Source organism: Pagrus major, chromosome 8, assembly GCF_040436345.1.
Source record: "Pagrus major chromosome 8, Pma_NU_1.0".
NCBI classification, from domain to species: domain Eukaryota; kingdom Metazoa; phylum Chordata; class Actinopteri; order Spariformes; family Sparidae; genus Pagrus; species Pagrus major.
The window spans coordinates 14549070-14621158 of record NC_133222.1 but is presented as its reverse complement, the minus strand read 5'-3'; the positions used below and the strand labels follow the sequence as shown (position 1 = coordinate 14621158).

At 41.2% G+C, this 72089-nt stretch overlaps 3 protein-coding genes across 6 annotated transcripts; 2 read left to right on the top strand and 1 right to left on the bottom strand.

Moving 5' to 3' along the window:
• Positions 1–32827: 32827 nt before the first annotated feature.
• On the top strand, positions 32828–40291 carry LOC141001783 (G-protein coupled receptor 22-like). The gene is made up of 3 exons (XM_073472953.1): positions 32828–33195; positions 34329–35504; positions 36392–40291. Exon 3 carries the CDS (start codon positions 36396–36398, stop codon positions 37710–37712), a length of 1317 nt encoding a protein of 438 aa, XP_073329054.1. The 5' UTR covers positions 32828–33195; positions 34329–35504; positions 36392–36395; the 3' UTR covers positions 37713–40291.
• An 8779-nt stretch (positions 40292–49070) lies between these two features.
• Positions 49071–52947, top strand: LOC141001684 (B-cell receptor-associated protein 29-like). Of its 2 annotated transcripts, none has more exons than XM_073472836.1 (8): positions 49071–49261; positions 49646–49752; positions 49971–50071; positions 50173–50320; positions 50506–50641; positions 51496–51592; positions 51737–51837; positions 51966–52947. In XM_073472836.1, exons 2-8 carry the CDS (start codon positions 49661–49663, stop codon positions 51999–52001), a joined length of 711 nt encoding a protein of 236 aa, XP_073328937.1. In that variant the 5' UTR covers positions 49071–49261; positions 49646–49660; the 3' UTR covers positions 52002–52947. The 2 variants fall into 2 exon arrangements, with proteins under 2 accessions (XP_073328937.1, XP_073328938.1); XM_073472837.1 differs by having other exon boundaries at positions 49620–49752.
• An 836-nt stretch (positions 52948–53783) lies between these two features.
• Positions 53784–71803, bottom strand: LOC141001132 (solute carrier organic anion transporter family member 1C1-like). Of its 3 annotated transcripts, none has more exons than XM_073472108.1 (15): positions 71601–71803; positions 66813–66976; positions 61708–61849; positions 61207–61339; positions 60933–61054; positions 60696–60842; positions 59776–59874; positions 59197–59445; positions 57807–57971; positions 56997–57192; positions 56590–56755; positions 56165–56349; positions 55065–55129; positions 54616–54733; positions 53784–54305 (listed from the first exon to the last, which is right to left on the bottom strand). In XM_073472108.1, the coding sequence occupies exons 2-15, from the start codon at positions 66906–66908 to the stop codon at positions 54080–54082; spliced, it is 2109 nt and encodes a 702-aa protein (XP_073328209.1). In that variant the 5' UTR covers positions 66909–66976; positions 71601–71803; the 3' UTR covers positions 53784–54079. The 3 variants fall into 3 exon arrangements, with proteins under 3 accessions (XP_073328209.1, XP_073328210.1, XP_073328211.1); XM_073472109.1 differs by having other exon boundaries at positions 53784–54243; XM_073472110.1 differs by lacking the exons at positions 66813–66976; positions 71601–71803 and having other exon boundaries at positions 60933–61077; positions 61708–61790.
• Positions 71804–72089: the final 286 nt, after the last annotated feature.

Here is a 72089-nt window from a genome sequence, read left to right as displayed (position 1 = left end):
GCAGGCCTGCATAGTGAATGGGATGGATGGGAAGGTGAAATTTGACTAAGTGTCAGGGCCAACATCCTTCCTCCAGGGGGTGTTTAGGAGCGTGTTTCGGGCCGTTTGGAGCGTGCTGGCACCCCTCTGTACGGACACTTTTTCAAATCTTTGGTCAAGGTTGGATGCAGGCCTGCATAGTGAATGGGATGGATGGGAAGGTGAAATTTGACTAAGTGCCAATGTCAACTTGCCAACATCCTTCCTCCAGGGGGTGTTTAGGAGCGTGTTTCGGGCCGTTTGGAGCGTGCTGGCACCCCTCTGTACGGACGCTTTTTCAAATCTTTGGTCAAGGTTGGATGCAGGCCTGCATAGTGAATGGGATGGATGGGAAGGTGAAATTTGACTAAGTGTCAGGGCCAACATCCTTCCTCCAGGGGGTGTTTAGGAGCGTGTTTCGGGCCGTTTGGAGCGTGCTGGCACCCCTCTGTACGGACGCTTTTTCAAATCTTTGGTCAAGGTTGGATGCAGGCCTGCATAGTGAATGGGATGGATGGGAAGGTGAAATTTGACTAAGTGCCAATGTCAACTTGCCAACATCCTTCCTCCAGGGGGTGTTTAGGAGCGTGTTTCGGGCCGTTTGGAGCGTGCTGGCACCCCTCTGTACGGACACTTTTTCAAATCTTTGGTCAAGGTTGGATGCAGGCCTGCATAGTGAATGGGATGGATGGGAAGGTGAAATTTGACTAAGTGTCAGGGCCAACATCCTTCCTCCAGGGGGTGTTTAGGAGCGTGTTTCGGGCCGTTTGGAGCGTGCTGGCACCCCTCTGTACGGACGCTTTTTCAAATCTTTGGTCAAGGTTGGATGCAGGCCTGCATAGTGAATGGGATGGATGGGAAGGTGAAATTTGACTAAGTGTCAGGGCCAACATCCTTCCTCCAGGGGGTGTTTAGGAGCGTGTTTCGGGCCGTTTGGAGCGTGCTGGCACCCCTCTGTAGGGACACTTTTTCAAATCTTTGGTCAAGGTTGGATGCAGGCCTGCATAGTGAATGGGATGGATGGGAAGGTGAAATTTGACTAAGTGTCAGGGCCAACATCCTTCCTCCAGGGGGTGTTTAGGAGCGTGTTTCGGGCCGTTTGGAGCGTGCTGGCACCCCTCTGTACGGACACTTTTTCAAATCTTTGGTCAAGGTTGGATGCAGGCCTGCATAGTGAATGGGATGGATGGGAAGGTGAAATTTGACTAAGTGCCAATGTCAACTTGCCAACATCCTTCCTCCAGGGGGTGTTTAGGAGCGTGTTTCGGGCCGTTTGGAGCGTGCTGGCACCCCTCTGTACGGACGCTTTTTCAAATCTTTGGTCAAGGTTGGATGCAGGCCTGCATAGTGAATGGGATGGATGGGAAGGTGAAATTTGACTAAGTGTCAGGGCCAACATCCTTCCTCCAGGGGGTGTTTAGGAGCGTGTTTCGGGCCGTTTGGAGCGTGCTGGCACCCCTCTGTACGGACGCTTTTTCAAATCTTTGGTCAAGGTTGGATGCAGGCCTGCATAGTGAATGGGATGGATGGGAAGGTGAAATTTGACTAAGTGCCAATGTCAACTTGCCAACATCCTTCCTCCAGGGGGTGTTTAGGAGCGTGTTTCGGGCCGTTTGGAGCGTGCTGGCACCCCTCTGTACGGACACTTTTTCAAATCTTTGGTCAAGGTTGGATGCAGGCCTGCATAGTGAATGGGATGGATGGGAAGGTGAAATTTGACTAAGTGTCAGGGCCAACATCCTTCCTCCAGAGGGTGTTTAGGAGCGTGTTTCGGGCCGTTTGGAGCGTGCTGGCACCCCTCTGTAGGGACACTTTTTCAAATCTTTGGTCAAGGTTGGATGCAGGCCTGCATAGTGAATGGGATGGATGGGAAGGTGAAATTTGACTAAGTGTCAGGGCCAACATCCTTCCTCCAGGGGGTGTTTAGGAGCGTGTTTCGGGCCGTTTGGAGCGTGCTGGCACCCCTCTGTAGGGACACTTTTTCAAATCTTTGGTCAAGGTTGGATGCAGGCCTGCATAGTGAATGGGATGGATGGGAAGGTGAAATTTGACTAAGTGTCAGGGCCAACATCCTTCCTCCAGGGGGTGTTTAGGAGCGTGTTTCGGGCCGTTTGGAGCGTGCTGGCACCCCTCTGTACGGACACTTTTTCAAATCTTTGGTCAAGGTTGGATGCAGGCCTGCATAGTGAATGGGATGGATGGGAAGGTGAAATTTGACTAAGTGCCAATGTCAACTTGCCAACATCCTTCCTCCAGGGGGTGTTTAGGAGCGTGTTTCGGGCCGTTTGGAGCGTGCTGGCACCCCTCTGTACGGACACTTTTTCAAATCTTTGGTCAAGGTTGGATGCAGGCCTGCATAGTGAATGGGATGGATGGGAAGGTGAAATTTGACTAAGTGTCAGGGCCAACATCCTTCCTCCAGAGGGTGTTTAGGAGCGTGTTTCGGGCCGTTTGGAGCGTGCTGGCACCCCTCTGTACGGACACTTTTTCAAATCTTTGGTCAAGGTTGGATGCAGGCCTGCATAGTGAATGGGATGGATGGGAAGGTGAAATTTGACTAAGTGTCAGGGCCAACATCCTTCCTCCAGGGGGTGTTTAGGAGCGTGTTTCGGGCCGTTTGGAGCGTGCTGGCACCCCTCTGTACGGACACTTTTTCAAATCTTTGGTCAAGGTTGGATGCAGGCCTGCATAGTGAATGGGATGGATGGGAAGGTGAAATTTGACTAAGTGCCAATGTCAACTTGCCAACATCCTTCCTCCAGGGGGTGTTTAGGAGCGTGTTTCGGGCCGTTTGGAGCGTGCTGGCACCCCTCTGTACGGACACTTTTTCAAATCTTTGGTCAAGGTTGGATGCAGGCCTGCATAGTGAATGGGATGGATGGGAAGGTGAAATTTGACTAAGTGTCAGGGCCAACATCCTTCCTCCAGGGGGTGTTTAGGAGCGTGTTTCGGGCCGTTTGGAGCGTGCTGGCACCCCTCTGTACGGACGCTTTTTCAAATCTTTGGTCAAGGTTGGATGCAGGCCTGCATAGTGAATGGGATGGATGGGAAGGTGAAATTTGACTAAGTGTCAGGGCCAACATCCTTCCTCCAGGGGGTGTTTAGGAGCGTGTTTCGGGCCGTTTGGAGCGTGCTGGCACCCCTCTGTAGGGACACTTTTTCAAATCTTTGGTCAAGGTTGGATGCAGGCCTGCATAGTGAATGGGATGGATGGGAAGGTGAAATTTGACTAAGTGTCAGGGCCAACATCCTTCCTCCAGGGGGTGTTTAGGAGCGTGTTTCGGGCCGTTTGGAGCGTGCTGGCACCCCTCTGTACGGACACTTTTTCAAATCTTTGGTCAAGGTTGGATGCAGGCCTGCATAGTGAATGGGATGGATGGGAAGGTGAAATTTGACTAAGTGCCAATGTCAACTTGCCAACATCCTTCCTCCAGGGGGTGTTTAGGAGCGTGTTTCGGGCCGTTTGGAGCGTCCTGGCACCCCTCTGTACGGACGCTTTTTCAAATCTTTGGTCAAGGTTGGATGCAGGCCTGCATAGTGAATGGGATGGATGGGAAGGTGAAATTTGACTAAGTGTCAGGGCCAACATCCTTCCTCCAGGGGGTGTTTAGGAGCGTGTTTCGGGCCGTTTGGAGCGTGCTGGCACCCCTCTGTACGGACGCTTTTTCAAATCTTTGGTCAAGGTTGGATGCAGGCCTGCATAGTGAATGGGATGGATGGGAAGGTGAAATTTGACTAAGTGCCAATGTCAACTTGCCAACATCCTTCCTCCAGGGGGTGTTTAGGAGCGTGTTTCGGGCCGTTTGGAGCGTGCTGGCACCCCTCTGTACGGACACTTTTTCAAATCTTTGGTCAAGGTTGGATGCAGGCCTGCATAGTGAATGGGATGGATGGGAAGGTGAAATTTGACTAAGTGTCAGGGCCAACATCCTTCCTCCAGGGGGTGTTTAGGAGCGTGTTTCGGGCCGTTTCGAGTGTGCTGGCACCCCTCTGTACGGACACTTTTTCAACGTGTCAATGTCAACTTTCCAACATCGTCCCTCCACAATGAATTAGTCAAGGCTAGTTGTAATTAATGATAGAAACTGATCAAATGTGTTTCTTAACTAATTAATTTGAGTTATATAATAAGTATACATAAAACAACTATTCATTGATATAATATCATTCATTATCATTTACGAATAATAGCTATTGTAAAAGGGTCAAAAACACCCTGTAGCAGAAAAAGTAAGCCAGAGACAATCAGCACCACCTGTCTGAGACACAGTAGAAAAAGTTATTACTGCTAGGTTCCGCTCGATATGTGACCTGAGGCAGGAGCAGAAATAACTAAGGTACCGAAACAAGCTGTGTGTGCAAACATTTCCTTAGCCCAGTGGAGGAGGAACAGGAGGAGGATGCCAAGCGCAGGAGGACAAACACAGGAATCGATTTGTACAATGGCAGCTGTGATTATCTCAGCTCTATGGATCAAAAAGGCACTTTTAAACAGCTCTGCCACTACGAGAACACAAAAAAATCGTTTCCATTGACAGAAACATTTGGGAGATGGTCACACTGTGAGCTAGCACTGAGGCACTGAAGTGTCTATTTAATAAGTTTGATTCATTTAGAGGTACGTACTGATTTAACACAGTTTGATTTTCCATTCCAATTTGATGCAAGGATCTGTCAAATAATTTTTTACATAATGTCCATATGTGCTTGTTGTGTGTCTTGATGGGTTTGATTCTCCAACAACAATGCTCTGAGTGAAATGCTGATCAGAAGCCCACTCTCATATCTGGGATCTGAGATGCTGCCTCTCAGCAGCAGATGTACAGTAGGTTGTGAGGTAATATTGCAAAACTAAATCAAGATTCACTTTGATACCTCGCTTGGTAATTTTCATGACAACTTGTTATGACTGGAAGGTAGTAAAAACACATTAAAAGTACAACAGACACTAGAAAATGTTAAGTGGTCCCATTGAGAAAATGCAGTTTAGAAACCCTAGTATAACAGTTTTTAACCCCCATATACAAACAATAAACACACATGTTTATTATAGGTGTTTAAATTGAGGCATGATGAACCATTGTTATGAATGTCTAGATTTAAATAGTTCAAGTAGATTAACTTCCTCTGTATTTTAGGTTATGACAGAATCTGTCCTGATTTATACTGAAAGAAATGCTGCTCTCAGGTTTTTGCTGCACACATTTAGATCTGTGTCACATGTGAGGGCAAAATAACGTAAATTAGGGCACATTTGCGCAGAACAAAAGTTAAGTTTGGAATGGAGTTTGCTGTTCGGGAAGCTGTGCTCATATTTTTAAATTATAATGCAGTACAGTACCAGAAATGTCAAAAGTTGCACCGTCAGGCTTGTAGCTCCTTTTATGTGCTCGAGCACCAGTAACCCTGCTGTCACTGCTCCACATAACACCCTAAAGGTTTTGGCAGCAGAGCATTGCATAAAGGATTTAAATACATGATGAGTTTTGAAGTTGGCTCAAAATCAGGCCCTTGTACAACCGTGCCACAAGGGATAGTTAAGATTTTTAATGGGGTTGTACTTATCCATAGCCGATGTGTTACATGCAGCAGATGGTGGTCAGCTTACCCCCAGTTTGGAGATGCAGACAGGAGTACTGGTGTAGGATATCTTTGGCTGTAGCCACTAGCTGCCATTGGCAAGTAGCTCAGTTAGCCGTGGAGCTAAGTGGCCTATTAGCTAACCTAACGCGCTGCTTTTACATCTCCCAGCTGAAACTATGTGAGCTACTGGACTATTGTCTCTTGAGGTACAAACTGATATTACCAGACAGGATGGGTTGGGGCTAACTGGTTAGCATGCTAACTTCAGTAGACATCTCTGCAACATAGTTTATAGACGTTGTTGAGATCAAGTCAACGCTTTTCATTTTTTCACAATATTTTTTGAATGTTTTAAACTAAAATTCTGGGCATATCTTACGAAATGCTCCGTTAGGTGTACACTATATTTGAACACTATATACTCTTGGTACTCAGGTATCCTCTTGTTTTCCACAGTGAACAGCATTTCTTTGTTGCCGTCATAATCATTTTTATTTACATGTATTTGTTGTCTCTTCCATAAAGTGTTGAAACTCTCGGTTGACAGTTCTGAAGTCAAGTTCTACGGCTGACAAAAATATTAGTGCTGAAGGAAAGGTCTGTCTGACAGCAAGGTACAGCCGTCATACTATGGATAAGTATCTCATACGTGTCATGGTTTAAGTTTGTGGTTCTGTTATTTCCTGTTCAATTTTGAAGTTAAATCCTCACGTGTCATGTTTCACTTTCTACTTCCACCCTTTGTCCGATTTCCCGCCCTTTTTGCTCCTCACCTGTCTTCTATCAGTTAATCACCCCCAGTGTATATTAGTCCTTGTCTTCCCGTCTCTTTGTCAGCTCTTCTGTTCAGTTTCCCTGAGTCTCCTGTTGTGTTTTGCCCTCATGTACCTGTGTCTCCCTTTCCCATCTTCTGTTTCCGATTTGTTTTTTTCTTTTTGGTTGTACTTTGTTTAGCTTTTGTGTTTGGTGTTTGCATTTTGTATTTCATTGATTTTGCATTTCAGCTTTCTTTATTAAAGCTCACTTTTTGTTTCGTTACCTGCCTGCTTGTGTGTCTAGCGTTTGGATCCTCTCTTTGTTAAACCTTGACAACACAATCCGACTTAAAAAAATCCTAAAATATCCTTTGAAAGGCAAAAGTGTTTTGCTTCCCCTGTAATATTATAAAATAAAATACTCGGAATTAGGGATGTGGAAGAAAAATGAGGCAGCAGAAAACAAAATTGTCCTTTTATTCAGTGACAGCTTTAGAATGAGTTATGAAGCGAGAACACACCCGAGACCAGACGAACAGACACACCGTAAACAAACTATATTAACTCATAAAGTAAATTCAGAGAAGTACACAGTGGACCTAAAGCAGTTTTGGAAAACAGCTGGTTGTTGTGCATCCAAACCGAAGTGTCTGTGAAGTGTCTATTCAGTAATCTGAGAGGCAGTGGAGCATCTGTACAGGGGCATAGCAGACTCCTCCAGGAGCACATGCAGAATGCTAATGCTGTTAGGCTCACCTCCGTCCTCTCTCCTCTCCGAAACATACAAGGGCAATGCTGCATTAATCATGGATTCACATCCCTCCTCCTTCACTCTCACCTCCCTCCAAACACACACAGTCAGCCACCTCTCTGCCTTCCTGTTTCCCTCTCTCACAATCATACACACACACATCCGTCATGTTCGACATCAGAGACCTGTGAAACACAGTCTGTAAAATTTAAATGACACTTTCAAATTAGTGTAATTAGATTGTCCACTACTAATAAATAAACTCGATGTCCCAGAACCACAACAGAAAGTGCTGCATAATTCACATGCGCATTATCTCACTTATCTCTTTAACAACACCCACACCAAACACGCACAAGTACGTACGCCCACACACACACACACACACACACACACACACACACACACACACACACAATACAATGTACTTCCATTTTGCTCCACCGCTCAGAGCAAAATGAGTGGGAAAGAGATACAGAATCAGGCCGTTCTGTGTTTGAATTTCATTTCAAAAACCACTTCAAGAGAAACAAAATTATCAAACGCGCATAATGGCCAAAGACCTGTGCAGAAAATGCTCCGTGTTGCAGATATTCAAAGCATTTTCTTTGTCAAAGCGTCCAGGTTCTGCATATTAGTTTCACACAATGTAACAAGCAGCCCAAAGGATAGACTTTTGTGAATAGAAGGTGAAAAATGACCAACGACACTATGAGATCTCATTTTAGTCATAATTAATAGATGTTACAAAGGGAGACAAATAGCCCTGCGCCAGACAAGAGAGTGGGCAATTAGCTGTATTAACCCTGATGTAAAATGACAGCATGAGGACATTGTGTGCAACACTGAAGAAAAAACTCACGACAGGAATGTTATTGAACCTGAATAACACTTGGCCATGTCCCCAGAAATTTGTACAGAATAATTTCTAATAATAGGCTATTAGCGGAGGGTGCTATATCAACTATACTCGATGTATTGCTGCTTGTCCGATGTAGGATGCAGTAAATTACTATATTGTGAACATCATGTAGAAATTATCACATCATTTTTAAGATGCTGGCATGAGACTCACTTTGGTGTTTCACTTCTCGCTCTCCCCTATGACTCACAGATGTGTTATCATGGATCCCCCTCTGATTGGCTAACCCCGATATTCTTACCCTAACCAATCTCACTTCTCATGCCTAAACCTAACCAACCCAACCAACGAAGGCATCCAATCACAGGCAGAGTAGTGCCGGTGTTGACAACAAAAAGCAGTGGATCTATCAAGACGCCCCACAAACACTTATTCTTCTTTTGCTCTTGGCATTGTGTATTATGTATTTATCAAAAATATATTAAAGCATATATATATATATATATATACATATAGTATGTTGCAATCTTATTCATAGATCATAACGGGCTACCCTACAGGCTATGATGAGCGATGTGTGGCATAAATTATGAGAGGATCCTAAGGATCAGTCTCAGGGTCGATTTGGTGTATATTAATGGATCAGAAACTGCCAAACTCGTGAATTGTTTTTGAAACTGTCCTCACCTCAGAAGAGTCAGATGGCTCTGGTGGACCACCACGGGACCTTATTTGAGAGAAAATATTACACATATGATGTTTTTCAATTTAAAAGATTAATTTTCAACTCGAGAAAGGTAAAAGTTTCTCTTAAAATGTATCAAGAACAAGACTATGAAAAGATGTACCTGGAGAGACTACACACCTAACAGTTGCGTAAGTGATGTCGTCTCATTTGACGCTCACCAAAACCAATAACTGAAACCTTGTACTGTAGATTCGGTCCCGTAAATCAGCTAGCTCACAAAACTGACTAACTATCTGCAGCTGTCAGTATGGCCAGACTTGTTGTGTTTTCACCTTTTTAAATACCTTTTTGGTGCCGAGGTGATGTTTGGTGTCATGTTGGTGTTGGTGACGTATAGTGACTGATATGATGTAGTTCACAGAGTGGTTTTACAAAAAACAAAATGGTATTTTACTATTTTACTTACTATCTTTATAACAAACTGTCTTTCTTGACCTGCAATATTATCTTTTAAATTTACAAACATCATTTGTGTAATTCGTTGCACAACTCAAATAGGCTCAAAAATGTAATTGTCTCTTGCTGTTGACTACTGTACACATTTCCTCCTCAGTAAGGTCTCATGGGGTACACCAGAAGGGACGGGACTTTGCATCTCTATGCTCTTCATTTGTAGATAAAACATTAATTCATAACACTATAACAACATTTTAGAAGAGTAAGCAAATTAGTGAACCGGGGAGCCGTTAAAGATATTATTGAGGCGACACGTCACCTCATACAAAATAGGCAGCTGTCAGATGAGCAGCGAGATCAATAGTCCTTTATTGCTTTACCAGCCTGAGAGTGGGCCTCCATGTTTAGGAACTAATGCACTCCCCACTCTGATCAATACAGAGAGCTGCTGACTTGAATAAAGGGAGAGACAAGAAGAGATACAATATTTTATTTTGGGTCTTTTGCAGCAGTGTGACCTCGTGAACACAGTCAGGACATTAGTATTACCACACAAATGATTTGGCTAAAAATAATTAGACAACAAAAATATAAGAATCAGTGGGAAAATATAGTTGGTGATATATAAAGTGATGTTACTGGTGTCCTTCAGTCTGGTCAGAAAAAGAAAAGCTTTTAAAAAGGAGCCTATAGATGGGCTTGGAGATGACAAGTGGGGCCCAAAAAGAGAGCCGTGTGAGGGAATGATAATGGAAAGTGGAAAATGGACCTCAGGAGAGGGATATTGGAAAGAAGATTGAAGTTGGTAAGAGGCTAGGTAAAAAGCAGGGTGTAGAGAAATATATTGTGGAGGAACGAGAGGCTTTAAGAGAAATGAAAGAAGAATATGGTGGTGCAAAAGCAAAGGGAGTTTTAATGCAATGATGTAGTTGTGCAACATAAAAATGTATCCATATATCCAGAAATTCCAACTTGATACTTTGAATTAAAGTTTGTGTCGTTCGTTTAGAAAAGTCACATGTAAGTGAGTTTTGAATTGCAGGATGTCATGCATGATGTATAGATGTGCTTTACAAACCTATGAATTGTGAGTGAAAAGGGCGTAGCAGAAAACATTGTAGAAACTTAGGTGTCTATTTGTTGTGATGATGAATTTTTTTACGGTTTTTGTGGACAAGTGAATTCAAATTGATGTCAGAGCCAAACAGCGTGACACAACAGCATGCTGGACGTGAAGCAGTGGGGTGAAAACCTGATAGACAGAGAGCATGACACTTATGGACTGAGGACAATGCTCCCTGCTGCTCACTTTGAGATGAGAAAAAGAATAAAAACAACAGCATGGTGGAGATTGGTGTCCTGCCCACATCACTCCGGTCTAACCTCCGCAAACAGGTACACTACCTGTGGAGACTCAATTAGAAAGCCATTAGCCACTGACAGACTGAGGGCTAATTGCTGCCCCAGGGGAAGATGGAAATGGGAGGATTCAGTGTACAAGGACAAGAACGCACCATGAAATCCATCAACCTGCAACATACTTTACAAGGACAGGAAGCTGTCTTATATTTCACTGAGCAGACTGCCATTACTGTAATTGACGTGTTGGATTTCTTTTTCGAACACTGAGTGGCATGAAGGCTACCAAGCAGATCAGACCTCTATAATCTGTATGTGATGTACTCAGTCATTAATTAGTGACAGAAAAATCACCCAAATCACAGCCGAGAGCCTTTAGTTTAACATAACAGCAATGTGTGACGATCACACAGAAACGGGGCTATCTGTGAAATCATGGATTCTATCCTCAAGAGGCTTTCCCTTTCTGATTTGCTTTGCTGAACATTGACTCAGAGTGATTTTGTCTCATGGACCAGCTCCGCCACCGATTCTAAGTGTTCAGTGGACTGAAAAGCCACCAAAAAGGGCTGTCTACTACCAACGGTGCGGGACACACCGCAAAATCTAGTACGCCTAATAATCTTTTGTTAAAATTATTGACCCGCAATGGTTGAATTTGCGTTGCCTTAGAAGTACGCTGGTGAAGATTCTCTGTCAACCAGGTCATGGTATATCTAAGTACTACACTGAGACATCTGGACTCACTTGAGTTTCTTGAAGACTACACTAGATAAGACCCGAAGAAGCCTTTTTGATGAGAGATGAAACGTCTTTAAGAAACTCAAGCAAGTCCAGCTGCCTCTGTATAGCACATAGTTTCCTTAGAGGCGTAGTTCTTGGGAAAGTGACAAGAAGGATGTTGAAAAAGCCAATTTTCAGAAAAAACAAAGTTTCAGCAGAGAGGCACATGCCTTTACAGTATCATCAGTGCAGATATTGACCTTATGAGGCAGATCGGGTATTGGCCATGACCAGAGCTCAAAGGCTCACATTCATGTATTTGGGATGAACAGAGATCTTCCCCAGGATTCTCACAGATGCTTGACCGTTGGCCTGGTGTGTCAGGGCCTGGAGGCCCTTCTTCTTGTCAGTGCAGTTAGGAGGACATTCGTTCCCAAGAGCTTTGCTTCTAAAGCAACGTTTGCCCCAGGGCTATCAATCATACCAACAAGCTCCGTAGCTTGTTTTCGAAAGCCAGCTGTGGGTTCAGACATTGTGGGCCACAATAATTACAACAATAGGTTATTAAACTCAGTGTGCAAACAAAAGAAATCATCACAATGTAATAAAATAAAACAGCCCGGTTAATGACTTGTGAGAATTAATTAGAAAACTAGGTCCATTACAGTTTGTTACGCTGCTGTGGAAACAGTTGTTGGTAGATGAGTTGATATTTCAATTACCTATTTAGAATATTTATTGGCTGATCATGATGAGTGTCTGCCTGACTGCTGTATTGTTTCACACTGTATAAAACTGCAGGTGCATGTAAGCAGTAAAGGACACTGTAACCATCTTGACAGAGCTTTCTGTGAAAGGATGCGTAATCAGATTACACATGATGTAGCATCCCAGCTATTCTCAATCACTGATCCTTTAACATGGTCTGTTCAAGATATTTTGACCAAAGGATTCTGAAGTCCATTGAAATCAGTTACATTCAATTTATTATGCTGTTGAGGTCAAGGAGGATTTAGACTTCAAACAGATTCTTTACACGACTCTGCAGTCTGCATAGGGATCCTAAAATTTTAACAGGCATCTTCTCTTCATGCTGAAGTTGTCAGGCCTCCAGCGTTTTAGAGAGTGACGTCAGTAAAACGCAAGTAATCTCCTAAACTGGGTCATATTCAAATCTTTCTCCTCAATTGGTAACAATTGCTGGCTTGAAAGTAATTATTGTCTGCGCCTTTTCATGTAGTGGTCAATCTCTTTCAGCTAAATACAAGATTCACACTGTATGTATTTAGGCACTGTAAAGGATTTCTGTATTTAGGCTCTTTAAAGGATTTCTCTTTATGCTGGTAGTGTTTGTTAGCACCAGAACATACCCAATGAAACTAAGACTCTTCCTCAAAGCTTACTGTCAAGATAAACTCTTTAAGAACAAATGCAAATAAGCTCAATTCAAACAAGTTTCACAATTTATCTGAAAAGCAGCAGCTCCCACTTGCCCACAAAATGGAATTAAAAATGCCTTCACACTCAACTTTGTTAACCGTTATTACCCTTGCTTGTACGTGCATTATTGAAATTGGATGTGTTAATTTGAAAAATACACTTTTTAAATTCAATTTCAAATTCAACATATGAATCAACTTACAATTAGAAACTCTGAGGAGCTGATTGCAAATACAACAAAACATGGCAGAGAAAATGAAAAAGTATCAGCAGATGTGCACCGGTCATATCTGTCATGTGGTTTTCAACGTTCATCTGTCTCCTGCAGATGCCTGAGAAATGTAGCACTGGGTCCGTGGTCCTTTTAATACAGCCACTTTACATACAGAACAATATCGATCGATACTTTTCTTTGTAAAGCCAACATCTCTTCATTTCCATAAATATACATCTTTCATGTGCATCCAGAGAAAAGACACAGATGCGGTCAAAATTATAGTGATTAATAATCATTCCTCTCTACTCCTACTATCTAGAGCCTGTGTAACTGTGTAAAGTTATAAAAACACAATGCAAATGGTGATGGCAAAGGGCTGAACATGCTTTTAATGTTATCTCCTGCTTCTCCGTCTCTCCCAAAACTAAATTGTTCATTTCTTATGCATTAAGCCTCTGCTAAAATCCCCTCCCTTCTTTTCTCCTCTTAAAGAGGAATATACAGTATATGAGCACTATGTATGAGCAAAGAGAGTGCCTGTTGATACTGACAAGGCTAAAATAATCTGTCGAGCATCCATTAAAATATTTGTGAAGAACCGACATTATAAAAGAATCTGGGTCATCCTATTATTTAAGGCACCGAATTTTCAGGACTCATTTAACATTTAGTTTCATTTTTATGGTTAAAAATGGAAATGTGTTAAATTTCCCTATCGTTAATTACCAGTCAGTTTGTGCATGTGCATACCTATTCCACTGACATTCAATTTATTGAGATTACTAGTCATGCATCTTAATTAGTCTTAATTAATAAGAACCCTCACACAAGACAGATCACAAGATTAAATGTCAGCCCTTCTTATTATTCTTTCGATTTCCCTTTAATCCACTTCACATGAAACCACCTTCACATTTAACATCAGAGAGAAAAATAATGGTCAAAAATAACAGCATTGCCTAATGGGGTGTAACAGAAGGAAGCAGGCTGAGATGTTATTGTGTTTCTGGTCTGTATGAGGGTTTTGCTGCAGAGTGATTAAGCACTTTCCAAAAAAAGAGCAAGTGAGCCACTGATACAAATTCAATATGTTGGCCTTCGACCCTTAGCCATGCGTGGCTCGTTGCCAGGTTAATGAATAAGATATTTTTCTGCAGTATCTATGAAACCCTTTTTAGAGTATAACTCACTCCAAGGCAATAGAGAGTTCTCTTCCAAGAATTAATACTTCATTACAGTAAGTGTTGAGTGATTCTGTTTCCTTTCCGGAAGAGCGAACTGCACGTAATGGCTTTGGCCTACAGTTTGTGAATTCTGACAGCAATAGGAAGACCTTCAAAGAATAACGGAGACCTTTAATCTGATTAGTTAGCGCGGGGTCTTCACCCTGGGAAAGCTTTTTTTAATTTCAACGTCTCATGGTGATTTTTAAAAAAGAGCAGCCATCTCATATTATTGCAGCTAACTTAATGAATGTGATTGAAAACTGTAATTTTGTTGTGTTGGACACTTTATGTGAGATTGTGTCATCATAACTTCTAATTTCAGGTACAGTGCCCATCTTGATCAACTCTGGAATATCTCTCTCACTTTCCCTGTCCGTCTGTCCCTCTCTCTACCTCTCCATCTCTCTTTCTCCCAGCATTGTGCTTGCAAGATGGACTGATAGAGACATGCATTATTCATCTGTGTGTCCTTTCTGTCATTGCAGGGCTGAGCTCTGAGCAGAGGGGCGCAAAGCAGAACTACAATCAATCAACCGGGGTCTGACACTCACCACAATGGGATATGTTGATTGGATGTCACAGGATATCCATGCAAATAGAGAAGTGTTGTGGGCCATTCTGTACACACTCAGATTGTGTGGACCCTTTTCACACCAGTGCCAGCTGAAGTTCATTGGTATTCCACTCCTTGGTTAAAGAAATACCCAAACCACCTGTTTCAGAGAAGACCTGACTGCTCTCAAAAACAATGGCATGGGTTTGGTTAAAATATGTGAGACCCTCAAAGCGTCTGTCTCTAAACTGTGCAATTGTTTTGAATTAAACAGTGACTGACAGTATTAATCATGTTGATATGAATGCAGATCAATAACAGTCACAGAGAAAATGTTCCTCTCGTCAAACATCATCAACGTTGGCCAAGTTTCGCAAAACAAATTGAGCAGTGTCAGTAGTTGTATTAGCGGTACTAAAACAAATAGAAGATATTAATACAGTTGCCAACAACATGTCCTTGCAGCGGTGCTGTACTGTAACAGAATGAAAAAGGAAACGATTTGATGTGCTGTTAGATGCTAAAGAACATTGAGCAATGTGATCCATAACCTAGAATGGAGGTGGTCAAGGGCAGGTGACAGTCACAGAGATGGGAGGAAAAATAGTGTTCACTATGGTGGGCCGAAGCGCACCCGACCAGACTCTAAGCGGGCTGATGATGCCTTGTGACTGTGTCCAACTTGTGACAACCCCCATTCTCCCTTGAGTATATGTTGCGAGACTAATGTCTGTGCAGGACAAGACGTTTTCTGTGTGTTCAGCTCTAAGTGTTTTTGTAGCTTCTACAAAAGTTTCTCTCCAGCGTGCCTGTGTGTACTTCAGATATCTATTTTAATGTTTCATCAGGTTCATTTCAGCTGTGTCAGAAGTTGTGTACTGCTGCTGAAAACCCAAGATTTTCTGATTTTTGCTGCTTCAATAAAGACTTTTAAATAACCAAATAACAGGGGACTTTTAGTGTGAAGAATTTATGAGAAATGAAACATGTTTATCAGAGTTTTGTTAGCGGTTATTCTTCAATAATACTACAGGGAGGAAGACTATTAACAGCCACTCCCTTGACCACTAGTCAAGACCAGCGCATCATCAGTTAAAGACACACCTTCAAGCAGGTAGCCATATTGTAATGGTGATGCAAATCCCTGCTGATCTGGGCTGATGGACTGAATCAGCAGGTGAGGTCACACTGCTAGCTGTAACGGAGGATGTCCCCCTAAGCAGACCTAGTAAACTGTTAATTGGCAAGCCAGGGTAATGGTATTACAGTGAGGAGAACATTAATTTAGCATTTTAGTTTATTTTAGGCATTTATTTGTTTGTTTTTTTGTTTATAATTCATTCTAACTGAGTCTTATATGATTTACTATCCGTACGTGACTAGTCTACAAGCCTGGACCACACCTTGGAGAAAAGTACAAGTACAAGAAAATTCAAGACTATCACAAGATCTCTCAATTGATTTGTAAACGCTACTTTAGATCGTATCTTTTCTTACAAGTGGTACCATTGTCGCCTCTTGTCAGCCTTTAAAGTATACTCCTGTGTTGTAACCCCTACAGACAGCACAATGCTTGTAAGGTTACAACACATGACTACCTGAATCTGCAGGAAGATACAAACACATTTATCTTTGAGGTTAAGAAAGGCAGAAAGAAGAGATTTGCACCGTGCGGTTCTCAAGTTTGAGTGAATCACAGCAGTTGATTAAAATGCTATTTCAGGAAGTTTGCATTTGCTGATTGAATCATTTATTGATGCACTGCTTCGAACTAAGTATTCCATTTTTTACACAGTTTGGACACTTTCTAAACACTGGCTATGGTGTGGGGTTGATTCTATACCCAGAAAATTGGCCCAATTATTATTCTGCAGAATATTTAAAAGAAGCAGCTAAGTAGAAAACTTGATGACGTAAGACTTTTGTGCACATGTGCAAATCCAGTCGTCACAAAAAAGCACTAATGCTCAAATGTAATTATGAATTTCAAACAAAAGGGCTGAAATGCGGAATTGGTCCTCTAAACTCTCATCTGCTCCTTATTTATCAGAAAAGTCAATTTCATGGCTAATAGGTTCATTACTGTGGTCATGCTTGAAGGGCCTTCTCTGATAAAACTCACTCAGGAGTTGAGAGCTAAGCCGCTGGAGCACAGGTCTTAATAAGGTTCTCTCTCCGTCTCCCTGCTTCTCTTTCTCAGGGCAATATTACAGTGAAGTTAAACTTCGACCCTTTTATTCATACACCTCCTGTATTTAAGGCTGTTGTGACTGCTGTATGTGGAGCAAATCCAACGACACAAGAGAAATCTCCTTGTGTAGAAAAGGGCACAGATTTGCCTCAGCTGCTCTATTCACTACAGACAATTCATCTGCTGTTCTAGGGGAGAGACTCTCTGCAAAGGTCCAGCTAGACAAGACGGGTCTGTGCTGCATACTAATGACAGCCGCCTGTTTCTACCACACACCCTTGTCATCCTGCATTCCAGCCATGTTCTTATGCTGTCACGCTGCAGTGGCGACGGAGCGCTTTATCAGGTGTTGCCTTAATGCAGCACGTGCAGCGCTCCGACTTGTGTTTGAAATTGAATTCTTTATTGTCATGCGGGTAGGCTCGGGCTTTAACAGCGTCATGCCGTCTTTTTTTTGTCTTTTCAGCAAGTTTAACATACCACACCCCAATATGCTGATTCAGCAGATACAGTGACCTGACGGAGGCAGATGATTTTCAAAGTCCACCGGCTCTGCCAGCACTTCCACCTGCTTAATCCCACGTGCATGTGCGAGGTGCATTAATGGCAGCTGCTTTTCTCATTTCACCTTCCGCTCCCCCCCCCAACTGGATATCCCAATCTAAGCTGTGTCTCCTAAACAAAGTGCAATTAAATCTACAGTGTGTTTATGTGCAATTTAGCTGGGCTAGTATACTCCCTTTCATCTGTCCTAATCTAACATTCTCATGTAATATTCACCAGAGGGCTGTGGGCTTATCCTGATTAACCATGAGGGCTAAATAATCCACTCTTTTGTTCCCAATCTGATTATTTCCTCCTTTTTTTCCCTCACTGCTTTGATTTCCTGCTCTCTCTTTTCGTCATCCGCGCTTTCAAGCTTCAAGGGCACTGTTAAAGATTTAACAGGGCATGAGAAGCACTACAGGTACCTTCAGACACACACACACACACACACACACACACACACACACACACACTCACATATATAACTAATGGAGCTTGTAATGTTGTGGCCAGCATGAACAAATGAACAGTGGTTCATGTGTTTGCAAGCTATTTGTAGGAGCAGGATCAGTGCTCCTGTCTAATCCAGTATAACTGACCGGCTTCACTGGTCCATATTGATTTTCAACTTAAGTGGAAGATAGATCCACAGAAGAGAGATGGAGTTAATATCTCTGGTCACCAGTGATAGAATTAGATATATTTAAACACTGGCTCTACACTCTTGGAGAGACTTCAACTGGAAGAGGTGAGACGACAGAGCTTGAATCAATATCTTACACATCTATCTCCATTTACCACACAAGCAAACTGTAGCATCAGACCAGAGTCCGGGGGCAAACAAAATCAACCACAGGTCAAGTACTTTATAAGAAGCTTCTCAGAAACTAAACCTTATGTTAGGTTTTTCAGTTGGGTAAACACAAAAGGGGAAGAAATAAAGCGCTAAGACTTTGTACTCCTTGGCAAAACAGCAATCAGCTCCATAAATAGCTCCCACAGTCGGTCCTGGCCAATTATTTATGAATAATAATGGAATGACTTGCATGGAGACATGTCACAGTTCAAAACAGCACCATCCATCTCCCTTTCCTTCTCAGCTCTCACTGCCCAGGGGGAGGTGGTGGGAGTGGGGGTGAAAAGAAAGGGGGTGGGGGTGTGAGAGGTAAAAAAAAAAAAAAAAAAAAAGAGAGAGAGCGATGCAAAACAGAGAAATATGTCATTTTGAGCAATGTGTGAGGCAAATACCTGCCTGGGTAAACCTCACTGACGCTTAGTGCGTCAACATCAATAGGAAGGAGAGGCTCCAGAAATAGCAAGAAATCAAATGTCTTCATCAAACAGTTTTCAGGGTCAAAAGAAATTCTGAGGTGAAATTATTTCTGGATCAAAGATGTGGCGCTGTCTCACACTGCAAAACACAGAGAACTGCTGCTGTCTTCATCCCTAAACAACTGTCACGCTACAACACCGACAGGGCCACACATTCAAATGCAGATGTATTTAAATTATGTCCTAAATCAGCGAAGCTATTCAGCAGTGACACTAACAACTAAATAATATTTTCAGTAAGAAAACAACCGGTGGCAACAACTCCGTGTGATGATAATGCAACGTCTGGCTGAAGCAGTTTATTACAGAACTCCTATCATTAAAAGTGCTTTCTAAAGCATGCTGGCTCTGAGTATAATGACCTGAGCCACTGGAGCGTATCACATTTTGGGAATTGGACAAGCTTGGCCCATCATCAAACATTACTCAGCATCAGTGTTCAGTTTAGTGTAAATATCAACCGCGGGGGCACACAGAAGAGCCTGTGCCATCCTTCTAGTGCTGCCTCATTTGCATTTATACAATTTATCACCGAGATATTGTTGTGACGGTCGTGATGATGGTGAAGTTGGTCGCAGATGGAGTTAAGGAAGCTTCTCGGCAAGTACGCAACCTAAAAAAGAAAAAAACATAAGAAATCTAATTCTAACCTGAAGCTAAGTCACAAACTTACAGCACTGTACAGTCCTTACTTGAGCACATTGTTCTCTGGGTGGTACAAACTTTGTATTCAGTATTCAGAAAGCATGCAGCTCATGTGATAGAACGTATTGCCTACCTCTGGCAGATGAGGTGTATTTTAGTATTTGAGTTGCCTCGCAATTGGCACCTATAGGCATAATCCCGTACGACACAGACAACATGCCTACTTTGCATTGCAAGGCTCGCTGGGGTTTGTCACATACAGTATGGCTCAGAACACTGATAATACCACTGAATAATGTGCAACATGCAAAATCAACCAAGGTTTTAACTTTGAATTATTTCTGTCAACTGTTCAGCCAATCGGGGACTCGTAGAAGCAGAGCTCAGAAACTATGAATCCCTAGAAGTCCCACCTTAATCCTAATTGCAGAAACCAATGGTTGGCTGAATAATCTCAGTAATTTACATAATATCTCCAGTTCTGCAGTTGATGGATGAATGCAGGGATCATCTCCATGCATTTCTTCCTTCCTCATTTTTACCCGCCCTTTCATCCTTCCATCGGCCCTGCATGCAGAATATGACTAAATCAGGGCAATACCCCCCTGAGTTCTCCTTGACTTTTCTAGGTTGTGATGATAAGAGCCAACACTGAGCCTATGTTTCTTATCGACGCTTAAAAACGTCTTGCATGACATTTTGGCTTCCATTGACTGTCACTTGTAAAAAAGAGTAAAAAAGTGCACATGCCACATGTATAAAAGGTCTCGGTCTGTTCTCGATCAAAAGAAATTCTAAAGGAAAAAGAACGTCATTTTACATCGACCCCAAACATTCACATATCACAATGATCCACGTGGCTCGAATGGGAATACATCTCTATAGACAGACACTATTCAGCAGAGATAACACTACCTTTTGTAATGATTTCAAAGAACTGGGTCTGTTTGCTCCTCAGCCAAGTTTATCATCCCATGACAACTTCTCTTAGAAAAAAGGAATTCTTTCAACAACAAGATAAAGGGGTAGTTGGAGTAAGTGGATGAGCACAACCTCAGACAATCAATACTGCGTCTCGACAGTGGACACATACATATTTTTAAGGGTGGGAATCTGGCAATCTCACTGTTTGATTGGTGTCACAACTCAATTGGCAATCGGGCTGGTCCGATAAACAATGCCATCGTCCATCTCTAATGGCTGACAGTCATTGACTACTGAGCCCCGTAACATTCATCGTAACATCGTGATTAAAAGGCGCCCCGGCAGAGAGCCCAAAATAGAAGTTTGCTCAACGAGAGTTGCTGTAAGGCAAGATTTGTTGGTGTTTATGACATGTTGGAAGAAGTCCTTGTTGCTGATCAGTGCACTAATGTTACATCTCAATGCCTCGTTATTTATTTTCTTATTAGACCAGGTCAGTTATGTGAACCCAAGACGATCCGTTATATTGGTGGCAGCTGTGTTTCTTCTCTGTGAGTCACTGTTAGTGTGTTTCTCTCAAGTGTGCCATCGTTAATTTATGCACTTTCTTACCTAAGCTTCCTCAGTTTAGCTAGCTGGCTAACATTGTTTCAAGCTTCTGAGGCAGCAGCTGGGTTACGGACATGTGGCGCAGAAACAAAGAGGGTTTTAAAACAGGCATGGGGATGTTTGTCGCTCAGCTCTAATTGGCAATTAATTCCCAATTTTTCATTCAATAAACAGATAAAAAGGACACAGGGACATTTGTGCAAAACCATTCACTTTGGCAGTGCTCCGCTGGGCTGTTACCAACGTTGTGTCTCCAGCAATGCAGAACAAAATGACACAGATTGTTTCCAATAATTTTCTTCGCCTCATCAGACTTGACTGAAGGTCTGTAAAGTGTTGCAGTGTGTGCTGCCAGTGCTGGAGTTCACTGCCCCACTTCACTTAGTTAGTTCAGGATGCCTACTTAACCTTTGTCTTGAGAACAAGATAAACTACTAGCATGTACACACTTGACACAGTCCACGTGTCGCACTGTGCTCTCATAGTTTTTTCCAGTCAACGTAACTTTAAACGTTTTTTTTTTTCTAATTTGTGAATCAATTAAGAATATTACAAGATACCAATCATGGTTTTAATGTGAATTAAAATGTTCTCCCTCCCTCACTTTACTGTGTAATTTTGGAAACATTACCAGTGCAGAAACTGAGCCAGTTTCAAGTGCATCAATACAACGTGACCGTCCACGCTGCCACAAAGTGGTTCAGATCTGCTGTGTTCGATGCAGGAATAGATGACAGCACCTCCTCTTTGCTGCCTACACTTAGTGTTTTCTTGTAAATGGAAAATGTGCACCACCTGCTACAGTACAGCAAGCCAGCAGCCTCGAAGCCAGGCCCAGACACACATCTCCTGGTCTTCTGAGCGTGTAGGCGGACACACTCCTTTCCACTTGGTAACAGCCGGAATGTCTCCCTACATGTGTGTGAACTTCAGCGCCTCTTCTCCAGGCAGCTTCGTTCTTATGTGCGTCTCAATCGTCTTCGACAGAGAGGGGAATTTAACAGCATCAGCTCTGGCCTACCCCCACGAAACACAATGCAACATGATGCAGAGGAAGATAACGCATGGAGGGAGGCAGACAGAGTGGGGGATGAAAGGAAAACGGAGACCCAAAGGGAGGGCAGACTAAAGGTACAATAAGGAGATTGTGAGAGAAAATCAGTGTCACTACACAGTATCCTGAAGCAAATTGATACATTTAAAGACACTCATCATTATGCAACTGCCACGGTGGGACTTGCCTGCATAACATTTCGAAGACAGAGGGGGCAAAAGCACAGTTGTTATGTTCTATCTGCTGTAAAGACCAGATCTGAAGAGTAAGTGAGCGCGAGTTTTCCACCCTCTTAAAAGTGACACCTTGTTGTAAGGCAGACAGATGGCCTGATATCATCCATCCTGACTGTTTTTTTTTTCCCCTGTTTTTTCTTCCAAACCCACAACCCTACACTGGACTGACAGGGCCCTGTTGCTTGCCATCTGCTTGCCATGTTTGGCACCAGAGCATGTATTTCCTGTTTGAAATCTCTCCTGTTGGGGACACCATTGATTACTCACTCAGACACTCCTGTCACACAGACAGCTTATCAGTCCATCGCCCTAATCAGTTCAAAATCTTATTCACATCTCTTTCAGTCTTATATTCTTTCCTACAAAGTAAATCAGTCTTGATATTTCAAAATGCAAAGGAAAAACAACTTTGTTGCCAGATATTGTCATTTGGGATTTCCCCCAAAATTGTTTCATTTCATGCAGCGTTCGAAGTCTCTGGGTAATGCAAAAAGAGCATCTAAGCAGTTGTTAGATGTTTGTTTTGCTAATGCCTTCCTGTGAATTTCTTACAGAGCCCAACAGAAATCCAATCTTTACCGATCATCCAGCCAGCAAAAGAAATTACAGTCAATTTGTCGAGTGGAACCAAAATCTAATCTGTTTGTTTAATGATACGAGGCTCCTTTCTGCAGGCCCCACTAAACAGCCTGTTTAGAAGTCAATGTGCTTTTCATAGCTTATCGCAACCAACATTTTAATACCCTCAAGAACATATCTATCAGTTTCAGGGCCGTCATTAAAATAGACTTAGTTTATCATATTTTAGCTTCAGGGAATATTAATCATATATTACAACCAGTGAAGATGCAGTTATTTTTATTAAAGGTGTCCCTTATGATATCACTGTAGAAGAGGGTGATATGATGGTACGCAATGTGAAACAATATACATGTATACCATTTCTATACTGTGCTAACTATTCCTATAGTATTTTTGTTCATATTTGGCTACTGAGGACAAATCACTGAACTCTTGAACTCTTACATATTCATTCTTCCCACGGGCAGTTCAAACCCTGAACGTCTCACATGTTACATGACTGTGGTGATTATTAAAAGCAGCAATGTGAAGTGCCACTATGACACGAAGCAGTCAAATAAGGTCACGTTAAATAAATGCATGCAACTACCATGCTACCTCAATATACTGTATATGGCACTGAATCATAATGTGAGTTAGACATTATGATCTGGACCTTTGTTGAGAAAATTTCTCTAAGTGGCCTTCTTTGAATTTTAATTGTATGCCCCGGGATTAGAGTAAAATGCGTTTTAAGAAGACGTGTTGTGATTATACACGATATACATTTTAAAATCAAATGCATAGAATCTAAAGTTTGAACTGTGGTTTTGATTTTGAATAAAAAGAGACAGCCCTTTCAGCCACTGCTATCTCACATTGTCCCCCTCTCAATTCAATTTCCAAGTCGCCCTGCCTGGATTTCTGCCTGGATAAAGTACGATCAATTCATATTCTGCTGAGATGAGTAAGCGCCTGAGAGCAGCAGCATCCTCCATGCTGATAGAGAGACTAATTCACAGTGGAGGCAAACATTTCTTAATGGAAAATGATCACTAAATAACTCAACGACACAGAGAGATCTGAATAACATTATTGGTTCTTCCTACTTTCCAGTGAACTAGTGCTTGATTTCTTATGACACACCCGGATGGAATTAAGCACAAACGGCAGGACGTACATGTCACAGTGTGGTATGAGTCAGCCACTATGTCATCGGCAAGGACGCATTGATTATATAGAAAGAGTTTGGCAGTCCACTTAAACATGACTCATAGCATGCGCACTCATAAATGGCATCGACATTCCAACAGCATCTTCCGTCGGACGTGCGCAAATACACACTTTCGGTCGCGCAGATCCCGGTGGTCTTAGAGTGTGTGCCTTGACAATGAGAAGTGCTGACGGTGGTGACCAGCCTTGTGTTACCTTGACCCTGTGCCAGACAATCAAGGGCAACAGCCTGGTACACCCATAGGCAGGGCCAGCACCCTACTGCTGCCACCCACACAGTATGTCACACTCCTGAGCAACAGTCATCCCACTGACGCATAGGAGACTGGACTAAACTGCACCTGGTGTCTGTGATGCTCTAACAGGCTAAATAATCTGCAGTGATTTGGGGCCATTAGTCTAATTCTGAAAATGGCAAGATAAATTATCTTTCATTCCACACCTGTCAAAGGTTGAGCAATGAACGCTGAGGTGTAATAAAGAGCTCCATTTACAGCTACACATCCTCATTGCAGTATACAGAACAAGAATGAGCAGCTTAGCGCTGCGTTTAACTCTTAATTACATGTAATTGGCATCTATTTCCTTCCATTGAAACAGTGGAGAAGGAACAGGAAAAGAGACTGGTTTCACATTTTGTAGCATGCATCCAGATTCCTGACATCTTGCTGTGCAGTTTAGAAGTTGGACTGTTATCAAGGTTTCGCTTTTGCATGACTGAGAACAATCAGCATCAGACACTTTGAACAGGAGAGGCAACGTGCATCCAGGCACCCACCACCATCCTGCCAGGTGTTGTCTGGATCGGGACATAGATATTGACATGTGTGGTAGGAGGAGCTGCGGTGCTGTGAAGATCCTCAGCTGGTGTGACAGACACATAGACAAAGGTGCTGATCTTTGTGCCAATGTAGCTGGAGGCAGGCCTTAATGAAGAGGTAGCAGCTGAGGAAGGAAGGGTCATCCCGACTGTCAGAGCCAAGGCAGTGGCCCATTAGTGGTGGATCGCCGACAAGAGAGGCCTCGCTGACAAGGTGCGACTGGGGACAGGCAGAAGAAGACAGCTAGCACGGGCTAATTATTGTAAGGTGCTAGAAAGGAAAACAAGAGGGAAGGGAACCAGGAGAAGGCAGAAGACAAAAAATTGGCAATTTGAGGGAGGAAACAACAGCAAAAGACCGTCTATGTCAACAAGGTGTAATACTGGAACAAGACACAAGCTGTATGTAATATCTGCCTCACAACAATAACTAATCACATTAGCTGTTTTCACCTGAGGCTAACATCTGTAAACATAAGACAGCCAAGCTAATCAGCCAAGAACTGAGGAGCCGCAGTCAACACTGCTGTCAAAACCCTGAGAGAGGTGTGTGCAGCAGAGACAGGTTTTAAATGTCTTAGAGCTGCTTTATTTCTGGAGATTACAGCACACATGCAATCATGGACTGCAGAAGGATTTATGTTTTGTTTTTGTAATGTTTAGGTAGGTCACTCAGATACTGGTATTATAATTAAAATCCAGTGAAGATTCAAACCTCCAATTAACGCAAATTAACAATGTATAATAGGACTGCAGGCACAAAAATGGGGGGGAAAAAATAGATTTAGATTATCCAGGACATTTTTTGCAGCGCTACAGTACTTCAGCGTAATGATGTTTTGTCACACTTCTAGCAATTTGGTTATTGCACTTGGTCATATTGGGATTTCTCTAATATTTTGATTAATTGCGCATCCCTAATGCAAACTCCTTTGTTTATTTGTGTGTGGCTATGTGTGTGAATACATGCGTACGTGTATGAGGAAGAGTAACTCTGCTTATTAGTGGGCCTCCTGTTGGTGTTCACAGGCCCATCTATTTGAGGTTAATCCCTCCATCCCCCCAAAGACTACAACTCAAAGGAGCTCCAGAGGAGAAAAACAAGCATTGGTTGGCGCCAGCAACTGTAAGGCCAAAATGTTCCAACCACAAAGGCTCCTTTACATTAATGTGCGCACTCATCAGCACATACGCTGCGGTACATAATGTACATGCTGTTAGCGTCTTCCTCCTCCACTTCAAACTAAACAAATGCGTTATGTCACCATCAATGAAGCATCATACCCAATACTTATGTAAGAGACTCAGTGTGTTCCTTAATTATATAGAGCTGAGCTAACATCAAACTAGCTCTATGGTAGAGTAACTCAGCATGGACAAATTACTTGAAGGAAATGCCAACTCCAGCTCCATTATTGCACACTACTTTGTGACAATAGCATAAAATGGCAGTAAATGTCATTGTGCTCCATTAAGAAGTCCTTTGTCTGTGTTGCCGTGGCCTTCAGAGTTTAATGGTTTTTCTACTCTTAAGCAAGTCACTTCTTTCAACAGGGGAATTCCCTCTCTATTGGGAGCCCGTGGCTACTAAACACAGAAATAAGGCATTATATTACAGACAGTCAGAAAAAAGCCAATGGGGCCAACAGGATTAGACCACAGACAGCATGGCAGTCTCAACTCTTAACACAAAGTCACCAAGACAGACACAAACACATGTGCACAAACACACACAAATACACAGCCTCAGGGGTGGAAATGTCCTTTGCACAAAGCATGCATGGAAAATAATCAATTTCTCCTGATATGTTTTCAAAATTACCTAGACTTGTTACCGAAGTCCTTAAACTAGTTGTTGAAGGAGAAATTAAAAGAAGTAATTTTTCCAGGAACTCCCAGGGGTAGCAGCGTGACCAGACGAAATATGATGACAAACACTAAGCACTCTGATGGCTGGGTGCCTATAGGGAGGAGCATGAATGTGTGCATCTGTGTTTCCGCAGAGTGTGTGTGGTTGTCCTCTACGTGCTTCCCCCCAAGACTCAGCCCTCTGCTGGATCGCACCTCCCCATGGGTGAGTGTGGGGTCCCCCATGCTCTCCCTTGCGTTCCCACGCCTTGGCCGCCGCTCTTTGACATGGCTTACGTAAAGAGATGTTGCGCCGTGACAGGAAGTGGCCAAACTTCTGAGGGGCTGATGGAAAAGAAGCTGTTCGTCTCCGTGACAAAGAACAGTGAGGAGGTCACTGTACGGCAGGAAACAGCAAAGAATCTGTGTGTGTGTGTAAGGGATGTTCGGGATTGAAGAGTCTGCATGGACAATCTCTGATCCCACTGTCAGGGTTAAACAGCTGCCTTCGCCTAGTTCGGCTTTATGGCTCTAACCTTACTGACCCACAATACCACCAGGACTGTAAATCAATGGCAGAAGAGAGGGAAGGATGAATGAACGAGTAAGAGAGAGAGGGAGACACTGCTAGAGAGAGAGAGAGAAAGATTACACAACTGTGGCACCTGTTATAATTAACATTTGAGTTATAGTTGTAGGACAGTGACAATAAAAAAAAAACCTTAAATGATAGGAATTAAGAATATTGAACCAAACAGCATAGTATATATAAAGTGTACTTAAGGGACGGGCTGAACCATTAATCAAAATATTATCAAAATCTCAATATGGCCAAGTTACATGCCATAAAATAAAGCAGTATGGTGCTACACAGATGCTCCAAGCTACAAATCATACTCTCCGGACATAAGGGAACATGCTCATTTGGTAGACCCCATCAAAAATCACATACTGTAATTATCATTTTATATTTTCTTTCAGTGAAAACAAATTCCCACTAAAATAGTGCCTCATATCACAATCCTAATATCCTGTCAAAATGATCACAATACGATATGTTTTTGTGTATCGCTCGGTCCTACTTTATGGGAGCTTTCTGTTCGGCAACACCAAAAAATTGCAATTCAATAGCAGTATTATTTGCTAGGTTTGGTGACAAGGATAAACATAGCTGCACCGGCCTCTATGGTTTAAAGTAGGTCTCAATTCAGCCACTAGAAAACAAACTGTTAAAAAAACAGAGGCACAAAAATCAGTCCCTACAAGAATACTATAGTAATATTTAGCCAGTATCACACTACATATTATTTTTGTCCAGCAATCATAGTTTGCCATCTTTCATCTTTCTTGCATCATGTACATAAGTGATTGGAAAGGAGACGCCACCAACACCGACATTATTCCTCCTCTCAGTCACAGCACTCCACGGCCTGTCAGGGTCAATGCCACAACAATCACAGATGTCAAATTATACAGGTAGTTTTTGTCGGATGTCACCAGGAATCCCAGGTGTTGTTTTGTTTTCTGCCAATATTACACACAGGAATAAAACAAGCCCATTGCACATATTTGTTCCCAATATCCAACATCTGGTCGGTCGGGCCATTATCGAGCTGATATAATGTGGTGTAATACCTGCATTAGACAGAGTTTGACAGGTTGCAGCTGCATTAGGCAATAATAACATGCTGATGTCAAATGTGAGCAGCGACATTAAGAGAATAAATTATGATTGCTAATAATAGATGATTACCATGTCAGACTTTAGTGCGTGTTATCTGTTGCTCACAAGCAGACAATTTTGGATTACAATTGGATTGTCGAGAGGGCGGAAATAATTATTTCATGATCAGGCAAAAACAAATGACCGTCGAACAGATAACTGTCTTGTGATCAGTGGAAAACTAATTTCATGAAAGAGTCTGCACAACATCAGAGGAAAACAAAATGCAAAAAGAACTGCACCTACGGACCTCTCTGCTCTCTAATAAGTTTCACATGTTTCACGATGCAATATTTAGTCTTCATTAATCATTGCATGTTTATTATTCTCGTATAGTTTTTTGTGTTGTTCCTCTTTGTAATTACATTGTCCCACATAATCATTTTTTAAGTGCAACATAATTAAAAAATAATTACACAATAATTTGAGGGCTGTAATCTATTGTGTACCCAAATTAGTCGTATTTTACCAAGGGTTCCAAAAACCCTTACACACTATACTGTGCTAAATGTCACATACAAATGAAGCCACTTCAGCACTAATGAACCTGTACGAGGATGGAAGAGGATACATTAACATTTCCTCTAGGACTGAGGTTGCATTTTATCAGCAGCTGCTGCTCATCAATCTCGAGTTTTTAACATAGGAGGAAGTGGGGATGGCCTTCATTTCAACTCCTCTTCTTTTTGCTTGATCCAGGGACTTTCATCTCTTACCAACTGAGCATGGAGGAACCCTAGGACTGACGCCAAAGCAGACTGCCCTGTGGTCAAACCGCCGGCAAGAAAACAGAAGACCTTGGAATGTTTCTTTTTCTCTTCATCTTCTACTCGTCTTCTTTCTTGGCCAACATCCTTTAAGCCGCAAAATTCACTGTGGTGCTCTATGGATAGTTTAGGAAGTGGGTGAAATTGCTGAATATTGGAGGAAGAAAAACACATTTCTACAAAATAACAAGGGAACAAAAACAGGAGCAGCTGAAGAGACAATATTTGTCTTTCTCCGCCTCTGTGTGACCACCCAGGTCCATGTGAGGGTCGGACCAGGAGCTCCTCAGGGTTTAGCAAAAGGGCAATTTAAGTTGATCAGACGACAGCAGCCTGCTACAATATTTGAAACCTGCCACCCCATTTGCACTGAGCTAACTCTGTTCTGAAGCAATCTGGAGCAAATCACAGTGGCACCAAATGGAAGTGCAGGATGCCTGCTGCAGGGAGGAGATAAAAGTCTGTATGCTGGGTCCTCTGGGCCTGCCAGCTTCCATCCCACTATTGCTCGATTGCCTGCGGATGTTTGGCATGCAAAGCACAGACTTGAAATAAGACGGCCAACGACGGCGGATCTGCATCTTCTTTATCTGATGATCCAGGCCAGAGAGGGTCCTCTTCACAGACACAACACACACACTGTACCATGGAGGGTGAGAACACACAACAAGTGTGGTATAAGCAAAGCAATGCACACACTGGAGTATCAACAGGCACATGTGAACAGCATATCCATGGCTGTCTACAGAAACCCAGAGTGAAGGCGAAGAAAAACTGTAGTGAATATCAGACAGTGGAGTCTGGGGACAGAGAGAAAAAGCTGGATGAAATATTAATGGGAATGAAATATTAACATCATTCTTCTATTGAACTCTGAAGTTTTGAGAATGCAGGGTTTTTGCAGTAGCATGTTTACCACTCTTTAAACTAGAAGGATTCCCAAAGGACCTTGAGAAGGCTGTGTTAGGTCCAGCATTTTCATATAAGCGTCCACTTTTCACACTTCAGGATGCTTTTTATGAAAAGTACAGTGCCTTGAGTTGCAGGGACTGACAGAGAAGCCGCTTTGCACTGCTGTGTAATTATAGTCCGACAGCCAGAGGCGTGCAGATGGATCCCGTGGAGGAAGCAGGTACTTGACTTTGGGTACATACATTGAGGTACACAAACATGCAATCTTGAGGACACACATGCACACAAACCTACTGATATGTACAATAGAGCTGTACACACTACCCTTACCAGTACACACCACAGATAAAAGCTCTTTCTGTCCCCCCATCTGTCAAACGTTCTAATCTTTCCCCCCTCCACTCACATCATCACACACACAAGTCCTCTCGACACACATGCCAAGCCCCATATCATTCAATGTGAAGATCAAGTGAGAATTGGAGTTAATGACAGGCTCAGAAACGTGTAAGTATTTGCTCATCTTAATCCTCCAATGTGTGGTGGTCTTCATGTGTCAAATGGAAGAGAAACATGTACCGTGTCTCTGTATGATCAGGGGGTATCCGCTGCCCTCAATAATACCAGATTGTAATTGAGGTTTTCCTCTTGACCTTCAATTTGTTCTAGATTACATGGTGGCCATAGGTACAGCATTGAGGAAGACATTCCATTGAGAAACTCAGTAAGCTCATCATGCAAGGTGTACGGCTGCAGTGATTGTTGTCATCATCAGTGAATGCGTTACATTTTTGTTGGATTAATCAGATGAGTGTTAAATTCTCAGGGACCTAAAAAAAATTGTCTAAATTCCTCACAGCCCAAAATGACAAACCTCACAATGATTGTTTCATACCAACTACGGCTGCACGCTATGGAGGAAAAAAATCATGTTATTGTTTTGACAGATATTTCTCTGGATGGATGGATTATCGGCCCGGCCGGTTGTGGTATCTGTTATTGAGCATTTTTCCAATTGCCAACAAAATGAATCAATTTAAAAATGCTGGATTGAAATTATTGATGAATGAATGTCACTTTAATGTTGCAGCTGGTAATGGTAGAGCTCATTTTAACAACTTTAAATACTGCTTGGTAGCTTCATCTATAATAATACATCATAACAACAGTTCTTTTATATTTTATATATGATTCACAACTAGTGCGAATAATCCATTTTCAATTTCCCTGAAAAAACTATTCAAAGTAAAAACTCCCGCACATTGTCCACTTCACTAACAAGCAGGAAAATAAATAAATAACAACATTTCGGCACAAAGACCTTCATCGGGTTATTTCTTTGTGCCAAAACATCTTTATTAAAATCTTTGCCAGCCAACACCTCTGACAACAAAACAATGCAGGTGGAATCAGAATGTACATTGTGTTGTGAAAGAATAATAGATTTTTATTTGGATCAGCATCAAATTGCGTACACACATAGACAGTGTTTAACAGTGTTAAAGAAAGTGAGAAAGGATTCCTGGATCTATCCCTTTATTTGGATCTGCACCAAAAGTTAATGGGGTCTATTCTGGGCCTGGACCCATCCTTCATTCAAGTTTTCTGGAAATCTGTTTCTTGTTTTTTATGTAATCCTGCTGACAAACCAACCAACCCACTGACAAACAGACGCAGGTGAAAACATAACCTTCATGGAGGTAAAACGCAGCAAATCCATATATATGAGAATCTGGAACTTTAATAACTAGATCGATTGTAACAGTCGATCAACTAATCGATTAACTGACAGATTGATTCCTTCCCATCATGGAAATAGTTTATAACCCCTGCCACATCTTTGATCTCTCTTGTGCGTCAAGTCGACTTTGATAACTTTGAAAACTAACTGAAACATCTGCCAGGCAACGCGTTATTATGAAGCTGTCACCATCAGACTAACAACACCTGATGTATTTTCTGTGGGCTTTAATTGATAGTTTATCAGGTGGCCAAGCCATAGCAGCAGATGCCCCCCTCTTCTTCTCCGGAGGTTGTCAGGTACCAGGATGCCCTGTGGCAATAATTGCACCTGACAAATGAGCCTTGACAAAAGAATGGAGGGTGGTCAACCTCTTACTGATCTGACAGAGCAACTTAATTGAAACTATCAATCAGAGCCACCGTCCTCTATCTCTTCTTTTCTGACTTGCATTCTTTCCTGCATAATCCATTTCTCCCACACACAGCTGCAAGAATTTATCTCCTCTCTGTCAGTATTGCTGCCTCTCATGCTCACTTGCACACGCATATTAAGAGCCATGTATGTGCACAAAATCAATACAAGAATATTGCTTCTCTGCTGCCTCTCCATCCTCATCACTCCCCCTACAGTACACAAACACATTACTTGTTCATTACATCGTGACAGAGCTAATTAATACATCATTGCAGAATTTTCTGCTGTTTTTCCTTCAACAGCCTGCCTCGCTGACTCTGCAGCAGGTTGTGTGTTTAGCGCAGTGACATCTTAAAACCCCTGTGCAAAAGCATAGTAGAAGCTTTTTTCCAAATCACTACAGCCCCACACGGGATGTCACAGTCACTGTCAGGGAAGAGAGGATATAGTCAGAACAAAAGGAAATACCTCCCCTCGCTGGGGAGGAAAGGGTTAAGCCTATTACAGAGGACCAATCAGGATTGGGGGAGCACTGCAAACCTCCGCAGTAAGAGAGAGAGAAAGAGAGAGAGGGAACAAGGGAGAGAGAGGAGAGCGGAGCGGCAGATAGAGAGATACCAGGAGTGTGATGGTTTGCACTCCTATCCAGGCAGTTAGGGAGGGAGGGAGTGCAACAGAGAGTTGGTGAGATGATGAGTATTCGGAAACCGGTCCATATGGATGGATAAAAGAAAAAAGGGCGACAAAGGGAGAAAAAGAAAAATCCCATCAACATCCCTGTCAGGAATAATCTCTGTGGACTTGTTTTTCTCTGTCTGGGACTCAGGAGGGAAAGAACATCTGTCAGTTGTGTGACCCTCGTGTGTTCATCAATATTCAATCCCACTTCTTGGATTACTGCTGGAAGGAGCAGAAGATAAACCAGCAGTTTCTATCAGTCGACCTAGATTGTTGCAGAGCGTGGTGTATGGACCAGCTCCGGAGCATCTGTGTTTACCCTGCATGGTGAGCTTTGCCGTGTTTTGATGGGGCACTCTACTTATTGGTTTGATTTACAGCACTCAGCTGAGTACAGCGTATGTGACAGCATATAAAACTAAATGCCGAACATCTCAACAAATGTATCAGATTAGAGACCATCGGCTACATATTTTCTTGAATAACTTCAGTTATGATCTATTCTTGTCAGACTTTCATTTAAAAAAAAAATGGCAATGGTTCAAGTATAACCGTCTCAGTAACTGACTGAAATACATTCTGTCTTGTATTCCAAGTAAGCATCCCACTCTAAAAGGCTTTTGATAATGTGTTCATGCAATCCGATGTGTGTTTATCCCTATACTGTGCATATCTGTTTGTGTCTTACTGCTACACAAACACACACACACACACACACAAACACACACATAATCCAAACTGTCAGGCTCTATGACAGACAGAAACTTGATATGCAACCACGCATCTTTCTAACATGTATGATCCTCTCTCTTGCCTGGTACAGAAGCACGGGACTCATTGCTCATTTCTGCTGACATTGTGGCATAGTAAAGTATGGCATCCCTCACTGAAACAACCTTGAAGAATGACCGACATATTCCTCTGAAGAGATTACATGGATCACGTATAGTGGCACGCGAGGGGGCATCCATTTCTTTATGACAAGTACCCCCAGGAATTACACTGCACTAAAGCTCTAATCTAGTCGGTCCTGTCATGAAAATTGTATGACATTGTCATCACCACTGTGGCTGTACAAGTGACACACAATATATTACACAAAGCATTTTTCCTTTAATAATTTACACTATATACAACAAGAAAAGCAAAATATTACTCCAGTTAATCTTCAGTCTGAAAATGGGAGGCTGAGATGTAATACCAGTTGCTTTCGTGCAAGTCATTTATTAGTGTTACTGTTATGTTAATGCATTAGTAAAGATGTAAAGTGCATCAGGCGATGCACAGGAACACGATAAGACATCAGAGGCTTGTTGCTATGCTAATGAGAGTTTCCTTGTCGCCTCTCTACAGAGGATATGTTTATTATCACTAACGCATCCCCCACACTTCCCTCTCCTACTCCTCCTACTCTCTCTCTCTTTCTATCATCCATTACCCTATCCTTTCTCTCTCTTCAGGTCACTGTGAGAACGATGTCGGACTGAAGGACAGACAGATGATGTTACATGCAGCTCCTGCTTCCTAAAGTCCAGTTCTTGTCTGGGATCTTCTTTTTTTTTTGCAAATCTACATGGCAGGCTCTTTCTGCCTGATGAACTCCCTGCCACTAACTCCTGAGGATGACCTTCCACTGAATCGCTGAATCAACCCCCCCTCCATGCACATATAAATACTAGTGATCACCAATGACACAGTGATCACACATGTCACGGCGATTGGACACACATGCACTGTAATAATCTGCTCTGCTCACGCCATCCCCAGTGATTGAGGGTTCAGCATGTTGAGGGGCAAACTGGAGACCTGTGCTCGATTTACAAGTCAATGGCGGCTGGAGCCAGGCGTACAGAGACTGATGAGAGAGGTGGAGAGTGAAGGCCTGTTCCATTAGTGCTCCCAGGGGAGACATGGGCCTGGACACTGCTCGGACGCACTGACCTCTCCTGGACAGTTTTTGGACATTACTATGGTGTAAACTGGGGAATCTACCTGACAAACTGTGCCTCGTGGAGTACAAGCTAATGGATGTAACTATTTTTTGTATATACAGATCTGACAATACTATTCTCACTGAGGACAAAAAAAGCAAAAAGCAAGGATTTGGATCGTACTATGAGCAGTACATTCCAGTCCTGTTCAGGGGAAAGAGTCTGTGTTTCTTTGTTTTCTTGGTTGGCTGTGTCTCTCCTGCCTGGGAATATCATGAGATTATAAACAGGAGGTGGCTCCGACATCTTATCCCTGTTCCACTCATCCATCAGCGCTCTCACCATCACCAAACAAACGGAGCACAAATCTGAGAAACACTCTGTAGAGGACATTAGGCTATATTCTTTAACATTCACTGGGTGCAGGTGGCTGATTCCTTACTTTTCTTGCCATTGAGGTCAGGGGGGAAAAAAAGCTGGCAGCCCGTAGACAGTCCTTGGCGAGACGGACAGGTGCTTTTCTGGCTGTCAGCCTTTCTGGGAAGGACTAGCAGTGAAAGGAAAGGCCTCGCTGGGGGTCTCTGCTGGAGCGGAAACACTTTTCCAAAGGCTATGTTTGGATGTGATGTTTGTCTCTGTGGATGCAACATGGACTCTATGGCCTGATTACACAGCCCTGGAATTCAGATAGTGCTGGAGGGAAGGGTAAATATTACAAAATACCATTTGTTGTTCTCCATGTCATATAGAAGCCTGTTCAGATTGGGTTTATTTGTCTAGGAGGTTGGCTGATTCTAATATTGCTTGTGCTAATCAGTTATTTTTAATTAACTCTAGTGTTAAAGTATATTAGATTTTGCTCCTCCAAACCAAATGTTAATTAGAGTCCCAAACACCAAATGGTTTTTGGTGCAGTCATTAGTCCATCAATCATTTCAGTCCTGAACAAACATTCTGTATTTGAATGGCATCTCTGAGAGTTGGACACCTGCTGGTGATGAGGTACACATTGGGAGAACATTATGGCAATCATGAATCACCGCCTGTATTTTGACAATGACTAAAATGCTGCCAGAAATGTCAAGTTTAGTGACTAAGGACCATGGCCCAGTATTTTATCACCTACCCCCGCCCTGCAATACTACTACCGTCTACTTTAATGGCGTGTTCAACAGAGGCGAGAGATCTAAGCCACCACCACTCATACCAAGCCATTACAGCTGTGAGGTTATAAGAATTTAATTGGCTTCAAAGTGTTTCTATTATGAGCCTCCTCTGTGGATGCAACTGTCTGATGGAGGATGGCGATAACAAAAGTAGAAGCTGATTGAGGCGAGATGGTTAGTAGTTAGTCATGACTTTCGTGTAGTGGGATATTCTGAAAAAAAATGTCCTCTCTATTAAAGTGTCTGCTCTCAGAACTTCTTGTTTAAAATGAAAAGGCATTCTCATCATTTTAACTGGCAGCATTATGTCTGACTAGATTTCTAAGAATGTGTGTTTATTACCAATTTTGAGAAATGTAAAATTGCGGACCTCTTTTCGTCCTTTTTCTCTTCATAAATTCTCTTCTCTCTTCTTCCCACATGCAGGATAATGCATATCCTTCCCTGCCCTGAACAAGAAGCCACCATGAGCAACGTCACGGTCACCGACAACACTGAACCCATCAGCCGCACCATGAGTCCGGCAACTCCCAGCCCGTATCCCTATCCTGTCAGTTTTCAGGTCTCCCTGACTGGCTTCCTCATGCTGGAAATCCTCCTGGGCCTGAGCTCTAACCTCACTGTCCTTGCCCTCTACTGTATGAAGTCGAACCTCATTAGTTCCGTCAGTAACATTGTCACTATGAACCTCCATGTGTTGGATGTGCTGGTTTGTGTGTGCTGCATCCCCCTCACCATTGTGGTGGTGCTGCTTTCCCTGGAGGGAGACACTGCTCTCGTCTGCTGCTTCCATGAAGCCTGTGTCTCCTTCGCTAGTGTTGCCACTGCTGCTAATGTGCTCGCCATCACCCTTGATCGCTACGACATCTCAGTTAAACCAGCCAACCGGGTGCTGACCATGGGCCGTGCCCTGGCCCTGCTGGCTGCCATTTGGGTGCTATCCTTTATTAGTTTCCTCGTACCCTTTATTGAGGTGGGCTTCTTCGCCCAAGGCCACGCTGACCTGAACCAGACAGCGGTGGAGAATGTCGTCCACACTAATCAGTACTACACAGAACTTGGCCTCTATTACCACTTGCTTGCTCAGATCCCTATTTTCTTCTTTACTGCCGTTGTCATGCTGATCACCTACTCAAAGATCCTGCAGGCACTCAATATTCGCATTGGCACACGTTTCCACGCCTCACAGAAGAAGAAGGCTCGCAGGAAAAAGCGACCATCCATGACGGCCATGACAACGCAGCAAGAGGCCACGGATGGATCCCAAAGCAGTGGCAGCCGCAACCCCACATTGGGTATGCGTACCTCTGTCTCTGTCATCATCGCCCTGCGCAGGGCTGTTAAGCGCCACAGAGAGAGGCGAGAGCGCCAAAAGAGAGTTTTCAGGATGTCCCTCCTGATTGTGTCTACCTTTCTGCTGTGCTGGACGCCCATCACAATACTCAACACAGTCATCCTGAGTGTGGGCCCCAGTGACCTAATGGTCAAGTTGAGACTGGGCTTCCTGGTCATGGCTTATGGGACCACTATCTTTCACCCTCTACTCTATGCCTTCACGAGGCAGAAGTTCCAGAAAGTCTTGAAAAGCAAGATGAAGAAGCGAGTGGTGTCGATCATTGAGGCAGATCCTACTCCTAATAATGCCATTATCCACAACTCCTGGATCGACCCAAAGAGGAACAAAAAGGTGACATTTGAGGACAAAGACGCCCGACAGAAATGCCTGTCATCTGAGGACGTGGAGTAGAGGAACTCATTATCTTTAGGATCAATTAAAGCAGCTAAAACTGACATCAGGTCATGATGAAAAAGGGAAAATGTTAATCCAAAGCAGTAATGTAAATAATATGTGCAATAGAATGTACAAAAACAAGAAGTGGATAATTTATTACTATTTATTGAGAACAAAAGTAGGTTTCATAGACACACCATATACTGTACTGTAGATATTGCATGGCTTTTTGTAACGGTAGCAACATACAGTACTTTGTGTACATACATAATATGTGTACAGCTTAAGGTAAACAAGGTATATTTAGAGAGAGAAAGTAGGAATTGTTATGTATATGTATATTTATAATAAATTTTGTGTTCACTCACATAACGCAGCAAAAGGCGTCCTATTCTCCCCTCCCCCAAGTAAAGTGTTTGTGATTCTGTAACAGCTGTGAGATTACTCCCATTCATCACCATGCCACTTGTTCTGACAACTTACCCTGCAATCCCAAGTGACCACTGACCTTATTGTCTGGGAGCCCTCTGAGGGAAGGCCCTCGCACTGAAATACGACTATAGGTGTGAGGATGCAACAAAGACAGACAGGTCAAACATAGAGAGATGGAAAGGAAGTAGCAAAGTAGTGTATGTTATGTTGCTATAACTAAAAACCTATGGGGGTACTGTTCACGATCACTGCTTCTACGGTTTAAGAACTCTTACATTCCACAGACACAACACGACACCGTGGTTCTCATCGCATCGTTTGACATAAACCAGATGTAATCAAAGCCTTGTCTGTTTCACTTTAACAGTCACGTCTTTGAGCCAAATGGAAAATCTACAGCTGTCTTATTTTGGTATGATGAATTGAGCATGACTTCACGGTGGGACAGGGACTGTGACAAGGACAGCTTCACGTCGAACACAATGAAAATAATAAATATTGTTTTAATTCTCAAAAAGAGCAGAATCCGTAGATGTTACCTTTTTAGAGAGAAGTTATTAAATCAAACTAAAGGGAAATGGTTGTGTTATCAAAGTGTCTGTTTTTAATAACGCTAGTCTAACAACAAGGCTCTACAGTACACGTAAGCAAATCTATAACTGCAATAAAGAACTACTGCACAAAATATTAAAACAATATTAAAGACTAATAAAAAAGTCTGTTTACAATACACAACAACACATAATGAAGTTCTTCTTTGCTGCCTGTGTACGTCTACCAGTAGTGCGTGTTCTCCTTTGTTGACAATGAATAAGAAGATGAAATTGTATTTCCCAGGTGGCTGCTACTGGTAGATTATAATGCAGCCAGCCTTGAATTTTGGCTCAACTTATCTACAAACCAAGTTTGCCCTAAATAAGTTTGAATAATTTATTCACACAGCTGCAGAAGAATTTCAGTAGTGGGAATCTGCAAGGGGAAAAACTGTCAGCTTATTACATTCAGTCCGCACTCTAATACTGAATCTAGATGCAGAGTTACGATATCCATTAGCATATAAAGCCATGCTTAGCTAGCCTGTCGGCTCTCTTCATTACAATCCCAGGGTCAAGGATTACATTCTGTCTAAGATCAGGATAGATACAATGCGTTCACATGCATACATAAAGGCACGCATACACAAATGTATATGCACACTGTACTCCTCGCACACAGTATATCTCAGTGATGAGCTTATTACGCCTTTGCTGTCTCAGGTACAGTAGAAAATTGAAGAGCCCTTTAGATCCTGAGAGCACAGGGCTGTTGGCTACCAGAGCGATTACACAACCTCGATCAGATGCTTCTCTGGCTGCCAGTGTGTGGTTTTGTAGCACAACAGAGAGGGCTGATATGGGAATATTGATGCAGGCGAGGTTCTTTATGACCCTGCTGTAAACAGGCAGCGTGCATGTCACGGTGCCTCGAGGGCATGTCTGTGATTGAGCGTGGAGATAGAGATCACAGCCAGCAACAGATTAGCCGACGGGGGAGGGAAAATGACCTACAAGATGAGAAACTGAGCCACAGGATAAATTTAACAAATATGTATATGAGTCCAACTTTTAGAAGGAAAACTTTAAAGGTTAGGAATCAATATATGAATGTACAGACGTATTTCTGTTACCGCTGTAACAATGATTCACAACTACCGGCTGTGTTCCAGTCCTGGTGACAGATAATTTAGACCTCTGCTCAAATGTCAGGTACTATTCCAAACTTCATCAGTGCTACTAGAAAAAATCATTTGTATTGATTGCCTTCTAAAATTACCTCTCAAAGACCAATACTGTTTACACCCACTACTATTATTTGAGGTCACAATTTGTTTTCCATCCTGAGGTGCAGCCACACTGACTAAGCCTAAAAAGGTCTTTCAAGCACAACAAACATAGACTGTTGTTCTGACTGAATTGCCATTATTCAGTCCAACATTCACTTCTTGTTAGTCATTTTCTGTTTGCTCTCACTAAGCACTGCGACTGATGTATCAGTTCTCTTGATGTCATTCTCAACCGAAGCTGTGCAAGTGCTGAATGGGACCACCTAACTTCAAGTTTATCATGTTGGTTGATGTAAGATGATGTTTTTGTTACATGTTGAGTAAAGTTGTTTTAACTATTTACCATTTCATTGTCACACCAAGCTTCATGGTTGTAAAGCTTCTTTAACTTGCTCCTCATTAAGGCCTTCAAGGGAGAAACAACAATAAATATTGAATCTCTCCTTATTCCTCATCTTATATTTCCTCATGTACCAGAGGGCAAATCTAAAATCTTAATTTTTTAATAATATCTAAAAGTCTCTTCTAGTTTCCTAAAAAAAAAATGCCTTTAACGCATGGTGGTATTCTCAAGTGCTGTTTCTGGTTTGATTTACAGTCTTATTAACTCCACCTTTTTTCTTATCAATGTTTGTTGCTATATTTGTTTGGATTCTGGCTCTGGCACAGTTCGATGACGTTCCTAACATTGGTCCTAGCTATAAAGGCAATGACTGGCTGGCTCAGTCGTATCTCCAACTGGGGGAAAAGTCTTTCATGTGAGCAACAACAGAACTCTCAAACACAAGATTTTAAATGTGGGCCTGGAGCCAAGCCAAAACTAACACAGATTCAAAATCAGAGCGGATTCACTTTTATTTATAAGAGCACGACTCTGTCAAATAGCTGCAAGTTGTGCTCCAGGATACACTTGAAATATTCAGCTTAAATACAAGATCTGTACCACAATATTATCTAGAGCTTTGGGGTATATTGTAAAATTCTGTGGTGAAAATAACGGCAATGATCTGCTACCTCAATTTTGTCTCAATCTATGATTTATATAATATAATTAAAATATAATTTAATTTTAAAGCTGCATTAAGCAGTTTTTGCAAAGGCAAAGAAAAATCAACGGAGCGTTCACATAATCCTGCTTATCTTTTTATAACAGGGACATATTGTTTAAATATTACAAAATAAATAGGCTATCAAAAAATATAGATTATTGAAGCTTAAAAGCAATGTGACATCCACAAACATGCTCTGTTTAGCATGAGACTGATTGACACAAAAGCCGTTGTGAGTCTTCTTTTTCCTTTTTCTTCTGTAAACACAATATTGTGATCAACAGAGTGTCATCTACCCTTATTGTAATGATTGCTACTATATTGGCTTCAAGTAGTTTCATGTCTTTAGTTGATGTACGACCACTTTTATTGATGTGACATTTACAAATGGCAACAAATGTCAAGGTCAGCTATTTAGCATATTGAATAGGTTAGCAGGCCACCGCTATACACCTCTAACCTCAGGTGACCCGAAGAGAAAAAAATAGGTCAATACACTAGCACAGTCAATAGCAGAGGTTAACTGATGCTTCACTGTGAGCCTTATTAGAATCACTTGACCCTGGCGTGTCCTTTCCCTTCGCCCCAATACTCAATATCAAGGCTGCTTCTTGCTGCTGTCCCTACCACATACATTATGTCCTTGCCTCTCTCGCTCAATGGCTGCTTCTCTTAGGCAGCCGTCCCCAATTCAGATGCCATCTCTTCGGGGCCCCTCTCTATCCAGCTGCAGACACAGAATAAAAGCCTGGGAAATCACATTACTCTGTCCGTATGGAGCCTCTATTGGATTAGGTCACCGAACACTCAACTGTAATTCTGCTATCGTAGAGAAGAAGAAACTGAATTGAGCACACCAGTCAGCACAGCTTGACAAATTGCTGGTTGTGGTCATTTTCCAAATGTTACTCTCACTAAGCCACATTTCGAGAGATGGAGGGACACTTTATAGAGTTAGAAGATATATGACTCTGATATACAAGCAATAATCTCTGTACAAGAAAGGCTAAGCCTCCAATAGAAACCAGGAATCGAAGGCAGACGGATACAATGGCGTATGACCTCTACCTGCTGTGACCTTACCGACATCATTGTGTGGTATTGGAAAAAAATAACACACCAGTCTGCCTTTAAATCAATGCTGTGTAGATTATGGTTCTCTGTTGCTATCAGTAGAGTGCAGATGTTTAATGACACATAAAGTGCACTCCTTTATTATCCAAAAGAATTCTGGGGGGTAAACAGGGACAAGCATCTTCAAACGCATGCTTAAGTAGTGAAATAATGTGGTATTATAATGTAATCATGGATTTCATATGAAGACAAATTGGCCATAGCACAAGAACTGCTCAACATATCATGCATGCTTTCAGTAAGAATTTTACATTCGGCAAAATGTGCCATTATTCTGTGAAATCTTAATCATCCTCTTGGAAATGTGGCTCAGACAAAGGGACCGACGAGCATATTCTTATCGCTCTAAACCAAAAATGTGAAGGACAAAAAGAAGTCAGGAGTTTTGTGCCGACATGGCTGCATGCCCAGTCCCTGCACCTGCCAGTCAGTGTGTGTGTTTGTCCTGTATTTGTAGGTGCATACTGCAGCATGTGCAGCTATGCCCCTACAGTATGTGCGTGCAGCCGTGTGTCAGTCGAATTGTTTTATCAGGCAGTGACAGAGTGTCAACCACTGTGTGTGCAAGGGGAGACGGCAGAGAGAAGATTGCTGCCCTCCAGCTCCCCTCACAGTGATGACTACTGTCTGGTGATTATACCACCACTCTTCTCTCCACATGAAAAAGATATGAATGGGGCCATCACAACAGAGCTCACCAACACAGCCTGGCAGCTTGAGTCTGAAACTACATGGTGAGCATTTGTATTCACTAAAGCCAAAATAGACTATTATATTTGAAACTGATTCCATTCTCCTCCAAGTGTCCTCACGTCACAATAGAATTGCAAAATAGCAGAAGTTATTATGAGTTTCCAGAGCTCCTAAAATAAAGCTCCCATTCATTTTCTGCATAGACAATGTCGGATGGACTTGAAACCCATTATGGTTGAATAATCTGCAAAAGATGAGCACTAGCTGACGATTTAACAAGTTACTAGCCTGTGTATAGAAGGAGGGAAGTGTGAGGCTGTTCATGTTTCTTATCAATATGTGTCCTGAGTGATCCAATCACAAGTGGACAGCACATCAGTTCACATCTGGCATTAACATACATCTCGACATGCGTCTTGAGTGACCACTTCCCCATACAATACGCAAATAAATACAAAATACAATGGTTTTTTTTACACAAATAAAGAAATATCTTCATGTATAACATTTGCTGTATTAACAAGAATGCCAAAATAGTTCAGAATTTGTTGTAAACAGCATTTTGCAAAGTTTACAAAGTTTATCCTGATTCCACAACTCACAAAGTTGAGCAATTTGTTAAGGAAGTCTGGGGATTTTCTCTCCATGGGCATCAAATAAGTTGCATATATTGGTTCTAGTTACTGTATTTGTAAAAAAATTGTAATGCTTACCAACAATAAAATGGTGTCTTTTTCATAAATTTAGTGGAAATGAACAGCTGCTAAATGTTGGGAGGTAAGACGCACTTTAGACACAGAAGCAGATGTGCTGGTGCAGAGATTCTGCGACAAACTAACACAGTTTACAAGGAAAGAAACAACAAAATGTAATGCCTTTTACTGCCAAATTTACAGGAAGGCATGAATAATTTTGAATGTGTCATGGCAGAGTTTTGCAAAGTTAGTGAAGTTGTTCCTCACTCAACAATTCTTAAAATCAAGCGATTTGTAAGGGAGTCTGGGGATATTACAGTCGCTAGTTCAAAGGTTAGTTGAAACTGAATGTGTTCACAGACATCTGCTGTGAACACTGGCAGGTTAAGAGAGTCCAAACAGTTAGTCAGTGAACCAAATGTAAACCAGACAGTGTGTAATCCATTGTGTCTGCTGTTGTTGCTTCTTCTTGTTTCACAAGAGGATGTCAGTTGAGTAGTGCTGTCCACTCGGGACTGATGTTTATATCAAATGTGAACTGCATTTCCCCTTACAAAACCACCACGCTCCGTGCTTAAAATTCTGTTGTGCCACCAACAGCAAGTTGAATTTTAAGAAAACACTTGGTAGAAACCTGCTTTAACATTCAGCAGATTAAATCACTTCACTTTCAGTTTTTAGGTAAATATTAAAGAAACTTCGTAACCACTATTTAAGGAAAATAATTCTTTGTTGTGTCTCCTAGTTAATATTAGAAACAATATTAACATGTAAATTTGTATTGGACATTTATCTTCTCTTCATTTGTTTCTGGCACACCACACACAGACAGCTGATTCATCCTCTATCCAAAGTTTTCAATCTGCCTCCTCTATAAAATCTGACATATCTCTTGCTGTATATGAATCAGCAAAGTACAAACAAACTTCTGCTCCTCAACCAGCCTTAAATACACAGAAAAATTGTATGCTGCTTCATCATAAACAAGATGTTTTTCCCCCACATCATGATGCAGGGATCTGACCATATCCCTAGATGCACAGAATTATGCACTCTGTGCTGAAATAAATGTTAACCTCTTTGATATTGAACATTTTCCACCCATCATTTTTGTGGTTTGCACAGTTCACCGCACAACAACTCCCCCTCAACTCCTCTTACCGTAGCTCTCTGTGAAACTGAACGCGCATCTTGAAATAGCGTTGCTGGGAAACAGTCTATACAGCACAGCAATTGCTAATATACTGTGAATTCATTATCTGGCCTTATTCTCTTATTCAACAAACACAGTTATTATTATGCCAGATATGCCCATATATCATAATCTAAATAAGAGACATTGTTTGTACAGTAACACCCACTGTAAGTAGGTTGAAGTGTGGACTCAGCAGCCTCAGTATCAAAGTCATATCCTCCACATCTAAAGAGATACTTTACATTAGCATTCAAAAGAAACATGATTAATGGTCTGTTCTATATGTAGCTATAGCTTGATGTAGCTTAATGAAGTTTGAAAAAAATGGTTCAAAGAGAATTGTTTCACTGCTGGCTGACTGGGTACATTGATTTTATTTAAATTTTTTTTCAAAAGAAATGATTTGATGCTGTAAATGTTGTTTAATAGAGAAATTTGCATATGTTGAATTCATTAAATGATCCATTTCAAAAGGATAAAATAACCAGATGGAAATATCTGGGTTTATTTTGCTACCACAATAAAAAGTCAAACAGAGAGGTTCATGAGTCACAAAATGCAAATAGGCAAAGTCATACCAGTGATAAGTCATTATAACTCTCTCTTAAACAAGCCCAAGTCAAATCTCAAGTGACTATTGACTGATATTAGTGTATCACAGATATATCTTATCGAAATATATTGTATGTGGGCCAATAACTAACATGAAATTGCACTACAAATATGCCTTTTCATAGTCTGTCCACCAGAGAGCGCTGAGAAGTCTACTTTTCAAATGTGAAATATTCTGCGCAACGCAGTTCTTGATAAAGTATCGAAGTCACGCCCCTTCTGGTTCACTCCATGGGGCCTTATTTCAGAAAAACTTCGTATGGTAGTTAACAATCACCAAATCCCGTAACTTAAAAATTGTAGACCTGGTCCTGAATATTAGCTAGCTCGCAAAACTTAGCTTTCACATTACTGCTGTTGTCAATATGACCAAATTAATTGTGATTTTCATCTTTTTTTGTACCTTTTCTGTGCCAAGTTGGCAGCCATGTTGGTGTTGGTGACATGTCAGTTGCCAATAGAGAGATAGTTAGCTTAAGGTTAACTGAAAGTTAGCATATGTAGCAGCAGCATCACATTTTAGTTAATAAATAAAGAAGACACCTGTGTGGATGCATAGTCCTTCTTGATGAGCTTTAATCCACATGTATAATCGGAGTCTTATAACTTCAGTTCTTCTGTTGTTTTTAATGTTTGTAAAGTTCCTGAAACCAAGGTTGTCCCCATGATGCAGAGCCAAGAGCCCGACAAAGCTTAGTCGGTGTGTTTGGGCTCCATCGCTGGCACACCTGTAGCAGGTAAAGTCCTGCACTAGCTTCTGACCTCAGACCCACCTGCACTATCTCGGCATGCCCCACCAACAGTCAAGGAAAGGTATTGCAGCAGATGTAGAAATACTGCTGCTTTTAAAATCTTGTACCACTGGAAAATTAGTTAAAGCGTTTCTGTGCTCTGTGGGGTCGTCTAAGTTTGTTGCAGGCAAGTTTCCAGTCAAAGAGAAATTTACTGTCTTCTTTCAAATAGACCAAATACAAAGTAAGTCACCCTGCATTGTCCAGGGAGATGATGGTCTGGTTTCCTTAGCCTTAATTTATGATTTTGGGCTTTGAGCTTCAGATCTGCAAAAAAATGTAGCTTAGAGTATCCAGACTGGGTAGAGGCTGTAGATGAGGTTTGAGATCGCTGGACACTTCGACACTTAATAAGTCTATGGTGGAAAACGTTGGGTGATTTGGAATAATGGTCTGGCTGATCTCATAAGTGATGCTTCAGTATTCAGCTTTTGTGCCCCAGGCCCTTTTCTCGCAAACCAGTAGAGGATCGGGCTGAAGACAGAAGTCTTCCGACAATAATATCAACATGTCAGAAAACAAACTGCAGTTGCAGAAACAAAAGCTCTTAGTAAGGTCAGGGGCTAGATGTCTCAGGGAGGCATTGTTCAGTGAATGTGAGAAAATACTGAGTTTGGGTGATAAAGTTGGCAGGAAACTGCACCTTGAAGGAACTTTTAAATCCAACTGACTTGTGCTCGAGCAAAGTTCTGTGCCCTGGATTTTATTGGGGTGCTGTATCTCTTCAGTTGTGCAGTAGTGTCAGGGACAGATCGTATTGGTAGGTGGGTGGTTGTCTCAATGCCCGACCTCTAGTATGCGATGAGGTGACCTGTGGCTCTGTGACTTGCATTTCGATAAAAATCAGTACCTCTAACACCATGTTTTATCCACATGGTAACCAACCATAGGCCAATTTTGCCAGGAAAGATCCCGAGTACGTGAGCAGAATAAGGCGCCCTTGCGGTGCCTGAGGGTCCACTCTTGACACTATTAGCGACTCACATGGAGAGACAAATATGGGACCAATACGAAGCTCATGACGGGTCACATGGACTGCACGGACTGAGCTGACTGACTTGTTCACAAATGAGAGTAACATTGAGCATGCCAGGCCATTACAGTGAAGAAAAGCACCTGAGCCTGAAGGCAAAGCTCTCAATTTATGAGTCGATTTATGTCCCAACCTTCAGCTACGGTCAAAAGTATGGGTTGTGACTGAAATGATGAAATTGCGGACACAAGCAGCTGATATGAGTTTCCTTTGCAGGGTATCTGTTCTACCCCTCAGGGGCAGGGTGAGGAGCTCAGATATACACGAGAGACTCAAGTTTGAAGATGCCTCTCTGTGGAGTTATTCTGGGTACAAACAGCCAAGTGTAGACCCAATTATACACCAGTGATACTCACAGGACCTGTAAAACTTCTCTGCATAGCCTGCTGTTTCTGTGCATTTGATGTGAATAAGATTAAATGGTTTGAACGCATTACTCTTATTTTAGCTTCTCTTGACTAAAATACTTCTTATTGTTTTTAACATATTTGAATAGCTCAGCTCCTTGCTATGTTTTTGATATGCTCACTGATGACACACAGGACAGATCCCTTAGATCACTGAGCAAAGGGCTGCATACCTTGAGCAAAATCTCGGTCACCTGGCAAGTAAGTTTAGCCTATTAAGCAGACAGGAATTTGTGCATGACCAAATTTACCTGGAATCAAAAAAGGAAAAAGAAATGTTAATGAAAACAATCTTATATAACAGTTAAGATAGCATCCATGAAGTCCATATTCATTGTCACACTGTCTACTTTACCTACCATGACAGAAATGTATGTAGTGTACATGGTAAGACAGTAAATAAAAAGGATGGCGCTCTCACTCCATCACACACACCATCACCGTGGCCTGACCATCTGCTTATTGCAGGCATTTTGCTGTAATGACTCTTCAGTCTCCTGAGCTGCGACCTCTGAGATGGTGAGGAGAGGAGAGCAATCAAAGCGTATTCACTTCTGCTACAGTCATTTGCCCACACTCAAAAAGCTATCACAGGGCGCAGCTGTAAACATTTTGCTCCTCGGCACTCCCAAGACACGCAGTCAAAGAGGATAGCAGCTATCAGTCTCTTTCACAGAGGAAGCCCGTGTGAATACACTTCTGCGAGCTGAATGCGGTGGAGAGGGCAGAATACACAGCACAGTCCTTGGAGCTGAATTCGGTTAAAAAAAACCTCATTATTTAAAAGGAAGAAGAGTGTACGGAAGGCCACGTTCAAGAATTCCCTCAGTGTCTTTTGTTGATGTGCAATAACCAGGCAATTTATGTGTTTATGAGCAAGCCAAGATGTTTATGTTCCTTTTTAAAAAGGCGCACAAAAACACAAAAAGAGCCTCCCTTTCCAGTCTTTTTGTAATGAGTCTATATCCGCCATGTCAGTGACAGCTGGCGTGTAAACCGAGCCTTTTATCCACACTGTTGGCTGTCTGCGTATCTCCTTGACACATGGGGAATATTTGGATTGAATTTACTGCAGTAATTGCAAAACATACAAGACTTCCTCCTTCCTGTCCCTGTGCAGAAGCTATGATGATATGGTTAGATAACACCGCCCCCTTGTGGCCCTTTGTATGGCGTCATTAGTGAAGAAAATGCTCAGTCAGAGAAGTCAACATATCAAAAGAGATAGTCCAAGTAAAAATACTGCTTCTTTTTTTAGAAGTTTGGGGATGGATGGAGATAGAGTGTTCCACCTTGTGACTATTTTGTACCGTGACATGAAATGTGAGAGGACAACAGGAAACATGCTTACACACACACACACACACACACATACAGAAAGAGAGAGAGAGAGAGAGAGAGAGAGAGAGAGAGAGAGAGAGAGAGACCACTGGAAAAAATTTAAAAGAGGTCCAGAAGGAAAAAGACAAATCTTGTTCTTATTCAGTAGACTAAAAACTCACGTTTGCTCAGTTTTGTCAGGGTGGTTGTGCTCTTTAACAAACCCAAAGGGGCTGACCAGTGATGTCAAGTGAGCAGCAGTGTTATTTAGGGCTGTAGTTTCTCAAACGCTCACCAGCAGCTGTTGTGAGTGTGTGTGTGTTAGTGAGTGTGTGTGTGTGTCTGGACTTTCTCTTTCTGCTGATCGCTCAACTTTGCCTGGTAAGCCAACAACTTTATTAATCGCTCGGACTAGACTGACCACCTCCTGCTCTTAAACAAAATGACAGCCGACGATACTTATGCTGAAGAGTAGGAACAGACTTAGAGGTAAAAGCCTATAAATAGAAAATGGGCTACGAATGCCTGCTGCAGAACGCCTGGTGCATGTAGCAGGCCCACAGAGACGCGTGCGTGTGCTCAAAAAGTCACTCTACAGTGTAAAAGAGTAGTAGAGTACTGCAGTATATCCTGTATATAGTTGATTAAGCAAAAAGTAAATGAAAATAAAATAATATTTTTGCATATTCATTGACTTCCCTTACTCACTTACTCTTCATTGACTCTACTCTACATGGAGCTCATGAACCCTGCTAATCTCCTCAGGAAATCCCAGTCACAATGACTCTGCAGTGGACAGCTGTGGCTTTCTTTCTCTATGCAGAGATTGCAGTCAACCTCATCTTGTGTATACCCTTCATATCAGCAAAGAGGTACTGCAGTTCAACACACAAAATCCAAAGTTCATTCGGCAACTGCCCATCTTTTGAATCAATCAAAAAAGGATGTGCGTGCTTGATTGTAAATAAGGAAATTGACAAAAGCAGTTCACACAACTCACCAGCAGAGTGTGCCCATGTCCTGTCTGAGTAGATCTACTGCATGACAGTAACCCTAACCCTAACCTACATCCTTTTAACCTCCTTTGTAGATGGCGTTCGGTTTTCAACTTGAGAATATGGAACTGGTTATCTCCATATTGGAACAAATGCTTCTTCACCATGATCATGGTTCTTATTGTTCTTTTCCTTGGTAAGCGATCACCTGTGAGTGACAGACATTAAATAACAGTGAGTACACTGACAGCATGTTGTCAGCATCAGTGAGATTTCTGTGCCCTTACTCATTCTCAGATGCTCTCCGTGAGGTGCACAAGTACTCGGGTCCTGAGCCCATGCAGGATGCCAAGGTGAACCCAAATGTATACGACCACGTCCACATGAAGCTGTTCAGATCCCAGAGGAACCTCTACATCTCTGGCTTCTCTCTCTTCCTCTGGCTGTTCGTGTCATTTCTTTCTTCCAGAATAACAGAATCAAGTGTTTGGGACCTTATTCAAAGAAACTCAATACTTTAAACAACAAACAACTGTCCATTTACTTACTGTTTACAATTCCATTTCTGAGTTCCTGTCTTTGTCTTATCTTCCATTTCTCATCTCTTCCTGTCCTGTGAACTCATCCCAGTATCATGCGTCGGGTTGTCACCTTGCTAAACCAGGTTGCTGTCACCTTGGAGACTGCAGCAGGTCTTCAGGCGCAGATGGACGGTGCTGTCAAAGCAGCCAAGCAGCACCAAGAAGACAACCTGATGCTAAAACAAGTGAGCCTCAGTCAGAGTCTGATGAGAAAACCTAAAGTCTTACAACCTGTTCCTTCCCTTTTCTTCTACTGTAGTTTATCCTGCACCTTCTGTATAACATCATTTTGTGTTTTCAAAATGTTTGTGACTCATGTCCACCTTTTTAAAGTGTGTTGGCATTAAAGTATGAGTTCCCCCAAAAATGAAAGTTCAGTTACCATCTACTCACCCTCATGCCAATGGAAAGTCAGGTGACATTTTGTAGTCCACAAAACATTTCTGGAGCTTCACAGCAAAACAGTGTTACAGCATTTTGCTAAACAACTGAAGTAGATGGGCAAAAAACAACTGTAAAAAGAAACAAAGTGGCTCAGTAAAGCTTGTCCAATGTGAACTCAAGTCTCTGGACGCTCCAAGATCCCAAATTGGGATTATTTATTTATTTATTTATTTATTTTAAGCAGAAGTTTTTTAAGTAGCTGCGAAGCTAAGAGTATTGTACCCACATGTACCCTGTCTGAGGTGAGTGCAGAAGCTTGACCACACCTTGAGGTTACAGATAACTTCTTTTCAAATCAATTTGGGATCTCAGGGCTTCCAGAAAGCTGTATGGAGTCATTTTATGTTCATTTTTTGTTGTTTTTAATGTTAAAAAAAAAAGTCCACATCTAATTCAGTTGTTTAGGAGAATGCTGCAACACTATTTTGCTGTGAAGCTCCAGAAATGTTTTGTGGACTTCACCTGACTTTCCATCAGCATGAGAAGATAATTAGTAAATTTCCATTTTTAAACTTATACTTTAATATTAAGTATTTGTATTTATATGTGTTCTATAGTCTGTTGTTGGTAATGAAGGAGAATCATTTGTGTTCAGGCTCTCCTGGACGAGGAAAAATCCATGTTAGCAAAAAACCAGCAACTGAAGCTGGAGGCTAAAAAACTGACAAATCAAGTGAAGGCTGCTGAGGACGGTGAGTAATCATCATGTCCTTCATACTGGATAATCTGAAGTCACACCCTTTAAAACAAAGGAACCGTTCTTAAAATAATATGTTCATGAAAAGCGTAAATTCTATGATGCTAATTTTAAGGGGCATTAATGTGTTTGTGTGTAGCTGTGCACAAGTCTCATGCTGAAGTGGAGGCCATGAAGAGGCAGGCCAAAGGTCTGGCGCAAGAGTACGACAGACTATTGACAGAACACCATCAACTCCAGGTAAAACATACACATCAACAGATGTACTGTATATGTGCATGCTAAGACCAAATCACAAACCACTGACTGTAAATCAACCTGACTGATACTGGAGTGATTCGGTTTTTAACCCTTTACTTCATCCACAGAATCTCCAGAGCGCTGAAGACAAAAAGGATCAGTAACCACAGGAATACAGTGAAGACTGGTTTCATGTGTTGTTTGTTCCATGAATACCGTTTCCTCTCATTACACTACAACTGTGTACTTCATGAATTAAGCCACCAGAGGCCACATTTGTATCATTTTTTACAACTTTCATCTTAGTTTAAACTGAAGCATAGTTTTTAATTGATTCAAGGTGCTTTTTTCCAAGAAAAGTTGATATTTGAGTCTCATTCCCAATTCATCAAAAACTGACGCTTTGGGGATTGTGGGACTGGTCGGCTGCCATCCCCAAACATCAGTTTTAACAAGTTGGGAAACCCAGAGTGTCATTATTTGACTAGTTGTGACTGTGACTCAAAACTCAGCTTTTCTTACAAATAGCACTTCTAATGGTAACATGCTACAGTAAGCTTTGGAATGCTGAAAGTTTTTATCATGAACATCAGTCATTTTCGTTTTTCTTTTTTTTTTTTGCATGTTACAAAAGTAAAGTGCACAGATGAATTGAAATTTTGACTCAGGGGCTCATGCTCACTTCCAGTGCTTAATAGCTGACAACATCCCAGAAACACATTGTGCAAACCTTTATGTCACTGTAGAGACATTTTGCACCAGATTATTCAAAGACTTGAGCAGCATAATAGTGCCTGTAAGCATATAATGACTAATGCATACATGTTTAGTTATTGCATGTAATGGTATTCATGAGTTATGATTTCAGTCAAGACAGATCTTCAAATTATTTTTTTTAATTTTATGTATTTGTTAATTGTTTTTTTGTTGTTTTTTTTAACTCTTCTCTCTAAGCATCCTGAATTGTAGATCTACCTTCAACCTTAATACGTATAACCTGACCTGAATTTTAGACGGCATGGCTGTTTTTGTATTTTGCATTTGTTGACAGTATGTTTGTTGTACGACAATAAAGGCATGAATGTCAAAAATAAACAAGACAAAATGCCAGATAGCGTCCTCCTTGTTGTCAAATGTGTCAGGGATCAATCATAGAGCACCATATTGAAGGAAAATATGATCATATGTTGCAAAAAAAAAAAAAAAAAATGCAGTGGGCTTCATAAGGCACAGTGAACAAATTAGGCAGATGTGGTTGGTTTTGTAATGAGCCTCATTATCACTCCCGAAATGCAACATAGAATAGGCCTACATATAAATGATGGTGTTCTGTTATTCATGAAACTAACATTTCTCTCAGAGAGTCTTTCACATGTTACACATGCAGAGGGTGAGACGAGTGGTGCTCAGTAGGTTGCAATCTGTGACCTGACCTCTAGATGGCACCAAATCCCACATGGTGGACCTTTAAGCACTTGTTCTGGAGCTTTCAACCACATCTCATGGCCCTCATTTGCAGTATTATAAACCTCTGGATGCTCAAACTTTACATGATTCTAAGTGACTCTATGGCTTCTTTATGTTAACTTAAAGTTTGACAGTTTGTTCTTGACCTAACAGCAGTGTCAGCTTGCTACAGAAGAATGAAGAGAAGTTTGATTATCAAAGCTACAAAGTGGAATAAAATCATAATCTCACTGAAGGAATGATTGCTGTCACATCTAGGCAGGAAGTGGAAGCTTCAACTTTGTATGCCAACGGGATAATCATTGAAAGCACTGCTGTTCCTGTGTTGCCTCTAGGTTTGATCTATTTGACCTCATTCGTTCGACACAGGTTGAGACACCTTCTCAACTGAAGGCAAAGCCACAAACCCAAAACTGGCATGATGGCGTTAAATCATCTAACTCAGGCACCTTAACATATGATGAATCAAAAAAAAAAAATCAATTTTATGAAGTTTAATCATAAAAACCAACATAGAAAATACATCACAATTACATTCTTGTTTCTACAAAAGTCTTCATTAAAAACAAAAACACATTAATTTATTTTTTTACATTCCAGCATAGTTTCTTTTTTTAAAATGACTCATTTCAGGTATCGTACAGTTCATCTACACAAATCCTGTACAAATATATACTCTGTGTGCTATCAAAAGTGTGCACAGTGTGTGTGTTCCTCTATACATCTGATAGTGCTCCATGAACCTGTGTCAGAAGACAAGAGGTTGTGCTGAGGCTCACAAGCGAGTCTCTCTGTCAGGATTGCAGTCCGAGGTCGGTATAAACTGCTCACAGTGGACGGAGCTGTTCTCCTCTTTCCTTAGCGTCTCCAGCTCTGCACTGCCATTGGTCAGAGCGTACTTCTCCTCCCTCTTTACATGTCTTTTGAGTAGAGCAAAGCCTGAAATACAAAGGAGGAAGGAGACCGTCCTCAAACCTAGTGTAAGGCCCAGGTACACGATCCTGTAAGACGAAGAAAGCTTTATTGTGAGGGGACACACTGGGAAAGAGTCGAGCTACAAGTCCCTGAGGGTGAGTCTCATTTCCTGTCTCAAGTTTTAATAAACACAAATGTTTGTTCCACAAGTCATTAACCACCACCAGCAGCAATATTGTCTCTCTCATCAATCTAATCATTGTGTTAATAAGAATTACAGCCTGCATGCTCATAGACCTTCTGTCTTGTTTCAAAGTGAACTCTTTGAATTTTAAAGACAGCCTATGGGGTATCATATATGGAGTTTCATAACAAAAGCCCTCCAGATTGAATTACCTGTAAGCTGCGGTGTTATATATCCTGCATGCTCCTCTTCCTCCACACATCTTGTATCCCCATCTGAGACATGTCGTGTCAATTATGGCTCCAAAGTATATAGGGGCGGGTATTCCAGCTGTTGCAGGATTTAAAAAAACTTGTTAGTTCAAACAAAGAGCAAATAAAGGCTTGCTTCAGGATGAGATATCTATCATTTAAAAGATCAAATATGGCACAAAATATAATTACTTTTATTCCAGTACTTAAATAAAGTTTTATAATCATACTATTTAATGGGAAAGAGGTGCCTCAAATGTTCACATATCAAGAAATTGTTTCCATACGTACTTCTGCTCTCTTCAACATATAGTAAAGTGAATGTTAGCTCTTAAGAGATTTCTGTGCACCCGATATTCATACTGCGTAGTTTGAAATGTAATGAACAGAATACCGAAGATGGCTCTCACCGAGGGTGCGTGTGGCCAGCGTGTGGATTCCAAGAGCAAGTGACTTCAGCTCAGGCTTAATGCACCTATAGAGAAAAGGCTGAGGTGTTAAAGAGGAACCCTGCAACACTGAAAGGCAGACACTATACATTACAAATGAACATTACATTGATAAGATGCTTTAAGGTCAGAAACAGCAGGTGGAAACATTGTTTCGTTGTACTGTACATGGGTCAATTTTGAGGATTTCAGGCTATTTGTCTTCCATAACATGTCCTCTTTCAGGCTAGGTGCTTCTTTTAGTTCAGATTTCTGTTCTGGCAATGTATGCAAATGAGCACATATTAAATTAGATAATGTATCATGGCATATTTAAACATAGCATTTCAGAAAATAAGTGCAAATAATTGTCTTAATGTATTTCAACTGGGGAAGTTCCATGGTGATATATATGAGTTAAAATAGTTAGCCTATTTACCTGTGATGCCTTATTCTTTGTCTAAAAATGTAATTTTACGATAAATAAAACTCCCAAAATGAGTTTTTTCACTCATACTCTGTGCCAGAAATCTCCACGTCAGTACTCACTTACATTTCCAGTTTTATCTCTGTCTACATCCTGAAGGTTTTAACAGAGGGATTTGTTTGTGCATCATTCATAGCCTGATTTATATAACAATTTATTGAACATGGCAAAATTGATTTTTTTTATGACTGTTATGGCAGTATTTTCTAGTGCTAAAATTCCCTCTGTAATAAGCTTTGGCTCTAATATGTCAACAAAATGAAACAAGAGATTTGGCTTTATCCGGTGTTCAGACTTCTCTTCTGAAAGTTGTGTGCTAATTAGCACATATTTCAAAACAAAACATTTCACAAACTTGTAAAACAGAAAAAGGGTCTTAATGAAAGTAAATGTTTATTTTTGTTCAATTTTGTTTTACCCTTTTCATCTGTAGTGTCTTGAATTTCTGACAGTTTTAGTAAATATCTTCTCTGATGATTCTGTATCATACGAAAGCTGAGAGCAGGAAGTGTAAAATGCCCAAGAATGACAAGATGATGAATTGCTTCTTCAATAGTAAGACACATGTGAGTCTGCAAGGGGGTTTTCGACGGACCTGACAAGCAGCACAAAGCCAGGTGTTCCTCCCAGAGATATGATGAAGGAGCTGAGGACGGACAGAGCCAGGAAGTAAGGAAAGATTTTGTCACAGCTGTCTCTGCGCGGACACTGGCCCAGGGTGGCTGTCAGGTTGCCTGGTTGTGTATCAGCCAGCGCTACACACCTGCAATTGTTAAACACCTGACAAAGAAGAAAACAAAGAAGAAAAATATGAAGAAAACAAAGAGGAAAACAATACGTTTATCAATGACAAATGAGCTGCGGCACAGCAGGAAACACTTGTATGATATGAATGACACAGAACTTGAGGCTAGAGGCAAAATATGATGCTGTGTTACTAAGTGAACTGTTATACTGAGAAATATGAGTGTGTCATGACGTCAGCGGCGTGTGTCATGACGTCAGTGGTGTGTGTCTGACCGTATTTCTGCCAGAGCCAGTGGCAGAGGCGCATCCCGCCAAGCACGGGGACACGTAGGTGATCCCGTTCTCTCCACACACTGGATCCCACTCCCTTCTCGAGCACAAGCAACCCGAATTACAGTCGGAGAAGAGAGACGGCTCCTGAGAAGCCAAGCCTTGCACTCTGTATGTGACAACATGAAGAAAATGCATATATTATTGACAGCTTGTGAAACATTGATCAAATGTGGAGCCACAATCATTTCAGTGCATGGAATATAAAAATAGAGACAAGGAAAGGCAACGTTAAATAAACCGTGGAAAGTGTATTAGCTGTATGATTAATTGTAGAATTTCATAAACCTAGCGCCTTCTATTACCTACTCCACCGAGACATGTGGGAAATATATCCAGACATCACATACCCGGTGTATGAAACTGTGATGCCTGCTACCTTGGAGTTCTCACAGCCCATAGCTAAGAAAAAGAGCGACAGGAAGTAGCCCAGCAGGGAGGTCCCAAAGGCAAACTTAGCTGCTCCCATGATACCCAGCTTGTACCTCTTCATGATGACCCCTCCGGAGAACATCCCCAGAGCCACAGCCGGGATGTTGATCATGCCTAACCAAACGGCAGAATACAACAGATTCTTATCGGGGGGAAAAGAGGGACAGGCCACTTTAGGCAGCAACACCGCTCCCCGACTGGGATTAAAGTCAGAACTCTCTCATTCATATTTCATGTGAAGTGAACTGAAGTCAAGTTGTGAAATATGAAAATGACTTTTGATGGTTGAGAGGATATGGGATGCATTTCTCATCATCCAGCACCGTCTTTGCTCACACACTTAAATGGATTCAAAGAGCTGTGCTGTTACTCTGTCTCCAATTCCATCAGGCTTGGTAGCAATTAATCCGTGTGCTTTTTTAAAAATCAATGGTTGTCATTACAGGACGTCCGACGACTGAGGGAAGCCTGGTTGTCATTTTGAAGCTGCAGCGTTTACTTAAGAGGGATGTGGGAGTTGAAGCATAAAAAATTCATCAAAAGCTGGCTCATGAAACACTTATGATGACCGTGTGGCTCACATCACTTTGCATTCTTAAATACTTTCCTTTCAGAGAGGCAGCACAGGTTTTTGAACAAGCTTGTTACTCATCTTAAAATATAAAATGACCCAAGAAAAATCATCCAAACAAGGTAAACAGTATAAATTATCAAAATCCTCTGCTTACCCATGAGAAAATTGGCTTTTGATGCCGACTGGCCGTAGTGTTGCTCAATGTATTTAGGTTTGTAGGTGACCATCCCGATGAGGGAGTTGAACTGAATGATGGTCACGCATAAGTAGATGATGTACACAGGATTTCCAAGGAGACACTTCAGTGTGGGCAGGAATTCTGTGTGGGGAAGTTTATGAATACCACTTCAAACATGGGTTTTACCTCTTTCAACACATTATGAACATTTGTTGTTTGGTTCTCTTAATCTTTTCATAACTTACTGATTAATATTGCATTTATTAAAAGGATTTGATGTTCAAAACTAGACCGACAAACATGTTTAAAATGAAAAAAACCCAATTGTGATTCTGAAAAGTATCACAAAGCAGCCATCCTCCTGATAAATCTGAACTCTGAAAAACATTTCAGAAACTAAAACTTTAATGTATTTCATCTGGAGAGCTTCTGTTCTGTCAAGTTTATAACTAAAGCTTTTCAAATTTGCCACGATATCTGCCGCAGTGACATTACTACACGCACGGAAACCATGAAAATGTCTGAAAGCAGCCTCTCAAATCATTCAAGCAGAATACATGCATGTTGTGATCTCACCTACTGTATGTCGGCACATCTTACTAGGAAAAACACAGCTCCATCGCCTATAGACCAGGTTTTTGTTGGTCAAAGGCACAATCGCTTTCTGCTGCCTCACAATAGCAATGTACCAACAATGCACATGACCACACCTGATTTTAAGACCTACACACCCATGAGCTCTCAGATGGAGGTACATGTGCTCCCTACACAATGTGAGTGCTGGGCATATGATAGGGCCCACTGTCTGCGTATCGTTTCAAATTGAGTGTCAAAAAGACTGAGCAAGTCATCACATTCTGTTTTATTTATGCTTTCCACAGCATCCCAACTCTTTTTGAATCAGGCTTGTATAACTGCTGACAAAATTGTTCTTGGATCTGAGGACAATTTAAATTTACGAGAAGAAATAAAGCTTCTTGCAGCTTGCAGTTGTGGTATAAATCTGAGAAAACGATCAATCAGTCAATAAAGGATAAAATGTTGCAAAAGACACGGGTGAAGGGAAAGTTGTAACATCCCTTACACAGTGTCATGACTGTATGTGAGGTCTGATAGGAAGTGATTGCCCACACTGAATCTGTTAAATATGCATTCTGTCCCCAGGGACAGGGATGGAAATAGAAACAGGGCATTGGGCTCAAAAGTGGCACGCCGCAGCTGCATGTTTACAATAGGAAACAATCAGGAAACAATCAAGTCGAGCTGACACTCGCTTCTGTCGCAGATTTCACTGAATGCATACAGATTAGGAAGCCAAAACTCAATATTCAGTGCAATATAAAACTTAATGTGACTATATTCAAACCTTTGGCCATCTGATGTAAATTAGCAGGCTCCTCAGGTCTGAATTTGTGCTCCATGGTTGGAGAATCTTTGATGAACCTGGTTTGCTCTGGAGTGCAGCTGGTATCGTGTTTATCCAAGGGCATGGGCAGCGATTTAGGCAGGAACCAGAAAGGAACAGCAGACATGAGGGTGATGGTACCAGCGATGAGGTAGCCCAGCCACCATGCCCCCACCCAGCGGGAATCATCAGGGGCTATAGTCACCGTCTCTGTGTAGAGAGCATGTGGATACATTTTGTTTCATTTGATTATCATTTACTATGGTCAAAGTGGGCCAAGTAACATAGAAAGGTTTACAACAGCTTCAGATCATACTGTCATACTGTGTCACTAGATTCAATCTGCCCTAATTCATTTCCTTTTGGCAGGTGTTATGTTTTACGCACCTTTAACACTGTCATGTACAACAAAAATTATATAGATCCAACTCTCTACAGAGGAATGTGAGTGCATTTCTGCAGCGTGAACAATCAATTTGCCAAGCACAACACAGTCATTCAGTCAGTCATAATTCATCAGTCAGATGACAGCTTACTCACCCATGTCCACATAGCCAATGTCAACGTAGATCTTGGCACACAGCGACCCCAGTAGGTATCCAAAGACAGGACCGATAACTGATATGGTTTGGACACATCCTAGAATAAACAACAAAGAATCAGATTTTAACTTTAACCACATTCAACACCTATTAATATAATATCTTGTCTTTTGTCTCAAGTCAGCAATGCTTTATTTCATTTTGAAAGAAGACATATAATGCTCATTTTCACATTCAGAATTTTATTTTGGGTTACTACTAGAATAGCCTTACATGCTTCAATGCTCAATAAACACACCCGTTTTCCAATACTGTCCAGTGTAGCAGCACTGTATTCCCTCTCTCTCTGAAACACTCTGTTCTAGCTCCTGTCTCAAGGTCAGCTCGCACACGCCTGAGCAAGCACCACTTATAACAAAAAAGCAGCTTCCCTAAATTAATTCTTACGTGCCAAACTAGCTGCCAGGCATAAATTATGCAAATGTGTGACTCTGTGACGTAGCGTGATCACGGAATCGAAGGAAATACTACTGGCAAGGAGCAGGGTTTTCTGTGGGAGAGAGGAGCTTCTGTTTTTTGTTTTTTTTGCAGCCTTTGACCTTTTACATGCACAAGAACCTACATAAAACACTGAATGAAAGAAAAAAACTGAGAGGGCATAATGTGCCTCCTTTAAGATGTATTTTTATTTGTCTTTTGGCAAAAGCCTGCATTTATTAAACATGTAGTCAGAGGGAGGGATCCACCAAAGCCCAATTAATCATAATATAAACATACATATTGTCTGACGGTCTACTTTGCATGAGTCATTCACACTGACACTACACTTTTTAGCATTCACCTTAGACAATATTCAAATAGACTGTCTTGTTGCAACGTGCAAAGCTGCTTAGATAGGCTGTGAGTAAGGTACATTACCAATATAGAGCGCAGCATTCTCGGATTGTGCATAATCGTCAATGTAAGAGATTCCCAGAGGCTGTACAGGAGTCTCTCCGATCCCACGCAGAACGTTTCCCAAAAACACATAGATCCACATCGAAACACCAGACTCTCGCTCACACCCTAGAGTTCCAAATTAAATAGTGAAATGGGATTAGAATTTATGAATCAAACCTTCAAGGCATTAACAACATACACTACTCCCAATCTCACCTCTAGAGGGCAGTATAGAGGGTCTGTCACCTGCCCTGGCGGACTCAGGTGAGCTTTCTGGACACGGAGAGAGGCTATTGGTTGAATTCACTGACGGTCTGACTGATGTTTCGATCTTATAGCTGCGTACAAAATACCAATGTGACTGTTAAACAAGGGAAGGGAGAAAGCATCAGGTATCGTTAGATATTCACAATGTGAAGGACAAATACATACATCAGAAAGTACAGTTCTCATCTGCAATGCATGCACATATACACAATACTCTGCTTACCGGCCAATGATGAAATGAGGCATGGCGATCAAAAAGGTCCCGAAAGACATCACTACACATCCGATTGCTATGATCTTTGGTCGGTGGAGTTTGGCACCGAAATAGCTCACAAAGGCAATCACCAATAAATTCCCTACAGGGTTGAGATGTTCAGAAGAGAAGAGATGGAGATGAGACATTAAAAGGCATTAAATATAAGGTAAGAGAACAGACCGAATCACTGTGAAGTGATTAGTAAATCTGTATCAATATTCATATTTATCTGAGGCATGCATATGCAATATTGCAAAATCTTCATTCAGTGTCCCCAGTCTGTTGAGCAACTGCACAAAAAATACAAAGTCCATCTATTTTCTAGACCTACATGCTGTCACTTCAAAGGATTTTTCGCTCATTAAGAGACAATTAGGTATGCCGGTTGTGACCAGTGTGTATTCAATGCTCAAAGAGGACGCATGTTGCACAAGAGAGACATGATCAAAATGGAACTGAGAAACTCACCTATTTCAAAGCTCCCGTCTATGACGCCGATCAAGTAACTGGGGATGTCAAATCGCCTCTCTAGTTGTGTAATTGTGCTCTTCATGTAGCTGCCAGATAAAGCCTTGGCAAAGTAGGCAAAGGACAAGGCGGCAAGAAACATCTACAGAAACACAGAAAGAGAAGACTTCAACAGATTATATCAAGCTGTATTATTATTCTTTTTATCGTATTGTTAATATTAATTGAGTTAGTACTCCCGGTGCTGCAGTTCAAATATCGTCGTTTGAAAGGGGAACATAAGGGGTTAAGTAAGTAAAACAAAACAGAGAATAAAAAGCACATATCACTGAGCTCTAGCTTGTGATGTGTGTATTTGCAGTGCAGATGTGTGTTTGTCAAAGGAAAGCAATGTGCTGTTAAAGTTTTGGCCAGAGAGTGTTACTGAGCACCCTCCTCCTTTTGTTAAGCCACCTGTGGACACTGACAGTCAGCAACAAAGGGAGGATTAGAGGCAAGGCAAGGCAAGGTTGATAGAGAAGCCAATCCCACTAGGACGCAGACACATCCACTGCACTATGAGCTGACAGGCTGACCGACAGGCAGCGTAATAGGAAACAGGTGAGAGCCTGAACTCTCAGGGATGAAAATAGCCTGACCTCAGAAGAGACGCATACATGCATTTGAAAGCAACTGTGAAATCACAAACATTTGTGACGTTAATTGTATTATTTTTATGAATAACTTATTTTAAATATACATTGATGCTAGTTCTGCAAAATCTCAAAATGTCTTTCATAATGTAAAAAGAAACACATTTCCATTTACAAATGAGTTTTCATAAGCTCAGCAGTCAGTACATAAACAAAAGATCTCACGGTTAATATGGAGGACTGAAACTGCCAAAATCAAAAAAAAAATAGAAGAATAAATAAACAGCTAAATGAATAAATTAATATGCAATTAAATGCACCAAAAATAAATTGTATTAACCAATTAGATTAATTAATCAAATTCATTAATCAAAAGTAATCATTAATTAATTTATAAAATGTGACATAAATTGATTTTTCTGCTTTAATTTGCCACTTTTCACTTTTATATGAATTCTACTATTTATTTACTTTCCTCTTTCATTTCCCATTTAATTTATGAATTAATCATTTTTTAAAAATTGTATTTATTTCTGTATTCTCCAATTTAATTAATGCCTGCGTTTATTTTTTATTTACTTTTTGGTGCATTCAGTGGCATATTAATATATTTATTGAGCCACTTATCTATGTATAATCTATGTATCTACTATAAAATAAAATAAGAGGTAGTAAGTATTAATGTATGGCCCATCATGTATCGTCATGTTCATTAATATTTTTAAACTAATAAAATATTCTGTTGAATAATGTTAAGGCGCTCTCTCAAGGCCAAATGTGGAAAATGTATTCAAAGTTGGGTTGCAATTAATAACTGTCTTTAAATAGTGACAAATGAAAGTCACAAGTTTATTGTGACATATCCATCTTTATTGTCTGACCAACAGTTACAACCCAAAAAGATAATATAACTTACTGTCATAGAACACACATAAAAAAACATACAATAACATACGCAAATATACCTTTTAGATGCTGGAGTCAGTGACTTTTGGCCTCATTTGCTAAATTGATTAATTGAAGGGTGATTAATGAATCCACTTACTGTTTCAGATGTAATACATGTACAACAGTTTGATGTTTCTTACTGGTTTTTACAGCAGTACAGTATTTTTACATCTTTACTGTAATCTTCCCTGATACTGAAAAAGTGTTGATTTGTCAGTTGAGCAGATTTATCTGGTGAGGGTAAAATTCATGTCCAGTTACACACATGCAGTAGTTTGGTGCCATTCTTTCAGATGGTGGTCCCAAGTGTAAACACAAATGCCTTGCTTTGCTTTCAGGAAACCACATATGCTATTGCCTCTCTGATACCGGCATATTAGAAATTACAAATAAGAAGAAGAAGTAGATCCTGAACAACATAATGTAATGAACTTCACAACCTGAGCTGGGCTTAGTAGTCTGTGTCGAGAGTGGCCTTAGAAAACCAGTGTTCTTAGGGAATTCCAAGTGAGTCTTGCAGTAGCACAAGGTGGAGCTTTAGGTCATGTGAAATGTAACCCCATTGTCTTTGACCCGAAGCTCTTTGAATCAGAAAGAACAAGAAGTTTAATATTTCTCTGCAGCAGTAGTCTCCCTTAACATGGAGTTTTTCAGAGCAAGAAGAAGAAAGATTCTCAAATCTGTGAGGAGCTAATCAGTGGCAGACTCCGGCTGGCTAAGGGGCAGGGGCAAAAAACAAAACAAAAAAAGGCACCAGCTGCATGCTGTGAGCACCAACATGCAAAAATTCATGACGCATCTTTGGTGAAACAGTTCCAAACCCAGTTTTGCTTTATTTTGTGACTCAGATTTAAAGCATAACCACTGAGGCCAAATCATTTTCTAGCTTGTGGGGCAGCCTATATATCACTGCATCATGTTTTCTCTCATTCTCATTTCACCCTCAAGTCACAAAAGACTAATACATAAATTGAAAAAATAATCTTGTTGACATGCTCCATGTATTCACACTCAGTATGCAACATTTGACCAATCGGATGTATCCCCAGCTGCCCTCAGATTAATTGATTTCAATTTGGTGCCAACTGCGAGGTTAGCTAGCATGATGGCTGAGGAAGATGAGAAGCGCTTAAATAAACACTTCAGTATTTGTTTATTTATCGCGAGCCATATTGTCATCGCGATGTTAAAGGCACAATGTCTTATTTCTGCCACCAGATGTCTCTTTTTGGCGAGTGTTGTGTTGGCAGGGCCAAGTGGAGCGGCAGGGCAGAGCCGCTGCCCAACTTGCCCAGAGCTGGCCAGCTCTGAAAGAGAAAGAGGGCCTTCTGGAGCAATAAACATCCAGAGTTAGACTGGAACCATTTACCGACGGGAGAAGAGCTCAGAGATTTTTTTTAAAAAAGTTAAAAAGTGGATTTATCTTCAATCCTGTTTATTAACCTGACTGCAGCAGTGATCTGCAGAGGTGACTTTAATTGTTGGGTGTTTATGTTCTGTAATGCTGACTGCTGACTGGAGCTGGAGGGGAAATGTATTTTATTTCGTGAATTTTGAAATTATTTTGTGTTGCATTGTCTTTTGTTTTTAAATTGGATTTACATCTAATTTGACATTCGTCTGAGCTACTTTTTAACTTTGTTATAGAAGGAAATTATAAACATAAAGTCCTCAAGAGCTCTTGTTAAAAAATAATGTCCTTTCTTTTAGCTGTCACAATGTGTTTTTTCCAAAATTATTTGTTTATATTTTGTTTTAAGGACATATTGAGGAAATAAAATATATTAAATAAAATTACTTAAATATAATAGTTATCACCTGTGAATTCCACTGATGAGAAAGATATTTTGCTTTTTAAAAGTTCTGCAACATTTCTTATTGTGTCTTTTTGTTTTCTTGGTGATACAAGTGTGATTCCTTGTTATTATATGCACAAAATCTTGTATAGTTCATAACATCCTTTACTTTTGAAAAAAAACCCAAAAAAAACTGTACAAATCTTAGAAGTAAAACACTGGAAAGAGATTAAAAAAAAAAAAGATCACTACCCCATCTCACAATATTTACCTGAGGTTGAATACATGTAGGACAATCCTAATGTGGGCTAGACAAACTTGAAATTAATTAGACAAAAAACACCTTCTCTTGATTACCAAGTGAATGCTGTATCAAAGCACCACACTGAGAAGTTCATTGTAGGACACACACAGAAAGAAAACACACATGTACAAAAAGGCAGCATGACTGGAATTCCTTATAAGCATTTCACTAAGCAGCTTTTAAATGATTGTCCAATGTGCTTCTTAATCCAATAAAGAGGTACAGACCCTCCATTCTGACCTATTTTACTGAAGCACAAACTTTGTCTGAGGAATTTTTCACAACGACTTAATACCCAGTGCAAAGGGCACCGGGAGCTGCTGCATTCAACACCTTTCATGGTCATCAGCAAAGCCTACCAGAGACATGCAGCATGCTCGACTCACTTTCAGTGGGTGTTCATTCATTGATTTGCATCGATGTACACAGACGCCATTTAGAGTGGTTATATTCAGCAAGTCATGCATACATAATTTGCTTATTAAATCGGCTGTGAAAAAGAGATGGAGATTTTCTTGGGTAACCTCAACTCCCCATACATTAACATCACATGTTAAGGATGTGAAATTAAAATGACTCTTCATTGGTCTTGAATTCATAGCTCACCGTAAAATGAATTAAAAATGAACCTAAGAATAAACAAAAAACAATCAAAAGTCAACATCTGACATTGTGAGGGTGTGTGTGTGTGTTGAGGAGCCATCACTGCCAGGTAGACCTTCAAAAAGAAGAAAAGGAAGGGTAAAATGATGCAGGACTACAGTTTGCAGAGTGGAGGAAAGAAGGTGAGCATGTGAGCCAGAATGTAAATGTCAGTAAGGTAAAGGTCTCGCACCAAGTGGAGAACAATTTGGAAATGTATTTCTTCCTCTTGGGACCAGTTTGATCCATTTTCAGCATAAAACTGAGGAGAGCAGAGAGCTTGAGCAAGCCTCTGGGTTGGGTTGCCAGGTACCAGGACACACACAACTCAAGCACAAACTGAGAAACACTTTGTGATTTGTATCACTATGAAATTGAGAGATTAACGGGGGAAAATACCAATCAGGAGTACAATGGGAGAAAGGGTTAAAATAGGGAAATTCCTGCAAAAATCAGGAATGTTGGCAGGTATGCTAAATAAATCACAGTGCAGCAGAGACGCTTATAGCAATAGCTTAAAGCTTTTCCCCATATACATGAAACAGGCACACAAGAGGGTGCATTCACCAACATATGCACTCTGTGTCACTCTTTCTCACGTATATATGGTCCCAGTCGTTGGAGAGACATTTTTTGTTTCCCTCTAAACCAGTCAGATGACTTTTAATATGACTGACATGTGAGGCCTCATGCTGAACACTTCAGCATGTTCTTATGAGTGTTCTAGTAGATGACACTGTTCCCATTGGCTTGTGTTACTGTTTTTTCCACACAGTATAATACCTTCAGATTGGGGTGGCAGGAGTTCTTCACTGCGGAGGAGGTAGGTTTGTTGTCAAGCGTCCAGCTGCCAGCGGCTGAGTTGTCCATCTTCTTCATGGCAGCCTCCTAGGGTAACTTGCCTGAGCTGTTGGGTGGTTTACTATGGCTTCCCTCACTCACACCTGCTGGAAGGAATTCAGAATGAGAAATCTGTCAAACCCATTTTGCTCAACAACAATCGCTGCACTCAGACATCTTTTCATTATAGGCCTACAGTACATATTAAGATGAGCATGTTCCTTTTGGACTGATGTAAGGTTAAACAACATAGAAGCACTCTGTACACTCTGTGCCAATCAATATAAGAGACTGCTGCAGCTTTACTGATTTTACATTTAGGATGAAATCATGTGTAAAATCAACCCAGTCATGTGCACATCACACATGAAATCTGATTGTCATTGTTGTAGTGTTTTAAAGGTGCAATATGTAAGAACTGACCACCTGTCGAGTTCAAAAGAAACAAGGGGCACATTTCTGGATGGCTAATGGCTAACGGCTGCTAACTGTAGCAGCCGTTAGCTAGTTAGCTCAGTTAGCCATGCAGCTAGCAGTCCAGACTGGGTGTTCGGTGAAATGGAGGATCATTAGTGTTTACACCGCTAGCACAAGAGCTTTAGACTGTGACATGTCAGGGCTAGCTGATTAGCATGCTAACTTCAGTAGATATCTTTGCAACACAATACATAGAGGCCATAATGTTAGAAGTTTTATTCCTCAAATACTGTTAATGATTTTAATTTCTGAATGTTACATATTGCCCCATCAATGCTTTGCAATCTTATTGTTGTTGTTGTTGGACTCACTGATGTTATTTTAAAATTAATACTTACTGTCTTTTTACTGTTTTTTTATACAAAAGGGTTGATTTTCAACAGATGTCAATTAGCTCATAGCTAACGCTGATAATAAATAAATAAATAAATATAGCCTAGCTTAATACAATGAAAAAAGGAAGGATGAATGGGTAGCCTCGCACCATCAAGGTACCTTCCAACAACTCCAACAAATTAATGTTATCTTTTGTATTTAAAACATTATATAATGCAGTTATTTTGAGAAGTGGAGCTGCACACAGCATCTAAAAAGTCTTGTCCTCCTCATGAAGTTGCTTGCACAATGTTAACCCTTTGAACAATATCCACTTGATTATTGGCTTTACTAGTAACTAGCATGATAGCTATGTTGAACATGCGTTATTAAAGTTCTTTTGAACTTTGAGAGGGCCGAAGAAGTCGGTGTGTTTACCTGCAAAACTACACAACCGCATCAGAACTGCAAGACAGACACTCCCAGAGCTTCTGTGTGAGCTAGCAGTTTGAATCAAGCATAGAGAACGCAAACGCTGACAATGAATTATAAGTACGAGTGTCTTATGGATGTTCTTGACTAGTTATAAACAAGGAGTTGACTGATGGGGCTTAAAATACCTTACGTCTACCTATAATCAGACTACACACCTCAACAATTAACTGTACTAAGGACCCATTGCATGCTAGTGCACTGATCATATACCTCAACTAATGGGGTCCACTGACAATTTCAGTCTGTATAAATGTGTGTTTGTTGTCTCAGCTGTGGTTATTAGCTTTGTTTACTGTAAACATGTCAATCAAAAATCTTTGAATTACTGTCAGCGGTAATTTCCTCTCAGCAGAAAACGATCCTGTAACCTTGGTGATGAAATCAATGACAACTTATTCAAGAATTATAAATGCAAATGACAGCAGTTAAAAAAAAAAATGTAGTTTGCAAATAAATAAATAAATAAATGAATAATTTAATGCAAGGCATTTTATTCAACATCTATGACATTAGTGTAAATGACGATTCAAGACATATAATTATTGACTCTTGATTGTATTCACACCAAGTTAAACATATAGATTAGTTATCAGCTCACTATTGGGAAATACAAATAAGTTTTAAGCAGACTTAACAAGCAAATGGGCAGCTCAGTGACTACAGTAAATTGACGTTTTCATACCGGAGATGAACTGAATACAGCTGATCTTGTAGAATTCAAGTGACAAAGAGGTAGTGATATGAAACACACACAGGAGACTGCAGCAAAAAGACATGCTAACAGGTTAAGTCTCATTCAAGGAGAAGTCTCATTCTGAAATTGCACGAGATGTGAGCTGTTGCATGAATACGACAGTGGAAACGTGAATCAGAGTTGAAGGGAGGAGATTGGAGTCTACCTAGAGAAACTGCCAGCCTTCCATTGGAATCGTTTCCGTAAGGCTGTCAGAGACTTACAGTACAAGCACTTTAAAAGGACGTAACATTGATGATCTAAGTTGCCTCTAAGGATTAAGTTGCAGTCATTCCAGCCCTGTCGTGGCTGCCAACTGGACTGATTCCAAAACTTCTGGTAAGTATGAATTGTTTACACACCAAAACATGTAAATATAGGGCCCAGGTTGAAAAATACCAGAATTCCCTTTTATCTAATTGACCAACTATGCCTGTGTCTGGGCTATTATCAATGTACAAGAACCACTCGTTTAGATGTACATGCACTATGTTTAACATAAAGGAAAACCCTAAGTGTCTGTCATCACCATCACTTACCCAAAAATGCTACAATGACCTTCCTTTACTTCAGATGTATTGTAGAAAAACAGACACCAGACCAGAGACATGTATCATGCTGAAGAGATGAGTAATTAATAACATATTCTTTCAATTCTTAGAATGATGTCCTCAGTAGCAGTGGCGATACTAAGACATATTTCGAAATTGTGAAGTTTACTTTTAAGAGGAATGATAAAACTCAATGACAAGTGTGTAAAGAAAAATAAAGTAAGAATTCACTAATGACTGCAGTCGTATGACTGGGCTGCAAAATGATTGGGTTTCATAATAAGTTTGGAGTCAACTACAAGTGAAATCTTTGTTTCATAGTAATGTCCTTTTTAGGATTCAAAAAAACATCTTTGCAAAGCGCTCTGACCGATAAAGTGACAGCAAACAGTTTAAGAAAAACCGTAGTGACATTTAACGACCAAGGAAAAGGGAGTTGCTACGAAAAGATAACTGATATTTGCATTGAGTCTGTTCAGTCTGGTGCATGTGAATCATGACATGATAGAATCAGAGCAGAGGAAAGAAATGCAAAAAGCAAAGCCGCATTGCTGTTTAAAAGCCAGACTGCTTATTCAGAGACATGACAACTCCCTATGGATCCCTCCTCCATGCACCAAACCACACGGACAGACAGCTTTGAACCCTGCTAAAAGAAATGTAGCTGATGCCATAAGGGCTTTCATGTTCATCTAACCTTAATAGACATTCAGCAGGACAGACTTTTGGCACAACAAGGCTGTAAACAATAATGGCCTCAGTGTCTCTCTTTTATGCATGAAAGAAGCTCTTAGTTTTAATAAAACTGACCTACCAATTAGGGATGCACATAGAAAGAAGAGCCATTCATCCATCTCATGTAATAAGACAGTGATGACTTAACTTTTTTACACAATCTTCTAAACTGCATCCCACAAGCATTTCATGTACCACTTACATCAGTTTGTTTTGAAGCTTGTATCTGATTGAGACAGGCAGTTAATGGGCTACATTCCCTGTATGTGCACAATTATACTGGCGTCCATCCAGAGGCAGTATGGGATTCAGACAAGACTGCACAGTCAGATCCATACAGGAGGGAGGGGAGAGTTCCCTGAAGGTGAGTGGATCATGGTGCTCAAACCATACTTAAAGGGGCACTATGTAGTTTTGGAGAAGAAATCCAAACTCAGAATTTTAATATTTACAACATTAATCAGGTAATAATACAAACTCAGTAATATCTATTTTTCCAGAACTGAATAAACCAGCTGTTCTCAGAGGACAATAAGGTCTCCACAACACTGTTAGAAGCCAGAAAGGTGGCAGGGTCCGCCAAACATAAGCAAAGTAAAAACAGTATGAAATTGTGTTGTCCTCACAAAAACTAAGAATGTGTTCATTTAGTTTGTTTAGGCATAACAAATAAAAGATCCTTCTCGTCTGATTAAAATTTCTTCCCCAGAACTACATAATGTGCCTTTAATATTACTGAGCAGCTGCAGTTTAATCTAAAACTCTCAGTTTCTTCAGGACACAATGCACTGTTTTGCATGGCCTTCAAACATGTGGATGATAAAATGATAAAAGGTACCATATTATAACTTTCTATGTAAAAAGGGAAGAAATAACCTGGAGCATTTAAAGGCAGGTCAATGGCCATAAAGTCAAATAAGACTTATTTCAAGGAGAGCCAAACTCTTTGAAAAAGCAGTGATGAAAACTAAGATTAATGTAAAAAAAAACAGTGAGTAAACTTTCACTTTTTTTTTTTTTAGTTTGAAGTAATATCAGTGGGCTTTTTTCTCGCTGCCTATAACAAACGTGGCAACAATCACGTGGTCTCTGTTGAATTATCGGCGTTAGGACGCCACACGCACTCGGGTTAATTCATCGATGCATAGATTGGGCCGCCAGATACGCGCTGTCTGTCTGGAGTCTGCAAGCTCCCCCTCCCCACCCCTGCTGTGTCCACGGACAGCTGTGCGCACTACACCTTTAAAGTGCGAACTGTTTATGCGGTTATGAGTTAAATATGGCACGTTTTCATTCTGTCAATGATCTGAAATCATAACCGCTGCAGCAGCTTCACTGGATCCTCTCCCTGACAAAACAAACAAAATGTACAGACAACAAAATCCGCATGATCTTTTCCAAAAAAAGGAACATCATGATACTTACCCAACTCGGAGCTCAACCCTCTTCCTTCACGGCGTCTCTAACTTCTTATCGTAAAAGAAAAGAAAAATCGAGGCGGTGAGAATCCACTTGTTCCACAGAGAGAAACGACCTTCCTTCCCACCAAGTCACCTGCTCATACTTGCACGCGCTCCTCGACAGGCAGCTGGAGAACAGTGTGTTTCAGTGGAGGCGACAGGGTGGATACTGAGCACCGCGCGCACAGTGAGGCACACGTGACGCGCCACACAGCTGAGGAAACTACTCGCCGGGGAGTATATCGCACCTTTTCACTGAGCTCTGGTGAGCTGTGAGCGGTGACATGTCTCTGTCAAACACCTGCAGTGTGTCGGTAAACCCCCGCAACATGAAGCCCTGATTTAGATATCCGCAATTAATAATTAATCCATCAGACCTGGCAGAAGTAGGGGAGACCTCAGATTTCCCAGATTTTGACCCTAGTCTACCCTTAATTGTCCTCTACAGATAGCA

Coding starts and splice junctions, on each gene's coding strand:
- LOC141001783 (XM_073472953.1), top strand. CDS start 36,396: ATGCATATCCTTCCCTGCCCTGAACAAGAAGCCACCATGAGCAACGTC.
- LOC141001132 (XM_073472108.1), bottom strand. CDS start 66,908: ATGAAGAAGATGGACAACTCAGCCGCTGGCAGCTGGACGCTTGACAAC. Junction 61,850..66,812: donor CCTGCCACCCCAATCTGAAG/GTATTATACTGT, acceptor GTGTTTCTGTAG/ATGTTTCTTGCCGCCTTGTC. Junction 56,756..56,996: donor ATCACAGTTTCATACACCGG/GTATGTGATGTC, acceptor TGTCACATACAG/AGTGCAAGGCTTGGCTTCTC.
- LOC141001684 (XM_073472836.1), top strand. CDS start 49,661: ATGACTCTGCAGTGGACAGCTGTGGCTTTCTTTCTCTATGCAGAGATT. Junction 50,642..51,495: donor ACAACCTGATGCTAAAACAA/GTGAGCCTCAGT, acceptor ATTTGTGTTCAG/GCTCTCCTGGACGAGGAAAA. Junction 51,593..51,736: donor AGTGAAGGCTGCTGAGGACG/GTGAGTAATCAT, acceptor GTTTGTGTGTAG/CTGTGCACAAGTCTCATGCT.